A 72,089-nucleotide genomic window follows, 5' to 3' on the forward strand; every position below is an offset into this window, starting at 1 on the left:
GAAAGCGTTTTAATAGTCTTGAAGTGAGCAATTATATATGAAGGACTTCGGAACTTTTAAAAAATTATTTCATGGGATGTAGCCGTTGCTGGCAAGGCCAGCATTTGTTGCCCATCCCTAATTGCCCTTGACGACTGAGTGGCTTGCTAGGCCATTTCAGAGGGCAGTTAAGAACCCCATGTAGGCCAGACCAGGTAAGGACAGCAGATTTCCTTCCCTAAAGGGGAGTAGTGAACCAGATGGGTTTTTACCAACGATCAATGGTAGTTTCATGGCACCATTACTAAGATTAACTTTCAATTCCAGATTTTTTATCAATTGAATTTAAATTCCAGCAGCTGCTAGGGTAGGATTTGAACCCAGGGCATTAGCATGGGTCACTGGAATACTAGTTCAGCAATATTACCGCTACGCCACCATCTCCTCTCCCACTTGTCAGATCTGTGATAAGATGCTAAATGTATATAATATATATAATCTCTCTCTCTCTTTGGCCTCCTTGTCTCGAGAGACAATGGATAAGCGCCTGGAGGTGGTCAGTGGTTTGTGAAGCAGCGCCTGGAGTGGCTATAAAGGCCAATTCTAGAGTGACAGACTCTCCCTCAGATGAAATTGGTTGTCGGGGCTGTTACACAGTTGGCTTTCCCCTGGCGCTTCTGTCTTTTTTCCTGCCAACTGCTAAGTCTCTTCGACTCGCCACACTTTAGCCCCGCCTTTATGACTGCCCGCCAGCTCTGGCGATCGCTGGCAACCGACTCCCACGACTTGTGACCAATGTCACAGGACGTCATGTCACGTTTGCAGACGTCTTTAAAGCGGAGACGTGGCCGGCCGGTGGGTCCGATACCAGTGACGAGCTCGCTGTACAATGTGTCCTTGGGGATCCCCAGCATATACACCCTACTGAGCCAGCGGCGCTTGAGATGGCTTGGTCATGTGAGCCGCATGGAAGATGGCAGGATCCCCAAGGACACAATATATATAATATATATATAATATAATTTTTTTTTCTCCACAGTAACATTAACATTTTCTCTCTGGGAAGTTCCTTGAGACCATTTTCCCTGTTTAAGACATTGTAGGAACATAAGAAATAGGAGCAGAATTGAGCCATTCGGCCCATTGAGACTGTTCCACCATTCAATAAGATCATGGCTGATCATCCAGCTCAGCACCACCTTCCTGAACTATCCCCAGACTCCTTAATTCACTTGGTGCCCAAAAATCTATCGATCTCTGTCTTGAATATACTCATCGATTGAGCATTCTCAACCCTCTGGGGTAGAGAATTCCAAAGATTCACAACCCTCTGAGTGAAGAAATTCCTCCTCATCTCAGTCCTAAATGGCCAATCTGAGACAGTGACCCCAGCTCTAGACTCCCCAGCCAACAACAACACGCATTTATATATCGCCATTATCATAATAAAATGTCCTAAGACAATTCACAGGAGTGTTGTAAAGCAAAATTTGACACTGAGCCACATAAGGTGTTATTGCGGCAGATGACCAAAAGCTCAGTCAAAAGGTAGCTTTTAATCAGCGCAACAAGGGAGGTAAAGAGGAGAGGTTTAGGTTGGGAATTCAAGAGCTAAGGGCCTAGGCAGGTGAACGATGAGCCACCAATTGTGGAGCAAGTACAATCAGGCAATCTCATGAGGCTGGAATTAGATGAGTGCAGAGATCTCGGATGGTTGTGGGCTGGAGGAGATTACAGAGACAGGGAAGGGCAAGACCATGGAGGGATTGGAAAACAAGGATTGATTGACTAGCAGCCAATGTAGGTCAGCGAGCATGAGGCTGATGGATGAGAGGAACTGAACCTTACCCCCACTTTTGCATTATGAGCTGTGGTTGGGGCTTCACAGTCACAGGGGTCTGTTTTCCAAGGGATGGAACAACTCAAATTTCGTTCTTAGTTTAGTTTAGTGATACAGCACTGAAACAGGCCCTTTGGCCCACCGAGTCTATGCTGACCATCAACCACCCATTTATACTAATCCTACACAAATTCCATATTCCTACCACATCCCCACCTGTCCCTATATTTCCCTACCACCTACCTATACTAGGGGCAATTTATAATGGCCAATTAACCTATCAACCAGCAAGTCTTTGGCATGTGGGAGGAAACCGGAGCACCCGGAGGAAACCCACGCAGACACAGGGAGAACTTGCAAACTCCACACAGGCAACACTTAGAATTGAACCCGGGTCGCTGGAGCTGTGAGGTTGCGGTGCTAACCACTGCGCCACTGTGCCACCCTCTAGAGCAAAATAAAAATGGAGCTGGGGGAAACATCCTCCCCAGTGCTCTGATGGAGGGACATCGTCCAGAAGCATTAAAATAAAAGCAAAATGCTGCAGATGCTGGAAATCTGAAATTAAAAATAGAAAGTGCTGGAAATACTCTGCAGGTCTGGCTGAATCTGTCGAGAGCAAAAAACAGAGTTAGCCTTTCAGGTCTGTGACCTTTCATCAGAACTCCTGAAACTATGTTTCTCTCTCCACAGACCTGCTGAGTATTTCATAAAACCATAGAACAATAACAGGACAGAAAGAGGCCATTTGGCCCATCGTGTCCATGCTAGCTTTTTGTAAGAGCCACTCAGCTAGTCCCACACCTCTGCCTTTTCCTCCTAGTCCTGCAATTTTGTTTCTCTTCGCCAATTCCCTTTTGAAAGCCACAATTGAATCTGCCTTCAACACATTTTGTGTTTTTATTTCAGGTATCCAGCAGTACTTTGGAACTTGGCAGAGACGTGATAAGTTGCTATATAAATGCAGACCTTTCTCACTTTCACCCTGGCAACCTTAACAATTTCTCTGTGAAGTGCCTTGAGATGTTTTCCCATGTTTAAAGCATTATAAGAACATAAGAAGTAGCAGCTGGAGTAGGCCATTATTAGATAAATACCAGTTGTTAGTGGCATTGGTGCAATTGCCACTTTTAAAAAATGTTCTTTCATGGGATGTGGGCAACACTAGCAAGGCCAGCATTTGTTGCCCATCTCTAATTATCCTTGACCACTGAGTGGCTTGCGAGACCAGATGGGTTTTTTGATGACAATTGATGATAGTTTCATGGGCAACATTGCTGAGGCTAGCTTTTTATTTCCAAACTTTTTTTTTTGAATTTATTAACCATCAGTCTACCACCAGCTACTTTGGGATTTGAACCCTTGTGCCCAGGGCATTAACCTGGGCCTCTGGATTACTAGCCCAGTGATATTACCACTATCCCACCGTCTCCCCCTTACCAGAAAAAAAATCCATACTAATTGAGAATTATGGTTGTACAATGGTAATTATCGCTTTTAATCCTCCCCCGCCCGCCGAGGAGGTGGATGTCCATCCGGGTCTTGGCTCGCTCGGTGACGTCAGCGGGGCAGGCCGGCCGGGCTTGTAAATAATGGCGAGGCTCTGAGAGCGGGGCGGCTGTGGAGAGAGGGGAGGTAGGTCGTCGTGACAATCCCCTTCCATCCTTCCCTATTGCGGCACCGGGGACCGCGACAACTGGCGGATCAGAGGCCCCGCGTCCCTTCCTTCACCGCGGAGGGGATATTGGTGAAGATTGGCGTCGTTTTACCCGTTAAATCGGCGGGGAAAGAAACCCTTGTTCTTCTCTCCTCTTCACTCCCCTCCCCCACCCCCTATCTTACATTATAAGCAATGGCTGCAGCCTTGAGCTGGTTCCCTACAATCCAGGAAAAAAAGGTGCAAAAACTAACATTATTTCTTATTTTTAATCTAGAGCAAAATAAAAATGGAGTTGAGAGTTGGGAACAAATACAGGCTGGGCAGGAAGATTGGCAGCGGATCCTTTGGTGACATTTATCTGGGTAAGTTACTGTGTTTTATTTTTAAAATCTTATATTTTGGGGAGGGGTGACTCTTTTTAAAAAAAAATCTTTAATAGGGAAAGCTAGTTCTTTGAAAGAAATTTGAAGTTTTTTATTGATGGGTGTTTTATTTTTGGTGATTTTTTAAAAAAATAAATAAATATATATATATATTGGGTTTGAGATTTCACTTTGTGTTTTTTTTTAGTAATGTTTTGTTTGTATCTTCTCCCTGGATTTGTGTCCCTTTTAAAGGAAATCAAATGTTTTATGTTCCTGTTGCTGTCGATGGTTGTTAAGATAATTAAATGGAAATGGGTTTTTTTTTGCTTTTTTTTAAATGTGTGTGTGTGTATATATATAGTCTGCCTCTCGTCAAAATTGTTGCCCTGAAATTGGGGGTCAGTATTGAAGGTACTGGACACTGTTACTCGGGTTGTGGGCATGCAAACAGTGGTGTGCATTGGGGTGGGTGGTGGGTTTGACTGCCCTCTTGCCCCTGGCGTGCTTCCTTTTAGGCTACTGAAAAGTTCAGAATGGGAAAACTATCTCACTGTAATGCATCTTCTGTCCTGTCAATGTTGCCCCCACGAACAGTGGCCTGTGTCTCCTGGCCCCAAGACACAACTAGCTGTCGGACCTTTTCAGTGGATGGTCTTCAGTGTTATCTTAAGCTCTAGTGTCAAGCTCCTCCTTTTTAAATGTGGAAGTGGACAGGGTTAATTTTGTTGGTAAATAACTCTTACCAGATTTTTTTCTTTTGGTTTTGAAGACTGTCCAGTTCATTGCTGACGTGAAGATCTTGGAGCAGAGTTTTGTTCCCCCGTTAGGCCACTCGTAAGGTTTCAGTTATGAAGTGTGTCTTGCAACCTTGTATGGCTCTGTTGGAGAGGTGGCTTCAGAAGCCCCCAGTCCATTGTACAGGCCAGGATGCTTGTTTCACTGGGTTGGCCAAATCAGGTGTGTCTGTGGTCATGTTCCCTGCTGTTTAGAGTGGAGCTACTTTGTGGTGATGGTGGTCGTCCAGTTATTGACACTTCTCCAGGGATTACTTACTATTGGTGATTTAAAGCTGATCTGAGAAAAGTCAGAGGAAATGCTTTTGTTTGGAGAACACCCTAGAAAAGTAGTTTCTCTTGATTTCCTTCCTATTGTCAATGAAGTGCAAATTTTGAGTTCAGTCAGATTAATATGACGTCTTGTAGAATACGTGTGCATCCTGCAGTTTTGAGACTTTTTGTTTCAGGGTTTCTGATATACTTGGCTGTTGAAGTAAGCTGTCAATGCTAGTCAGCCTGACTTGTTACAATAGCTCATTTATTTTAATCCTTAATTTTGGTGTTTCAATATGGCACTCATTACTTTTCTTAAGTGACGGTGCCAATTTGTAAAGCAGTGGGCCGTCGGCTTTAATTTGGGCACTGCCTGATTTTCGAGCTCCGTCTGCGACAATGGATAAGGTTTGTTTGTGGTTGGAGCTTGAGGTGGGTGTTTTTGTTTGTTTAACCTTCCTACTTAACCAAGCCTCAGGTTAACCTGATTAATTCAGAAACACTCACTTCCTTGAACTTGCCTGCCAAGGTGTGATATTTGACATAAACACAGGAGGCCTGAACTATTTTTTGACATGTTCGCTCACTGCCACCAAGGAGAGGATTTCAAATTACAAAGTTAAAATATTGTGGAATGCTGCTATGATTTCCCCATGTCCTGTTCTCTTTCTTCCCCCCCCCCCCCCAAACCAGGATAAAGTGGTCTCTTGGTGTATCTCATGATTTTTTTTTTCTCCCTCCTTTCCCTCATTTGGATAAGGTCTTTCTGTAAACTCAGTTGTCTGTGGTGCTTACTACTTATAAATATCCTTGCTGCGAAGATGGGTTGCTTTGGACTACACTCTTTCCTTAGCTGGCCCAAGACAGTCATACACCTTTAATGCTTCGTCAAGGCTCACAGTGTGAATAGGTAGCACTTGGGAGCAATGCTGAAGGTTGTCTATACTTGCGGAACTGCAGGCCATCGAAGAGAAGTGAAGAAAATTTGAGACAGGAAAAAAATAATTCCAGTGTTGTGCTTGGGGTTTATTTAATGTAATTGCTAGCACACAGTCAGAGAAATCAGTTAGAATCATAAAATCATAGAAGGTTTAAGGCACAGAAAGAGGTCACCTGGCCCAACGTGTCTGCCGGCTGGAAAATGATCCTCCCCTTCTAATCCCACTTTCCAGCATTTGGTCCGTAGCCCTGCAGATTATGGCATTTGAAGTGCGTCAGTTGTGCCAAGGTTTAAGCAAGACTTTCATTTATATAGCATCTTTCACAACCTCAAGTGGAAATGCAACAGCCAATTTGCCAACTGCTAGGTCCCACAGACGGCAATGTGATATTGAGCTGATAATTTTTTTTTAAGTGATGTTGATTGAGGCATAAATATTGACCAGAACACTGCTCTGCTCTTCAAAATACTGCCATGGGATCTTTTTATATCCATCTGTGAGGGCAGATGAGCCCTTGGTTTAACCTTTCGCCCCAAGTATAGCAACTCCCACAGTGTATGGAGGGTCAGCCTGGATTGTGTGCTCAAGTTTGGAGTAGGACTTGAACCCAGAGCTTCCTGACTTGGGCGTGAGTGCTACCCACAGTTGACACCATGTGTATCTGGTGTGGTGCTTCCTCACCTCATTCCTCACGGCCGCTGACGCAGCGTGACCCTGCTAGTGCTGTCTAACTCACTGGTCACCTCCAGGCGCAGCCCAAGTTAGGACTAAAATCTCTACTTCTGTGCGTTCCTCACAATTGAAGTGCACTTGGGAATTTTTCACTTGCTGAGGGTTACCTAAATCATAATGACAGCAATGAGGTTCTTGATTTGAGGCAGAACTTTGCTCTGTAGCTGGCATTATCTGATACGGGGAGGGGATTGCTTTGGTAGGGGGACAGGATTATGACCAATCTGCTTTAGTAATTGATATTGGCTGAGAGATAAATATTGGGCAGGGTACAGGTTCTAGTAAGTATCATTTATTGTCCTCTGAAGCTAGATGGTATATTTTTGCATTGCAGGTTCCCAGGTACTACTTAGCATGTATAGTTCCAAGGTTTGTTAGTTCTTCTCTTGCTAATTTTGCTTTGCTACAACCATTGTGCTTTTCAGTTTCATCAAACAAGGTATACAGGGTTGGGGCAGGTTGTAGTAACAGCTGAGAAGCAAAACTTTTCAATAACTTGAGCTCTCTCCTTGCACAGAGATGGGAGTATGATTCTGATGTCGCTGTAGCTGAGAACCCTGAGATTGTGTTGCTGTTGCAAAAACCATGAAGTTTCACTGCGTGAATATTGGTGAACGTAATGCATTTGTTGGGATTTTTTTCTGTATAAAGGCATCCTTCTGATTTTAAATAACTGGCTAATGCTGTCAAAGGAATTTCATGCTGTCCAATATGCAGTGACTTGCATTTATATGCAAAAGGAATCCCAAAGAACTTCAGCGACAGAAGGATAAAGTGGACCCTAAACCAAAGGAGGAGATATTAATACGGTTACTTGCTCATTTGAGATGGTGTTTAAGTAGAGTCTTGAGAAGTTTAGGAAGGGAATTCCAGAGCATGGGGCCTAGGCGGCTTAAACAACGGTAGGACAAAAGGAGGGGAGTTGCACAAGACAAGGCTGAAATTAGAGGACTGGAAAGTTCAGTGAAAGGGGTTGCAGGGCGGAGACCATGGAGGAGCTGGTAACCACTAGGTCAAGTGAGGGCGAGCAGTGATGGATGAACAGGTCTTGGTGCAAGGTAATATGCAAGCAAGAGTTTTTGATACTGAAGTTTACGGAGGGTGGAGGATGGGAGTTGAAGAAGAGCTTTGAAATAGTTGAATCTGGAGGTGGAAATATCAGTTATGTAGACTTCAGGTCTGGTGGGTGTGGGTAATGTTAGAATTGAAAGACTGTCATTACAGTGAGAGGAAATGGTGTCACACGCTTAGCTTGGTTGAGCAGGATGTAGAGATTGCAAGCAGTCTGGTTCAGTTCGAGACGGTGGCTGGGAAGTGGAGTGGTGTTTGTGCTGGAGGTCAAAGCTCATGACTTTGGGTTCCCAACACTAAACTAGAGGAAATTTCAGCTTCTGGATATCTTGAACAGATGCTATGGCTATAGTCCAGTTTGGTGTTGACAGAGTAGACCCATAGATGACAGTGCAGGGAAGGTGTTTGAGGAGGATATTATGATCATCGATGACAAATCCTGCAGGAAGGGCAAGGGCAGAATACACTATGGTGACTGTACAGATGATCCTTTTAGGGCTATTTTGGCTTTGAGAGTGGTGAAAATTTGTCTTTTATTTGTGGAGAGATGATCATGGATCTGGGGATGACATTTTAATGATTTGGGAGAGAAGGGAAGGCTGGAGATGCTGAGTCATAGTTTGCAAAGAAAGGAGCCAAGGGTTTGAATTTTAAGTGGGTAATGACAGGGAGGTGGATGGTGCTGAGAAGAGGGAGCAGTTTACAATGTCATTGCTTTTGGAGGTCACGAAGGGAGGTTGGATGGTAAGTGATTATTGTGGGGATGGGTTTGAGGGAGCAGTAGATGGCTTATGCTTCATATGATCTGAGGGGAAAGGAACGAGAGAGATGAGTTTGGGTGTGGGTAGGAGGAGTTTGACTTGATGGGCAAGTGGGGTTGGTGGTGGGGGAACAGCAGAGATTTATTAATTGGTCTCTATCTTTGACAATCCATGGGCCATTTTAATGTTGGAGGTGAGAGTGGTGTAACTAATTGGTTGTAGAGAGAAGTAGTTTGGGTCATAATGCTTCAAGATAATCCTTGTGTAGTGGTTGATTTTTGGTAGAAGCAAGTGAGGCACAGTAGAGCTTGATGTAATCCAGCCATATATGGTGATGCATGACTAGGTCAGGTGTGTGCCAGGATATGAAGTCTGCACCATATAGATTTGAGGGAGAGATGACAGTGGTGAGAGAACGTTTGTTGTGCCAAGGAGAACAACCAGGGTGGGAAAGAACCTAGGTTTTGCTGGTGATAAGAATGTCAAAAGGTGGAAGTGGTTAAACATGAGAGCTGTAGAGAAGGTATGGTGAATGGAGTGCCCAAAGGCTAGGCAGTTGAGAGTTCAAAAATGCATTGTAAGAGACCTTGGGTTCTTCTCTGGGCCAATGCAGAGGCATGTGGGTGATGAGGAATACATGGAAGTTGTCTGTCCAGTGATGGAGACTGCAGGAGATGGTGAGGCCCAGGAGTTTATATGGAGGGTGGTGCATTCAGAAGAGAACAAGCAAGCAGAGATGAGATGGTAAACATTATTGAAGAGTCCAGTTCTGAAGAAGGGTCACTGACCCGAAACGTTAATTCTGCTTCTCTTTCCACAGATGCTGCCAGACCTGCTGAGTGATTCCAGCATTTCTTGTTTTTGTTTCAGATTTCCAGCATCCGCAGTATTTTGCTTTTATATTATTGAAGAGTCGTTGCTTACTGGGGAGACACTTGTTTGTGGCCTGTAGAGAAAGTGGATTCCAAAGGGGAGGCAAGAGAGGTGCAATAAGATGGTGTTTGAAAGAGGTGACAGGAATAGGGAAAGACACAATGTGTGAGAGCATGCACCACTGTGGTAATTCGAACAGCGCAAGTGATGGGATTTGTAGCCAGGAGTGGGAAGGTTTTGTTAAGGGACAAAGTCAGCATTCTGGTCAAATGGCAGAGCAGGCCCAAAGGGCTGAATGGCCTACTCCTGTTTTCTATGTTCCTATGTTTAAATGCCATGTATTACTGTGCTGAGTTCTAGGTGTTTCGCTCTTTAAAGCTACTTGATGAGGTTAAGAGACCACAAGCATTCTGACCCTGGTACTTTTGTATTCTGAATGAGTTCCTTTGTACATTCTTGAAGTGTGGCACAAATATTGTGTTGCTGATGGGCGTCACATATGGCATTATAAATAATTGTGTGCCAACCTGAAGCACTTTGAACAAAGCATACTCCCTCTAGACTAAAATAAGAAGCAGAAAATGCTGGAAATACGTAGCTGACCAGGCAGATCTAGACTTTGCTGTTGTGGTTGTTGTGAAAGGGGCTTACTATGTTAGTATATTTGTATTGAGTGTAATAGTAAGTTGTGCTTGTGGACAGTTTTGGTCTCCGATGTCTGCCATCCATCATGCCCCTAAATGGCAAAATCTCCTTTTACATTATGTTTGCGTGACTGTCCTAATGCAAACTGAATTCTGTGACACTATGACAAATTCTTGTGCTCCTGTAACCAGTTTGGGAAGAAATTTAAGCAGAAAGTTTTCCTATCAATGCCTGCCTAACACGTTATCTGCTGGGATTTTGTTCCTTTCCAAAATTCGTGAATTGAGTGCCTCTAGTTGTCAGTTCTACATTGTTTTTCGTTCCTTCTGTGAAAGAATGAATCCCCATGTGATGTTGATTCATCTCTCTGAAGATGTCATGTTAGTCATTGTGATTTATTTAGGATTTGGAATGCACTGCTTGATAGGGCGGTGGATACAGATTCAATAGTAGCCTTCAAAAGGGAATTGGATAAATACTTGAAGGAGAAAAGAATTACAGGGATATGGGGGTGGGTGGTGGGGGGGGGGAAAAGAGAGTGGGGCGAACTGGATTGCTCTTCGAAAGAGCTGACCCAGACTCAGTGGGCCAAATGGCAGCCTCCTATGCTGTACTATTCTGATCTATCAATGCTGTGCAGGAGAGTGCCGATCGCAAACAGCCAGAATAAAGCTCGCAATGATCTTGTTTCATTTCAGTGCTGAACCTGTCTTTTGACAAATTTCTTGCTCTGTCTCCATTCTCCCATGAACCTACCCCCCCCCCATCCTGGCCTATGCTTTCCATTTGCTTGCTGGCTGGCTTTAAGGGGCCTGTGGGAGGGGTAGGCTTTTCAGTGCTGTGGTTTCATGGAATGTACATTTGTGGAGAGATTTTGCATATGTTCCCTAGCAGAGTTGGGGTGGGATGCCCAGTCCTGCTCGACCAGTTTTGCTTGTCAGGACTGGTGGCTGCTTGTGCTTTCCTGCTTTGATGAAATCCAGTAAATTGTTTTTTTAAAAAAGTTTAATTTCTGTAATACTTCAGATGTATCAGTTTCTTTAATTGAGCATAATTTCTATTGTATATCTTTTTTGATCATATGAATTTCACTTCTAATATTTTGGCTGTCTGGAACAGCTGTTTTAAAGTGGTACAGGGACCACTGTGGCTTCATCAGAATGGAATCTGAGACATTTCTGCCTAGATGCCGGCCATTTGGCATATTGCACCTGTGCCAGTGCTGGTTTCACATCAGAGCCCGATCATCTAATTCCAGGTTTGTTCAAATCTTAAAATTTACAAAGACTAGCTTTAAACGGGGATGGCAATGAGGAAATATCCCATGCATACAACAAATTCTCATCCAGGTAAAAGATCTGACCATGCAAAGAATTCGAATTTCCTCCTCGCAGTTGTTTCCCCTTAAGAATGTGGGCAGATGGAATCTGCAGAGACCTCCTTGGTGGGTGGACGGACAGACACCTTTTGAGATGACTGGTGTGCAATGCCAAGCCAGCTTTTAGGTGTTGAAACTGTAGCAATTGCTAAAAGTAATATTGTGCATAAATCAAGTTGAAGTCCTACAGTATTTCATGTGCAGCTCAACAATCTTTTGCTATGCCCAAGAAAATACAATACTGCTTGGTTTTGATGGCCATAGTTTTAATTGCATTGAATAAATTGTTAGCAATTTGATCTAACTTTAGATTGGAGTTTCCTTTTCATCACTGAGTAAAATCAGAGGTGGATTGGGAACAAATCTGATTATTTGACAATAAATTATTTATGGATATAAACGAAGCAGAAGAGTGTCATGTGCACACTAAACTACTTCTGGAGAAGTGAGAAATTTCCAAGCTTGTGTGTCTGCGATGAAGGATTGCATCAGAGGAAAATGATATGCTTTAATTGGGAGGTGTTCAGCATCCACCTCTTTGCAGGCTGGTTGAGGTACGAAATTTCCATTTACATTAACAGGACTCACCAGGCTTGCATATAGGTTAATTGAGGTTTATGCTTGCTTTTCATTTCTAAATATGATGAAAAGGGATGTGAAATCAGAAAAGAGGACAAGAAAGCAACAATTGAAGATGCAGGTTCTTGAAGTTCTGTTCAGTGTCAAAAGTGCCCAAATTCAAAATCTTGTCCCATTGCCTGCTACATGAACCACACAACTTCTTTGATAGGCTGGCAATGCCGATCACAATCAATTGGTGTTGATCCCAACGAAGCTTGGGAGACCTGTTGACTAAACCAGTTTTGTCTCGTGTGGCCGTTCAGGCAACCATCTCATGCTAGTCCGACAGTCATGCCTGATGAGTCCCACACCTAATGATGACCCAAAGATGTTCTAGAAATTTCTTTTTGTTTACCACTCCGTGCAACCTAGTTCAGGAGTTCAGTTGAAGCACAACAAACATTTTTAAATGTGCGAATGGAACTTGGCAGTTTTGGCTTTCATACTCCACTGAGAAAGAGGCATTATTTTGTGCAGGGTGTCTAGATTATTAAAGGACCAACATCGATGCTTTCCTTAGTGGTAATGCAGATTGGAAACATGTGTATTATAGAATTCAGACACATGAAAGAAATCATGCCAATTTTCTTGTGAAGCTAAAATCAGTAGATGGAAAAACTAGCATCAACTCAACATTGTTCAGTACAGCTCAAGGAGAGAAAAAAAAAAAGAGGTCACAGAATGACGTGAGTCTTTAAACCACATTATTGAGATAGTGATTGGAAAAGGATGGGTGAATTCGAGCAGAACCAGTCTGAATTAAGAAGCATAAAAACTTAATGATCTCAAGTAGTGACCAGACAAATTTGTTGGAACTGCTTTTGCTGCTTGCAAAACATAGTGAAGCTCTTAGGAAGCATGTTGACTGTATCGTTAAGCAGAACAAAAAAAAAGACAGTATCGATCGAAGCTCTTTAATCGCGTTTCTTTCCCAAACTTTGGTGAATTATATCATTGCACCATAGCTTTAAAACAAGTGGCAAAGTCAGAAAAATTGTTAATCTTTTTCTGTTCAGCTCAACAGCACTCAGGACACAACCACAACTGGCATTCTCCATGTACGCATTGGAAAAATAACATGAGTGGCCCGTTTGCTTTTGTAAACTCCCTTTCAGGTGAAGGGAAGGATTTGTTTTGAGTTGCTTCAGAGAATCCTAGTGGTAAACCAGTTTAACATAAAGGTAGTTCAGTTTTAACACTTTCTGAAGAGATAAATGTTCACAACCCCTTACATTTACTTTAATGTAATAAAATATCCCAAGGTACTTCACACAAACATTTCAAGTGAAATTTGGCCAAATGTGTTTGTGAAAATGCCTATTTAACTTTATAAAACGCAGATTTTAACTGTACAGGATTGCCTCTGACTGTTCACAACTCCTTTTATCATGACAGCCATAATTGATTTTAGTTGTGGAGCACTAGGTAATCTAGATTACTGTCGAACCAATCGAGGCACCCAAATGAGTTTTTTTTTTTTGAAAACCACTGAAAATGCTGATTCTTTTCTTTTTATTGAGCAAGAAAGTCCATCTTTAGATCAAGCTGTTGAGACTATAGTTGAGGAAAAATAGTCTGAGGAATCAGAGGTCCACAAATGGCATCACTTTAAATTGAATGCTTCAATCTAGTCATGGACTCTGTCTAGTCAATTCTCAAAGCATGAAAGAACGATTTACATAGTTACATACTATTTACAGCACAGGAACAGGCCACTGGATGCAACAGGTCTATTCTGGTGTTTATGCTTCACAGGAGTCTCCTCCCACCCTTCATTTAACCCCCATCCACATAACCCTTCCATTCTTTTCTCCCTTGCGTTTATCTCGCTTCCCCTTAGATGCTTCTATGCTAGTCGCCTCAACCTCTTGTAATAGTGAGTTCCATATTCAAATATTTGCAGCTTTTCCCTTTGATCCACTGAATTTGAGTCTCTGGAGCTTGCCAGTGATGGGTAGACTCCCCGTGCTAGCACACTTAAGGAGCTGCGGGATACGATCTCTCACTTAAAGCTACAGAAGGATCCTGAAACCGACAATCTAGCCGTTGATTACTTGGGCGAAATTGAAGGAAAAATGCAAGGCCTATTTGATTCTGGACCATGATAATAAACTTTTATCTGATTCTGACCAGGATGGTGATAGAAGTGGACTTGACTTCATGCACAGACTGTGCTCGGTACATATTTTACTTTTTAAACTGTAGTCTCCTACATCAGCAAACATATACATGGTGTTGCTTTACTGACTTGCGTGATCCCCTCGCTTTAACTTGGGCAAATAGTGAGCGATGTTTCTTGACTAAATTTGAGACAACTGATTGAAGTTTGCTAACTCAGCATTTAGAGGATGACATGATCATTTTCAAGGTTTACAACTAAAGTCTTTGCCCATGGAACAATTTGTCAACATGATTGCAGAGAAGAGTTGGATGTCTTTATTAGTTGGATAAAATGTTTAATGTCGGAATGTCCTTTTTTGCAGTTGTAATCATTTTGAGAGAGCAGAGTGAATTAAAAGCAAAATCTTTTTCTCTGTGGCATAAATTTTAGTTTTCTTGTACAAGGCTTGCGCCCTTTCGGGCCGCTGGTTTGCCTCTTGGTGGAATGGCCAGCTGAGTGCTCTGTGCTGTTGCTCATGATGTTGGAGGGTGGTGGAAATGTTATCTAGGACATTGGGAGAATTCCTTGCTCTTGAAACAACAGCATGCAATCTTTTGCATCGGGTGCAACCTTGGCTTAAAATTTCAAGGCCGAGACATTAAACAGGAGTTAAGAAAGGTTCAGTATCAAATGTCCTTTTGACCTGCTTGTTTTTCTCTTATGTAGCCTTTTAGGGCCTGTTGAAAAGGCCCTCTGAAACCCTTCTAAGCTCCTGCAGTAGTACAGTTAACTAGGCATGTTGTAACTTGTCCTACAAGTTTTTGTTTGACAGCAGTAATGAAAAAGGGACTTAAAAACTAGACTCTGCCACCAGTCTCTAATTTCCATCTGTAATTAGACAGTTTCAAACATCATTAACTGAGGGGATAGGTCTTTCATTTATCTGTTACTGAGCAACGCTGTTGATGTTACATTGCATTTCCTTATCTTTCATTTGGAGGATTGTATCAAGTTTTTTTTTTTTATAAACATATATTGCAGCACAATGTACCATTTCTTGATTTGGAAAGCAAGGTATTAGTTGCAAAGGTTCCTGGCCTGTGCAAAAACTGCTCTCAACTGTTGAGTAGTGTGTATGAATGGCCTGGGTAGGTGAAAAACTTTTCTGCTGTTCACTCCTTCCCCCCCCCCCCCTTGGCTTTTCCTTTCCTCAGACAGCCCTGCCAAGATTGGGAGCATTTAAACTTGTAGCTTTTCATTCTGGTGATGCTTCCATTTTATGTTTCTAAAACATCTAAGTGCTTCACAGTGAATTTTTTTTTTTTGAAGTGCAGTGACGCTTGAAGTATATGACGTACTGTTGTGCATCACTGCACTATGCCATTAAATTGGCTTTTCTGAGATTGCATTGAGTTGCAGTGTCACTTTGGAAGCTGGCAAAATATCGTGACCATCTTTAGATTTGTGCTTCGAGGGACAAGTGAACAAATTCTGATGGTGGTCCGCAACCGGTCCTCACTACAACACTGTTATGCTTGATCTAGTCGTTTCCTTAAATCTAACACTCCATTCCAGTGATGAAAGTGTATACTTTATTATAGTAAACATTTAGAATTCTTGTAAAGCTGTCTTAAGTAAATTGATTTTTAAATTTTTAAGCATATTCAGTTGAATTTGTTTTTCCAAACATTTGTAAATCTTGAGTTCATCATTTGGATTGCATGGGTTTGAGAGTGCAATACATTGTTTGACTTTGTTCTTGTCAATCATATACTGAAAATGTATGTTGTATTTTTAATTTAGGCTATAAAAACAGATGGTAATTTCCCACATTCCGTAGTTTGGCAGTATCTTCAAAGATCTGCCCCTACCTTCAGTTATCATTGAGAAGTTGAGGTTCCCTATTCTCTGCAAAATCATGTTTATTTCTCTCCTAATGATCAGCATCCACTGTGGAAAATAATAGTCTCTTCCACTCGTGTGGAATGCTCTTTTTTTTTTTCTCCCCCTCTGCTTTCTCCCACATCCAGCATCTTTACTTTTGCATGCAAAAATTAAAGCAGACCTTCCTATCTTCTGGATCATCTGACAGGACATGTTCACAGTGGCCCAACGGTGTCTGTCTTAAGTTACATAAGATTCTTCCTCCCCAATCACCAGAAATTTCTCCAATTAGTTATCCTACTGGTAAAGTCATATACATGTTAGTACTTTGCTTTCCTGTGCCCACAAAATCCTGTTACATTTGTTTGATGAACAATCAGAGAAGAGGGTTAGAGCAGGCCTCGACAGTTTTTTTTTTTTACTTTGACACTCGCCATAGGTGGAGAGGATCATTTAAGACCTGTATTACATACTTTACACAGAGTCAAAGTGAGAACCTTTAGTCATTGCTAAACCAGTTTTCATTTATCCATCTTGAAGTCATTGGGATTTCCCTAATGCACTATACAGACCAAGATGGTGTCTGCATTGAACTCCACCATTGCTCAGTCGGGTGGCCTTACTTGAATGGATGCTGTAGTGTTGCCAAGTCAGAGTCACTTACAGTATAGAAGGAGGCCATTCAGCCCATCTAGTCCACGCTAGCTCCCTAGAGCTATGTAGACAGTCCCACTCCCTGGCTCGTTATTTCCCCCCCCCCCCCCCCCCCCCCCTCCCCACCAAAGAGCCTGCAAGTCTCTGTCTCTCAAGTGACCATCCAACTTCCTCTTGAAGTCATTGTCTCTGCTTCCACCATCCTTGTGGGTTGCGAATTCCAGGTCATTACCACCTGTTGCCTTTTTTAAAAGGTGCATCCTCCTATTCCCCTGCATCTTTTGCCCAAAACGTTCGATCTGTGTCCTCCTAGTCCTTGTACCATTTGTTAATGGGAACAGTTTTTGCTAATTTATCTAAGCCTGTCATAATGGGTAGCACAGTGGCGCAGTGGTTAGCACCGCAGCCTCTCCGCTCCAGCGACCCGGGTTCAGTTCTGGGTACTGCCTGTGCGGAATTTGCAAGTTCTACCTGTGTCTGCGTGGGTTTCCGCCAGGTGCTCCGGTTTCCTCCCACCTCAAGACTTGCAGGTTGATGAGTAAATTGGCCATTAAAAATTTCCCCTAGTGTAGGTAGGTGATGGGGGAATGGTGGGGATGTGGTAGAGAATATGGAATTAATGTAGGATTAATATAAATGGGTGGTTGGTCGGCACAGACTCAGTGGGCCGAAGGGCCTATTTCAGTGCTGTATCTCTAAATAAATAAATCATCTTATACACTTTTATTAAATCTCCTCCTCCATGTCCTTTTCTCCAAAGAGAACAAACCCAGCTTTTCCAACCTAACCTTGGAACTAAAATCCCCCATCCCTGGATCCATTCTGGTAAATCTCCTCTGTGCCCTCTCGAGGACCCTCCTCCTTCCTGAAGCGTGGTGACCAGAGGGGAGTAAAATTGACCTGTGTTTCTGCTCCTCCGTCCTATCCATTAACTCCTGCTAGAACAGTACAGAGCTACACTCGTCAATTGAAGATAGGATAAGAATCCTCTGCGATGTCCCCTGCCGTCTGCTAATGTTCTGCCTGGGCTTGTACAGTACCTGAGTGAGCTGGAAGGCTGCTCTGGTAACCAGCACTGTGACTCATCACCAGAGCCACTGGCTTATGGTAACTGAGTAATCATATTTGGTTTTCTTGTGTGGAAATTTGACAATTGAATTCTTTGATTCTATTTTTGCTTGGAGAGATTGTGGAAGCCAGTTCCCTTGCCTATGTTGTATTCCCTCTGATCAAAGTCATTTGCTTATGGTAACTGGGTCATATTTAGTCATTCCATGGAATTCCAGGAGTTTCTTCATTTTCCTTTTGAGAATCAAACCAGTGGGTTAGTTGTTGCCTTAAGAACATAAGAAATAAGCCATATAGCCCCTCAATCTTGCTCCGCTATTCAATAAGGTCATGGCTGATCATCTTCTATCTCAACTCCCCTTTCCTGCCCTATCCCTATACTGCTTAATTCCCTTAATGCCCCAAAATCTCTCCGTCTCATTCTTGAATATTCTCAATGACCTGAGCATCCACAGCCCCCTTGGATAGAGAATTCTAAAGGTGGGGGGGGGGGGGGGGGGGGGGGTGGCGGTGGGGTAGTAAGGACGTGAAGCAAAGCTCCCTAGTGGGGATTAAAATTTAAAAAGTTTGATAAGTGCCCCCTTTGTGCCCCTTGTGCTTTTAACCGCTTGCATTTTTATAGTGGCTTTAACCTAGTCAAATGTCCGAAGGTGCTTCATTGAGCTTTATCAAAATTTGACATTGAGCCATGTAGGGAAATATTGAAACCGTTGATCAAAAGCTTGGATGATGAGGTAGATTTTTGAGGAGCGTCTTGAGAGAGAGAGAGGGAGGTGGAGAGTCTTGTTATAGAACTTGTTTAAATTTTTAGCTTCCTGGCTTTGACACTCGCTATTGGAATATTACATAAATAAAACGATGGCGTGTACTGTTGCTCCTGGCCACCAGTCACAGGAACACGCTCCCTGCTTCAATTCCAGAAGTACTGATTTTTAAATTACATTTTGGAGTGCCAGTGAGTCACGCAACTAGTCTCGATTTTCTATTTCTGTTGTCACGGTGACAAAAATTTTGACAGGCTCCGTGACAAATTATTACAATGCACTTATTTTTGGAGCATTTGTTGTACTGAGCCCTGAACGGATCAGAAAATCAACTCCAGTTCCTACGCTTATATAAGTTTATACAAATATGGCCACTGAATACTGAGCTAGGCTGCGTACCTTCTCGCAAGTAAGCTAAACTTGCAGTGCATTTGTGGCGGAAATGGCTATGAAGAATACAAATCCTATTTCCTATGGTAAAGGATAACACAACAGTTTATCCTTTGAACCACCAGAGTTATTCACTTCATTGCCAAAGTCAGGCTTACTGTTGCCACAGCCCAATTGGTAGCATTCTTGAGCCATTCTGCCCAACCGGCCCCTGTCGATGTTTACCCTCCACTTGAGTGGAAAGGTTATAGGTTCAAGTTCCACTGCAGGACTTCAGCCTTTTTATCCAGGCTGATGCTCTGCAGCGCTCCCTCGTTGTTCAATGTCATGGTTGCTGCCTTTAGGTTAAGATGTTAAGCTAAGCCCTGACCTGCTTGTGTACATGGACCCAAGAGGTAATGTGGTGCTATTCAGATAAGGGCTGGGAGTTATCCTGGTCAATGCTCATGTATCCACCAACAGTAAAACCAATTAACTGGTCATTTATCTGATTTTGTGTATGGACTGGTTGCTGCATGTGCCTACATAATAGTGATTACTCTTCAGAAGTAACTTCTTATCTGTGGAGTATTTTTATTTAAAAAAAATACTGCACAGATAATTTACTTCTGAAGAGTAATCACTGTTATGTAGGCACATGCAGCAACCATACACAAAATCAGCACTTGGAATGTCCTGAGGATATGATGGATGCTCGATAAATAGATCTCTTGGAACCATTTTTTTTATAGGACAAGAATCATATTTGTACAGTGCACTACTTGTATGATGATTCATCACCTCAAATCTCTGCCTTCTGACCTGTGACAGATGTGCAACCACCTTAGTGCTCTCTCCAGTCACAAGCCAAGTTTGGGAAGAAAAAATTCTGGCATTGTGACGCTTGTTTGTATTGGGTGTAGTACTAATTCTACACACACTCTCACCTCCGAGCTTTTAAAATAAGATTTGTTTATTTTCAGTTGGCAACTAGTACAAAGTTACCTGGTCAGTCTTGCTTGCGGAGACTTGCCATAACTGCATCTTGTTTTTAGTGATAACACACATTCTCTACTTTTAATAGCAGTCTAAGTAAATGAGAAATCCTGTTGCTTCTAATAGGACACAGCAGGAACCAGGTATAACATGTATATCAGGAATTGATTGCCAGGCATCTTCCTGTGGTTTGTGTTTCCCAAATGAGGGTAGTTGGAAACCATGGGCAACACATCCCAGTTGGTACCCCTGCAGGGAAGGGGCTATTTTTTTTTTACAGATGCTGGTCTATTGATAACTTTTTTTTATTGTAAATGGCTTTTATGGACAAAAATTAGCAAAGAAGGTGGCATCTGTATCTGGGGGTGCTTAGTGTTACTGTTGTCTTCCAGATGCTTATTTTCTGTACCGTTTCCCTCTGATAAAACTGATCGCGTGTCTCTCTCTTTTTCAGGTGCAAACATTGCCACTGGGGAGGAGGTTGCAATAAAGTTGGAATGTGTCAAAACGAAACATCCCCAACTCCACATCGAGAGCAAGTTTTACAAAATGATGCAAGGAGGAGGTGAGTGCTTGGATCATTGTGGGGATGATGTGTGTGGGGTAAGCATGAGAAATCAAAAGTGACGAGGCCTTTGGACCAAGCAAAGCTCAACCCTCCATTGTTGCAGCTTCCGGTATCTGACTGTTTTGAGGACCCCTCAAACCTGTATCTCTGTTTCCATCTAGCAGGTATTGCAGGCATTTATCAGCTTTTGTGTGAATAAATCCTTGCTGATATTTGACTTCCTTTATACTTGTGTCATCTCTGGTCCTCCTTTTTATTTTAAAGTATTTAATCGGGGTTTACCCTGTCACATTCCAATTTATGTTAGAGCTAAATGTCCCCTTCCCATGCATAATATGCACCCTACACTACCAGCACTTTAGGCTGCTACATATTGGGTTTTGGGAAAGATGAGAATCAGTCCTCAATCGCACTTTTCAACTATTGAAAGCTGTTGAATTGTTTGGTGACATATACTCCATTAGAGCTGCAGTGCAGTGGAGGAGTTGAACATTGTCCATTATCCAGAGGTGTATGGAGTTGCTGGGTGAGTTTCAGCAGAATGAAGCTAATGTGCAACTGCTGTCCCAAAGAAAATGGGTTGGAGGGGTTGGTGAAGAGGAGGAAGTATGTGTCTAAATTGCAAGAAAGTTTGCTGGTCTGGATGAGGTGAGAAACTGCATGCAACTGTGGGCCAGCTTGACTGAATTCAGAGGTGATGCGCAATCTCTAGGTAAAAGGCATCACTGGGGAGGTGAATTCTTGCAGTGTCTGTCTAATGAGCAACTAACTAGCATAATCCAGAAACTTGTCTTGAAAGATGCAGTACACCTGCCTCAACTGGGTCTGCATTGCCAGTGCAGATCAAACTCTCGTCATAGGCAGCTCCAAGTCGAGTTACATCTGTGTTACAGGGATAAGTTGTAATACTTGTGCACAATTCATGCATCCAAGATAGCCCCTTGCATATTTACAAGGAAGACGCTTGTACAGTAAAATTTCTCTAGTGGCACTTGAGTAAGCATCCAAGAGAAAAACTTGAGGCTGTGACACTGGGTTGGATCGGGTGCTTTCTTTTCTTCCTGGATTCATTTAAGATGTCATTGAATGTCGTCTTGTGAAGACCGAAGCAGAATTTAAGTGGTGCTGATTGACAAATGTGCGTTACCATGGCTGATGTTATGGCAGACAAATTCAAGGACGGCTGTAGTGAGTGAAATAGTTGCATTCACCCCTTTAGTGGCGATCCTACGAGACCTCTGGCTCTGGAAGAGACCGTCGCATAGACATTGGCCAAATGGAATGCATGGTATCCACCTGCTCAGCTGACAGACTTGTACAGTACTCTGAATTCAGCGTTTTGAGGCTGTTTTCTGGCAGCTGCTCTGTGGGATAAACAAAGAACAGTACAGCACAGGAACAGGCCATTCGACCCTCCAAGCCTGCGCCGATCTTGATGTCTGCCTAAACTAAAACCTTCTGCACTTCCGGGGACCGTATCCCTCCATTCCCATCCTATTCATGTATTTGTCAAGATGCCTCTTAAATGTCATTATTGTACCTGCTTCCACCACCTCCCCGGCAGCAAGTTCCAGGCACTCACCACCCTCTGTGTAAAGAACTTGCCTCGCACATCCCCTCTAAACTTTGCCCCTGTCACCTTAAACCTATATCCCCTAGTAACTGACTCTTCCACCCTGGGAAAAAGCTTCTGACTATCCACACTGTCCATGCCGCTCATAACTTTGTAAACCTCTATCATGTCGCCCCTCCACCTCCGTCATTCCAGTGAAAACAATCTGAGTTTATCCAACCTCTCCTCATAGCTAATGCCCTCCAGACCAGGCGACATCCTGGTAAACCTCTTCTGTACCCTCTCCAAAGCCTCCACGTCCTTCTGGTAGTGTGGCGACCAGAATTGCACGCAGTATTCTAAGTGTGGCCTAACTAAGGTTCTGTACAGCTGCAGCATGACGTGCCAATTTTTATACTCTATGCCCCGACTGATGAAGGCAAGTATGCTGTATGCCTTCTTGACTACCTTATCCACCTGTGTTGCCACTTTCAGTGACCTGTCGACCTGTACGCCCAGATCTCTCTGCCTGTCAATACTCCTAAGGGTTTTGCCATTTACTGTATACTTCCCACCTGCATTAGATCTTCCAAAATGCATTACCTCACATTTGTCCGGATTAAACTCCATTTGCCATTTCTCCGCCCAAGTCTCCAACCGATCTACACTACAAAGAGCCAAGGTCCCAGCACAGATCCCTGCGGAACACCGCTAGTTACATCCCTCCATTCAGAAAAGCACCCTTCCACTGCTACCCTCTGTCTTCTATGACTGAGCCAGTTCTGTATCCATCTTGCCAGCTCACCTCTGATCCCGTGTGACTTCACCTTTTGTACCAGTCTCCCATGAGGGACCTTGTCAAAGGCTTTACTGAAGTCCATATAGATAACATCCACTGCCCTTCCTTCATCAATCATCTTTGTCACTTCCTCAAAAAACTCAATCAAATTAGTGAGACACGACCTCCCCTTCACAAAACCATGCTGCCTCTCGCTAATTAGTTTGTTTGTTTCCAAATGGGAGTAAATCCTGTCCCGAAGAATCCTCTAATAATTTCCCTACCACTGATGTAAGGCTCACCGGCCTATAATTTCCTGGTAATCCTCAGCCTGAGCCATTGCACCCTGACAACAATTGACGTCCAGGCACCAAGCATAAATCTGAATATGAATTTGAGGATTTCTAAAAGTGTTTTGAACCCTTGCTGTTCTTGCTGCTCATTGTGGTTTAAGCTGCTTTTGTTCATTTATTGCACTTAAGAAATTCAGTTAATTCATTTGTTCCCAAGCCTCTTCTTTTTTTTTTTGTTAATATTATACACAATATATAACACCCTCCACATTTGGCTTCTATTTGGAGTGAAGGAAAAACAAGTTTATATAAGATTTATGATAGCTTTTTAAGATGTCTCTGCCCTTAAGTTTCGAGTTGGAGCTTTTTTTGGCCTTTTCATTGTGTGAGATAGTGGAGGAGAAGAGAGGATGATGGTCCAGATGCAGTGCCAATGAGGTCAGTAAAATCATATAAATGTCTCTGGGTTCTATTTCACTTATTGCTAATATTTTGGGTTATTGTGGAATACAAACCCATTTTAATTTTGCTTGACATAGTCATGGTTGGTTTCTGTTCAACCATGCTTAGGATTTAAAGCATTAATGGACGAGGCAAAGATGTCCAGGATTGCTATTCTGCCTTTTTTTTTGAGGGAACTTGATGCATTGTCCCCAACGCTTGAAGTTTCTGTTCAGAAATCAGCTTTTGGCAAAAGTGTAATGAGCCTAAAGCATGGACTTGTGGGTTAGGGAGATGAATAGCAGTTTTTTAAAAAAAATCTTGACACTGAGGCCCATAGACCAGAACCCAGTTAGATCCAAACTGTTGAATGCGCTAATCTCAGCAGAAGTTACCACAATTTGCCCCTTGAGTTATTTAGGGGGGGGAAAAGACTTGTTCATATCGCACTTTTTGCTGCCTCCTGGTGGTCAAGTCCCATACCCCACTAGGACACATCACCCCTGCAGGAGAGGGCTCAGGAAATCCATGTGCTTCAGTTTTTAAGAAAGTGTGTAGACGTGTGAAAACTGTGGACTACATCCACATAGCATTGGGCAGGAATCAGTGCTGCTTTTTTTTTCTCTTTGGAGAGATACAGTCCAGTTAGTTTCCTTGCAGTTAATCAGTGTGGGAAAATGGCGCACTGACACGGAACACAAAAGTCCGAGTGTATCAGGCCTGTGTCCTCAGTACCTTGCTCTACGGCAGCGAGGCCTGGACAACGTATGCCAGCCAAGAGCGACGTCTCAATTCATTCCATCTTCGCTGCCTTCGGAGAATACTTGGCATCAGGTGGCAGGACTATATCTCCAACACAGAAGTCCTTGAAGCGGCCAACATCCCCAGCTTATACACACTACTGAGTCAGCGGCGCTTGAGATGGCTTGGCCATGTGAGCCGCATGGAAGATGGCAGGATCCCCAAAGACACATTGTACAGCGAGCTCGCCACTGGTATCAGACCCACCGGCCGTCCATGTCTCCGCTATAAAGACGTCTGCAAACGTGACATGAAATCGTGTGACATTGATCACAAGTCGTGGGAGTCAGTTGCCAGCATTCGCCAGAGCTGGCGGGCAGCCATAAAGACAGGGCTAAATTGTGGCGAGTCGAAGAGACTTAGTAGTTGGCAGGAAAAAAGACAGGGGCGCAAGGGGAGAGCCAACTGTGCAACAGCCCCAACAAACAAATTTCTCTGCAGCACCTGTGGAAGAGCCTGTCACTCCAGAATTGGCCTTTATAGCCACTCCAGGCGCTGCTTCACAAACCACTGACCACCTCCAGGCGCATATCCATTGTCTCCCGAGATAAGGAGGCCCAAAGAAGAATCAGGATAAATGTTTAATGAGCATGAGATTTTGTCGACCGCATGTTCATGGCAGTGCTTGTATTGAGAAACCTTTTTTCCTTTGTTCTTGCTACACTTCCAAAGGCAGGAGCAAGAACTTGAATCGTAGAGCTCTAGAATCACGGAATTTTCCAGTAGAGGAGACCATTTGGCCCATTATGCTTGTGCCAGCTCTCCATTTTTAGCCCCATTCATCTGGATTTTTTTCCCCCTGGCCCTTTTGAATTTGATCTTCAAAAATTTATCCACTTGATTCCACCATAGCTTCGAGTAGAACATTCAGTGTCCCAACAAGTTCTGTACATCAGTACATTCTTATGAATTTATTCCCTCTAGTTGCTGATTTCCCAACCTGTGAAAATGGTTCTTCTCCAAAGCCAAAACTCTTGATCTCATAAATGCAGGTTCTTTTTTCTTTGAACGGAAGTGTGGTATCGCAGTAGATATGTGCTTGGACTATTTATTTCAGAAATGTGAGATCATATCCCTCAATTACTTTAAATATATAAAGTTGGAATAAAGTATGTGTAATGGTGACCATGAAACTACTGGTTTGTCTTTTTGTTTAAATCTACCTGGTTCACTGATTTTCCTTTTTTAGAGAAGGAAATTTGCTGTCCTTGCCTGACCTGGCCTGTGTGTGACTGCAGACTCCCAGCAATGTAGTTGACTCTTAACTGTCCTTCGAAATGGCCTAGGAAGCAACTCCGTTATGTTCAAGAAAGCGGCTCACCACCATCTTCTCAAGGGTAATTGGGGATAGGGAATAAATGCCGGCCTTACCATCAGCACCCACATCTTGTGAATGAATTTGAAACAAAAGCTTCTGTTGGATCTCCTAGCTTCTAATGAGACACAACCCACTTTTTCTAGTCTCCCCCCTTCCCCTCTTTTCAGAATTGATCTCATACGTGAGCACGTGACACGGATATGCTCAAAACTCTATATTCACTGCAGTTGATTTGGAAAGTCCCTACCTGAGTGAAATTTTTTTTTTTGGACAAAGTAAGTGGTCGTGTATCGCTGAGAAGTTGCAACTTTCATCTCTGAATCTAGGCCAAGGAAGATTCGTCTGACTACGGAGACAGAAAGACTGAATAGGCTGTGGCTCTTTGGAAAAGAGACGTTGTGGTGACCTAAAATATGTTTAAAATCATGAGGGGGTTTAATTGGATAGATGTAGCAAAGCTGTTACCACTTGCAGGGGAGAGCAAAACTAGAGGCCATAAATAAGATGGTCACTAATAAATCTAATAGAGTTCAGAAGAAACTTTAGCCAGAGAGTGGTTAGAATGTGGAAATTACTGCCGCATGGAGTAGTTGAGGCAAATAGCATCGACACATTTAAGGTGAAGCTAAATGAACACGAGGGATAAAGGAGTAGAAGGGTCTGCTGATAGGATGGGAAGAGGCTCATGAGGAGTATAAACACCAGCATAAATCATTTGGGCTGAATGAATTGTTTCTGTGCTTTAAGTACGAGGTAATTTAACCCCATCAGTCTGTAACCTTTCTAGTTCTAAACACGGGTAGTTTTTTTTTGTTTCTCTTGTTCTCAGTAATGTGATGGTGAGGTTTTAAAATGGATGTACTGGGCTTGTTCATGTTTTAGAAATTTGGTTTTAATTTCCTCTTCCATCACGCTGGGTCTAAAAGCAACAAAACAGATGTCCTACAAACTCATTTTACAAATCCTGTACCAGAGCACATTAAATCCTCACCAATATAAATAACATGCTGGAATTGTAGTCGGCCTCAGAAAAGACATCAAGAGTTTCAGAGCTTGATAAAAGGTACGCACCTGGAATCTTTAGTCTTTCAGATGCTGATTGCCCTGTGTATGTTCAACTTTTTTGTGTTCAGTTCAGAATACCAGTATTGGCTTTTTTTTCCCTTTTTTGGTGGGGAGGGGGTTTAATTGAAATTCCTGTTTGAAAGGGCTAACTATGTTGGCATTTGCTTCTGGCTTGTCAGTGCGTGTTTTCAGAATTTTTAAAATGGTTTAGGTGAAGGGCAGAGTGAAGAGTGGTAGTCCCTCGGGATGGACCCTAATGTTGAACAGCAGGTAGATGTTCTCTTGACTGTCCCGATCTCAGTGATACACCATTTACAAAGCAACTTTTGACAAAGTGTTTTGCAGAACTAATTAAAAAAAAATAGACAAGGATGATGATCGGGGTGATCAAAGGCTTGGACAGGAACACTGAGTACAGGCAAGTGTGGTAATTCAAGAGGAATGGTGTGTGGAATTGGGAATGATAACATGGTTGTTTAGCTCAACATGCAATTTCCATATGGTTTCTATTTTTTGCTCACCTAGCCAGGATAACGATTTTTAGACTGAAAAATAAAACTTCTCATTTAACATCAAAGTATTAGTTTTCATGCCCTTGTACCAAAGGACTTGAACCAACAAGCAAGCAAAGATGTATGGTATTGTCCACCCCCACATCTCATCCTGTCCTGAAAGTGACGGCTATTGTTGGCATACACTTTTGCTGTTGCTCCATTACCTTGCCTGTTCTTTGTGTGTGCGCTTAGATTTGAAGTGTCTAATGAGTGTCAATAGGGAAGGCATCTCTGCCAGTAATCTCCCAAAATCCACAGTCGCCCACTTTCAGTAAATACCACTGGATAGCTGCCGAAGGTAGGGAGGGATTTTCTTCCTGTTTTTATTTTGAATGGGGAAAAAATTTTAAGTGCACTTGGTTTGTATTTCCTCACTGCACACAGTCCTCTAATATAATGCTATAAAGCGATAAGATAGACCTAAATCGAAGACCACCCCCATTGTGCAGATATTTTCCTTTTATGCGTAGGGTTTTCCAGTAATTTAAAAGGGGAGCGGGTGTGTATGGAACTTTTTAACCCAGATCTGGCCCCCTTCCCACGTTAAATATGGCCACTAAACGGTGACAGAGGGAAGCTACATGTTTGGATGTACTGTAACAGTTGACTCCATGCTAGCTGACTTTTATCAGGATGCAAGATCACTAATCTAATTGTTTTTTTAAGTGTTGTCAATAGGCAAAGAACAGTAGCATTTTCTTTGGAACTGCTATCTCAGTACCCCAGGATTTCCAGATCAAAATATTTCATTGTCTTTTCCTGTTCAAAACTACGCATGTCCAGGCTTGTGGCTTTCTGTGATTTTTTTTTTTCATGGGTTTTTTTAACATTTTGCTAAACCATACTGCAGCAGTCCAGCTGGAGTGATTCTGAACTGGAGTTTGTGCGCATGAATGTGTACGGCACTGAATTTCAGATGCAGCAGAGTTGCTTAGTTGGATTTTCTATGTATTAGCTGCTTGTTGTAAAACAAGTGACAAAGTATTACAAACAACATGTCAGTTGTATAGAACTGCTTCATATTTACATGCTATACTGTCAGGATGTTGGCAGTCACTGAAGTTTGCAGCTAAGTCTAGGTCCCTGTCATGGGCTTGTAGCAGCTGGCAAATTGAGGAGCTCCAAAGAATGTTTTCTTTTAAATGTTAACTTGCTGTTTGCTTTGCAAATGTAATATGTAGCTGATGGTAACCTGGTGTGTTTTGGGTTCTGTTATCTGTAGTTGGGATTCCCTCAATTAAATGGTGTGGTGCAGAGGGAGATTACAACGTGATGGTAATGGAGCTGCTGGGTCCTAGTCTCGAAGACCTCTTCAACTTCTGCTCGCGCAAGTTCAGTCTGAAGACTGTGCTCCTCCTTGCAGACCAGATGGTACGGATTTTCAGAGCTTTAATTTGTAGCTAATCTGAGCAATGCAACTAGAACATGCGGAGGGATAGAATGCAATGTAGTTGAGTATGTGTGCTGGCACAGTCATGATGCTCTGCTGCCCATATCTTAAATGGCACAAAGTCCCATTCACCTGTTGCGCTTGGCTTTGCTGACCTATTTTGATTCCAGCAACACCTTTTTTAGTTTTAAAATTCTCATCCTTGTGTTCAATTTCCTATATGTTCTCACCTATTCCTTTGTCTGCAGCCTTACAACCCTCTGAAATTTCTGTGTTCCTCCAGTTCTGGCCTCTTGCACATCGCTGCACTGTTAGCAGCCATGCCTTTAGCTGCCGAGGCCCTAAGTTCTGGAAAACTCACTTCTCTGCTTTTCTGTCCTTTAAAAACCCACCCCTTTGATCAAACTTTTGGCACCTCTGGTAGCTTGGTGTTTAAGCTCATGTGAAGCCTGTTGTGACATTAAAGGTGCTATGTAAATGTAAATCGCTATTCCTTGTCCCCTGATTGCTGGGGAAGGGACAACAAAAACCATCAGTGCACGTTACTGCATTGCACACCCAACCTGTTCTTTCAAGCCATAGAAATGCTAGTCGGTGAACAAAAGCGAACAGAAGAATAAAGGGTGGAATGTAAGGAAGCAAAACCATCACTCAAAGCCATCAATTACACCGTATCAGAATCTAGTTCCTATTGCTAAAGTGACTAGTTTCAAGTTGCCCATAGACACCCAACTGTAATGTTGTTGACACTGTTCTTGGCATACAAGGGGCTGAGATTATACTTGCCTCCATCCTTGGGCTAGTAACTTAAAACCCAGCCATTTAAAAATAAACCAACTATATTAGAACCATTCTGAAATTTGAAGTGTGAAATTGCTTCAAGGTTTCTAAGTGCCCAAACAGAATTAGTAATAGAGTAGCCTGTCAACCCTGCAGGAAATGTAGAGGTTTGAGATCCTGAAACACTAGTGAATGACTGGCCGTGACTGTTGTGATAACTTGTTTTCAAAGGAGGTCTATTGCAAGAAGCAAACCAATGCAAGGATCAGGTTGGTGAATCCTTGTAAGTGAATGTAAGCCTTCAGGAGGAGATTACTGAATCCCTGGTTATGATTCCTTGTACTCTTGGTTGAATTTCTTTTCCAGATCAGTCGAATTGAATACATTCATTCCAAAAATTTCATCCACCGTGATGTTAAACCAGACAACTTCCTCATGGGCTTGGGCAAGAAAGGCAACCTGGTTTATATCATTGACTTTGGCCTGGCCAAGAAGTACCGTGATGCACGGACTCACCAACATATCCCGTACCGGGAAAACAAGAATCTGACCGGCACAGCGCGGTATGCCTCCATCAACACCCATCTGGGCATCGGTGAGCAAGAGATCGCTATGTAACCAGTGTAGTACCTAGTGCAAAAGGGGATTTGAGTGTTCCAGAGCTGTTAATGGATCAGAAAAGTTAGCAGGAGAGAATGGATATCTTGGGTGGTTGGGGGGAGGTAAGGAGTCCACAGTTGATGGCATGTACAGACTGAGGAAGCAGTGAACCAGATTGACTGGTCTTGTTCAAAGTTTTATGCCATAAGCATGAGGAGGGCGTGACTATAGAAATGTTTGATGTGGGAAATTGAGTGCTTTCTCGTGAAAGTTTGGGGTAGTGAACTTGAGATAATCCCTTAATACCACTGCTAGTTATTCTAAGTAAATCTTAGCTCCTGACTTTTTAAATAAAAAAAATCTCCACAGAACAAAGTCGCCGTGATGACCTGGAGTCACTGGGTTACGTCCTGATGTATTTTAACTTGGGCTCGTTGCCATGGCAGGGACTCAAAGCGGCCACAAAACGGCAGAAGTATGAGCGCATCAGTGAGAAAAAGATGTCGACTCCGATCGAAGTATTGTGCAAGAGCTATCCGTGTGAGTGCCCCCAGTTCCTTTTTTAAAGTGGTTGTTACTGTTTCATAATGTAGGCACAGCACCCAGTTTAAGATCTACATTGATTAGTTCCTTCATGCCCTTCCCCTCTCCTGGCAATACAGACTTTCTGGGTGTTTGCATCCTTCCATGCCATGACCAAGGAGCTGCCCTTCAAACACAAGTCTGTGCACTCATGGAAGCTGTTACAACCAAGCCCAGTCATGTCCTTATTCTGTCACTGTGTGCATTTTGGAGTAGGATCACTGGGTAGCGATCACCAGCAGAAATCGTGGCGTTTCCTTCCTCTTCAGTTCCTTTCTCTATGCTCTGGAACCCACTGGTGCACCAGCATGGCTTCTCTATATTTTACATTTAAAATATGAGAGCTCAACACGCACAGCATCACACAATGTGCTTATACCCACATGCGCCTCTGAAAATTGTGTGAGCTAATACAACAGGGCACTGATGCACTTTCTTTATAGACTCCTGTACCCCCACCCTGCTCCACCCCTCCAAATCGTGCCCCAGAATCAAGTTCTTTTTTTTTTTTATTGCCATGCTATTGACCCAGAAGTAAGCCAATTTAGGTTTTTAGTGGCGTGCTGAGCTGTTTGACAGATGGGCCCACATTGGCAGAGAGTTCATCATACAGCCAGTTTTGAGTCTAGCAGCTTGTTAATTGAATTGCTGCCAAGTGTGCTGTAAGAAAGTCGGCGACATTTTTAACCTAGCATAATCACCACAAGGCACGGCAACACGATGTAGTCTTAGCACCAGCACTGCTAATTCAGTCTCCTTCAGTCTTAGATTGTGCAGTTAAGTTGCATATAGTTCCTAGTTCCCATTACTAACATGGCAAAACTGTTGCTGAGCTGGAATGAAACCCCTGACCAATGTACTATCCTTCCAAAAGGTGGCTGTTTTTGTACTTCCATACCAAACACCACATTGTTTAGAGTGCACTAGTAATACATAGAAACTCTACCAAATTTGCCTATCCTGATGGATTGGACTGCCATTGGTGTAAGCACTTTCTGCTGTCTCTCTTTTTAATGTTTCTCACTATGTCAACTGTGTAAGATTGCAGGCTCTGAATCTGTGAAGCAAGTTTCTGCATTGTCCTTCCCTTTTAAACTTGTAAGGATCAACTTCCCATAGCAACCCAAAGGGACATTTTTCTGGTGAATACTATTTGTAATGCACGCAGGTGAATTTAACCTCCTGCATTTTAACATATGGTCTCGCAGCTGACCATAACGTTTTCAAATTATTTTTAAGAGCCTTTCCTGGACTGGCTGCTCCTTTTAATATAGATTTGAAATGGATTCAATGTCTTGCAAAAAAAAAAAAGTTTCTGTGGGATCTACGGCAAATTAAGCTGTGGCTTCTTCCTGCTAATTAAAGCTATCCTGACTTCTGTGCTGTTCCTGTATTTTTCTTCCTTCATAATCCACTCTAGTTCCTTGCAATTCAACGTCCCTGCTGTGCAAATCCAGACTGATTGCACCATGTCCTGTGCTCACTCCTTTTCCCAGATTCTCTCAAATGGGAAGCTCCTTCAGGCCTCACTCCACTGAGGTCTTGCATTGCCTTATCTTCACAGCATTTGTTTTTTTTTTCAGTTGAAGTAAATTGCTTGAACTCTTGCCCTGAGAGAATCATTCCTGATTGCATCACAACCATTCACACTGCATCAGCTGAAGTTGAATGGATTGTTAACCTCCACATCGAACTATAACTGCTTCCCCAGCCGGACGAATATACCATATGGCTGTGGGGGAGGTGCGAGAGAATTTTACCAGTTGTGAACTGAGTCTGTTCATTTTCTTTCCCCAAACACCTCCTTTCTTTTCCCCTCTGACTATAATTGCTTGTCCCTTCAGCTCCCCCTACATGGTCTTTGCCACTGCATCTTCCCAGTATTTTTCAGTTAATCGGTCTGTTTCTGTGATCCTAATTTTTTTTTTTTTCCCCCTTCCCTCCCCCTCTTAGCTGAGTTTTCTACTTACCTGAACTTCTGTCGCTCCTTACGTTTTGATGACAAGCCCGATTACTCGTACCTGCGGCAGCTTTTCAGGAACTTATTCCACCGACAGGGCTTCTCGTACGACTACGTCTTTGATTGGAACATGTTGAAGTTTGTAAGTGCAGGCGTGTTAAATGTGTAAATTTGGTGCTGGAAATGTTTCACTTGGTTTCTAATCACAAGCAAAGCATGCTTTTATATTGCGTCATCGCCTTTTCCAAGACGTCTTGAAGCAATTCATGTGCAACTCTGTTACTTTGAGCTGCAGCAACCCATATAAGAGTAAAGAGCGAGAATGTACAATTATATTGCACCTTTTGCATTCTCCATGCATCTCTGTGCTTAACCTTGTGTTAGCTGTAGCTCAATGTGTAGCACTCTCTCTCCTCTGAGTCAGGTTGTGGGTTCAAGGCCGACTCGAGGGACAGGAGCGCATAATCTAGGCCCAGACTGTGTGCTGCACTGTTGGTGCTGTCTTTTGAATGCAACGTTAAACCGAGGCCCTGTCTGATGAGCAGCGTCGTTCTCCCTGGTGTCACAGCCAATATTTATCCCTCGACCAATATGATTTTTTTTAAATTATTGCATTGTTTGTAGGAACTTGCTGTGTGCAAATTAGCTGTGCTATTAAGCATTTTGGGATGTTCCAGGTTGTGAAAAGTGCTATATAAATGCAAGACTTTCTTTCACAGCAGAATTATATTTTGAAGTGCAGCTGATCATTTAATCAACAGCTGAAAAATGCTTAAATGGGGGCGGGATCTCCTTCTGCATTAATACTTTGAAGTCCATTTTCATACCTAGAGGCCTAGTCAGTGAGACCCAAAAGGAGCTAAGCCTCCAGAAAAGAAGTTCACTCCTGTCACCAGTCACCAACTTCTTATTTTTAGTTCAGTTGAGCTGGCATGTTTGTTTATTTATTTTTTTTTTATAGAGATAAAGCACTGAAACAGGCCCTTCGGCCCACCGAGTCTGTACCGACCAACAACCACTCATTTATACTAACCCTACAGTAATCCCATATTCCCTACCATTTACCTACCTATGCTATGGGCAATTTACAAGGGCCAATTTACCTATCACCTGCGAGTCTTTGGCATGTGGGAGGAAACTGGAGCACCCGGCAAAAACCCACACGGTCACAGGGAGAACTTGCAAACTCCGCACAGGCAGTATCCAGAATCGAACCCGGGTCCCTGGAGCTGTGAGGCTGCGGTGCTAACCACTGTGCCGCCCATGTCACATGCCCGTGAGTAATTACAGCATGAAATTCTTCAGCTCTGCTTGTTATGCAGAGGATCTTTTGAAACCCCTTAGTTATTGTCAAATGGCTTTCCCATCAAATGGGTGACACCCTGTGCACCTCAGTCAACTGTCCCCCTGCGCAGCACAGCTCTGAATGCGAGCTTGCCCCTAATCTTTGCCTGCAGCGCCCAAGCACCCATATTACCTTGTCCTTTTTTTTTAAAAAAAAAAGAAATATTTCCCACTGATCTGTCCCAGGTACTTTCACTGCTAGCCTTACCCCTCCCTTTACTGATCAAGGCCAAGCATTTAGTTGGTGTTGTCAGTGCTTGGTCCCAGCAGCAAATTAGCACAACACAGCAGAATATTTGGGGAGTTACCGAGCTGGGCCCTGATTCTTTTCCCGCTCAACCTCAGAAGGCTCGCGAGTGAGGTGATGGATGAACGCCCTGCATATTGGTCTAAAAAGATGCTGAAATATCATGCCTTATTTTTGGAAGGGGCTAGCAAAATACAGCGGGAGTTAATAAAGATCAGTGGAGAACAGCCAAAAGATGGACATCTGAAATGAAAACGTGCTGAGGACATTATAGTTAGGCAGTCAGCTTGTGGATGAGGGGAATGGTCAGTGTTTTTGGATGAAGTGTTTCAGAGCGAGTTATTTGTTTTGCCGCTTGGTCAAAGAGTTTTATGGATTTGAAACTCATTTACCAATGTTTCTGGTGCCTGGGAATTGAAGTCCGATCTGGTGGGTTTTTTTTCCCGTTATTTTTTTCTTCCCCTACCCCCCCCCCACAAAAAAAAAATTTCTTTTCTCTTTTCCTCCAACTAGCAACCACCAAAGTAAATTGCCATGTCATCCAATGAGAGTCGACTTACCTTTTTCTGATTTACAGGGCGCAGGTCGGACCCCAGAAGAAAGTGAGCGCGAGCGCAGAGAGCATGAGCGGGAAGAGCGTGTGGTGCAGACACGCAGTTCAGCAACGCGAGTCCTCCCGCCCGGAACGGGAGCTGGTGCAGTGGGTAACCGGTTACGGAATGGACAAGATGCAGTGCTGCCTACTCAGGCACCTCGAGCACAGCAGTCTGGTCAGTATTTTCTCTCTCCCTCTTTCTCTCTTTTTTTCCCCCCACCCCACCCTGTTGAATTATCTCATCATAATGTGTTAACTTAGTTCAGTTGAAAGCACTCTTGTGGTAGATATTTATTGTGGGTTCAAGCCTCACCCTAGAGATGTAGGATCAGGAGGAGGCTGTTTAGCTCCTCCAAACCTGTTATACCATTCAATATGATCATGGCTGATCTGTGACCTCACTCCATGTATTCGCCTTTGCCCCATCTGCCTTTTAATGCCTTTGGTTAACAGCAATCTATCAATCTCCGATTTAAAATTAATGATTGACCCAGCATCAATTACTTTTTCTGGAAGAGTTCCAAACTTGTACTGCTTTTTGTGTGTAGAACTGTTCCCTAATTTCACTCCTGAAACGCTGGCTCTGTTTTTTGTTTACACTCTGTCCCCTCCTCCCAGATTTCTCAGCCAGCAGAAATGGTTTTTCTCTCTCTATCCCATTTGTTCCCCTTTATATCTTGAAAATTTCGATCAAATCGCCCCTTAACCTTCTAAATTCCAGGTAATGCAACCATTAGTTTGTATAATCTCCTTGTAACTTAACCCTTGGAGTCTGGGTATCGTTCTGGTAAATCTATGCTGCACTTCAAGGCCAGTATATTCTTCCTAAAGTGTGGTGCCCTCAACCCCTCTCAGTACTTCAGGTGTGGGCTAACCTGGGCTTTGTATAGCTGTTACATGACTTCTAAGCACTTGTATTTTAGTCCTCTAGATATAAAGGCTAGCATTCCATTTAGCCTTTTTTTGATTTTTTTTTTTTTGCATCTGTCCATAGCATTTGAATGATCTAATATACATGGATTCCACTCCTTTTTGGACCTTTCACCATTTTAGAGTGTTCCCTGTTTCCGCTTCTTTAGGTTAAAAGTGGATAACCCCTCACTTGCCTATATTGAAATCCATTTGCAACAGTTTTACACGTTCACTTACTCTATTAATACCTCTGTGTAATTTTATCCTTCCACCGACATCGCTTATAGTGCCGGCTATTTTTGTGTTCTCGGCAAACTTGGATACGTGGCTTTCTATCCCATCAACTACAATAACTTGTGGCACAGAAGGAGTCCATTTGGCCCATTCTGACACGTGCCTGTGCCAAGTGGAAAAATAGCAGTTCAACCTTCAATGTAATAAAACATCTTCACAGGTATTATAAAATAACACTGAGACTCCTAATGAGATATTAGGCAGGATGACCAAAAGCTTAGTCAGAGGTAAGTTTAAGGGACGTCTTAAAGGAGGAAAGAGAGGCAGAGAGGTTTAAGGCTGTAATTCCAGAGCTTGGGGCCTTGGCAGCTAAAGGCATGACTGCCATTGGTGGAGCAGTTAAAATTGGGGATACTCAGGAGGCTAAAGTTCAGGAGTGCAGCTATGAGGGTTATAGAACATAGAACAGTACAGCACAGTACAGGCCCTTCGGCCCATGATGTTGTGCCGACCCTTTAACCTACTCTAAGATCAAACTACCTACATACCCTTCATTCTACTATCATCCATGTACCTATCCAAGAGTCGGTTAAATGTCCCTAATGTATCTGCTTCTACTGCCACCGCTGGCAGTGCATTCCACGCACCCACCACTCTCTGTGTCAAGAACCTACCTCTGACATCTCCCCTAAACCTTCCTCCAATCACCTTAAAATTATGCCCCCTGGTGATAGCCCTTTCCGCCCTGGGAAAAAGTCTCTGGCTATCCACTCTATCTATGCCTCTCATCATCTTGTACACCTTTATCAAGTCACCTCTCATCCTTCTTCGCTCCAATGAAAAAAGCCCTAGCTCCCTCAACCTTTCTTCATAAGACATGCCCTCCAGTCCAGGCAGCATCCTGGTAAATCTCCTCTGCACCCTCTCTAAAGCTTCCACATCCTTCCTATAATGAGGCGACCAGAACTGAACGCAATATTCCAAGTGTGGTCTAACCAGGTCTTTATAGAGTTGCAGCATAACCTCGCGGCTCTTAAACTCAATCCCCCTGTTAATGAAAGCCAACACCCCATACGCCGCCTTAACAACCCTATCAACTTGGGTGGCAACTTTGAGGGATCTATGGACGTGGACCCCAAGATCCCTCTGTTCCTCCACACTGCCAAGAATCCTGTCTTTAAGCCTGTATTCTGCATTCAAATTCGACCTTCCAAGATGAATCACTTCACACTTTTCCAGGTTGAACTCCATCTGCCACTTCTCAGCCCAGCATCCTGTCGATGTCCCGTTGCAACCTACAACAGCCCTCCACACTATCCACAACTCCAGCAACCTTTGTGTCATCGGCAAACTTACTAACCCAGCCTTCCACTTCCTCATCCAAGTCATTTATAAAAAATCACAAAGAGCAGAGGTCCCGGAACAGATCCCTGCGGAACACCACTGGTCACCGAGCTACAGGCTGAATACTTTCCATCTACTACCACCCTCTGTCTTCTATGGGCCAGCCAGTTCTGTATCCCGACAGCCAAATTTCCCTGTATCCCATGCCTCCTTACTTTCTGAATGAGCCTACCATGGGGAACCTTATCAAACGCCTTGCTAAAATCCATATACACCACATCCACTGCTCTTCCTTCATCAATGTGTTTTGTCACATCCTCAAAGAATTCAATAAGGCTTGTGAGGCATGCCCTGCCCCTCACAAAGCCATGCTGACTATCTCTAATCAAACTATGCTTTTCCAAATAATCATAAATCCTGTCTCTCAGAATCCTCTCCAATAATTTGCCCACCACCAACGTAAGACTGACTGGTCTGTAATTCCCAGGGTTCTCCCTATTCCCTTTCTTGAACAAGGGAATAACATTTGCCACCCTCCAATCATCTGGTACTACTCCAGTGGACAGTGAGGATGCAAAGATCATCGCCAAAGGGGCGGCAATCCCTTCCCTCACTTCCCGTAATAACCTTGGGTATATCCCGTCTGGCCCCGAGGACTTATCTATCCTCATGTCTTTCAAAATTTCCAACACATCCTCCTTCTTAACATCAACCTGTTCGAGCATATCAGCCTGTTTCACGCTGTCCTCACAAACGTTCAGGTCCCTCTCACTAATGAATACTGAAGCAAAGTATTCATTAAGGACCTCTCCCCTACCTCCTCCGACTCCAGGCACAAGTTCCCTCCACTATCCCTGATCGGCCCTACCCTCTCTCTGGCCATCCTCTTGTTCCTCACCTTAATCCTACCCGCCAAGACTTTTTCATGTCCCCTTCTAGCTCTCCTAAGTCCATTCTTCAGTTCCTTCCTGGCTACCTTGTAACCCTCTCGAGCCCTGTCTGATCCTTGCTTCCTCAACCTTAAGTAAGCTTCCTTCTTCCTCTTGACTAGCTGTTCCACATCTCTTGTCATCCAAGGTTCCTTCACCCTACCATCCCTTTCTTGCCTCATTGGGACAAACCTATCCAGCAGTCTCAGCAAGTGCTCCCTAAACAACCTCCACATTTCTGTCGTGCATTTCCCTGGACATATGTTCCCAATTTAAGCTGCCCAGTTCCTGCCTAATAGCATTGTAATTCCCCCTCCCCCAATTAAATATTTTCCCATCCCGTCTGTTCCTATCCCTCTCCATGACTATAGTAAAGATCAGGGAGGCCTCGAGGAGATTAGAGATAAGGAGGGGCAGGGCCATGGAAGGATTTTAAACCAAGAATGAGAATGCTTAACCAGGAGCCAGTATAGGTTAGCAAGCACAAGGGTGATGGGCGAACAGGACTCAGTGCGAGTTAGGACGCAGGCAGCAGTGTTTTGGATGATCTCAAGTTTATAGAGAGTAGAGGCCAGCTAGGAATGCACTGGAATAGTCATCTAGAAGTAAGAAAAGCCTGAGTTGAGGCAGGTTGGAGTTGGGCGATGTTACGGAGGGGTTTAAAAAAAAAAATTAGCTTCTGGGTTGAACATTGCTGGTAAGGCCATTTATTGCCCATCCCTCATTTCCTTTGAGAAGGTGGTGGTGACCTGCCTTCTTGAACTGCAGCAGTCCATGTGGTGAAACTACACCTACAGTGTTAGGGAGGGAGTTCCAAGATTTTGACCTGGTGATGGAGAAGGAATGGCTATATTTCTAAGTCAGGATGGTGTGTGGCTTGGAGGGGAACTTACAGAACTTGTTCCCTTGCGTCTGCTGACCTTCACCTTCTAGGTGATAGCATTGTGACTTTAGAAAGGGCTGTTGAAGGAGCCTTGGCAAGTTTCTGCAGTGCATCTCCTGGATGGTGTACACTGCTGCCACTGTGCACCAGTGGTGGAGGGAGTGAACATTTTCAGGTGGTAGTTGGGGTGCTGATTGAGTTGTCTTCTTTGTCCTGAATGTTATCAAGCTTCTTGAATGTTGGAGCTGCACTCCATGCAGCCATGTGAAGAGTATTCCATCAGACTCCTGACTGTGCCTTGTCGATGGTGGACAGGCACTGGGGAGTTGAAAGGTGTTACTTGCCACAGAAATCCCAACCTTTGACCTGCTCATGTAGCCACAGTATTTATATGGCTGGTCCAGTTATGTTTTGGTCAGTGGTAACCCTCAGGATGTTGATGGGGAATTCAGCGATGGTAGTGTCATTGAACGTCAAGGGGAGATGGTTAAATTATCGCATTGGTAATAGCCTGGCACTTAAATGGCAAGTGACATTTGAGCTACATTATCAGCCTAAGCCTGAATGTTGTCCAGGTCTTACTGCAGAGGGACATGAGCTGCTTCAGTATCTGAGGAGTTGTAGGTGGTACTGAACATCCCCACTTCTGACCTTATGGATGTTTGGAAGGTCATTGAAGCAGCTGAAGATGGTTGGGCCTTGGACATGACCCTGCCGAATTCCTACAGGGTGTCCTGAGGCTGTCATGATTGGCCTCCAACAACCACAGCCATCTTCCTTACTCTACTAGGTATGACTCCAACCAGCGGAGAGTTTTCTCCCTGATTCCCATTTAATCAATTTTGCTAGGGATCCTTGATGCCACACTCAGCCAAATGCTGCCATCATGTCTAGGGCAGTCACTGACCTCGCCTCTGGAATTCAGCTCTTTTGTCCATGTTTGGGCCAAGGCTCTCATGAAGTCTGGAGCTGAGTGACCCTGGCAAAACCCAAACTGAGCATCAGTGAGCAGGTGGTTAAGTGCCGCTTGATAGCACTGTGATTGACACCTTCCTTCATTTTGCTAATTAAGCATAGACCGATGAGGTGTAAATTGGCCGGAGATTGGATTTGTGCTGCTTCTTGTGGACCGGACATACCTGGGCAATTGTCCACATTGTTGGACAGATAGAAATATACAGTCTTGGTCATAGTGCAGCTACGTGGTTGGAAGTGCATCTGTGGGTCAGATATGACACTAAGGTTCCAAAGAGTCTAGTTCAGCCTCAGGCAGTTGCCTGAGGGGGATGGAGTCGGTGGTTAGGGAACAGTGTCAGTGGCAGGGACCAAAGACTTTGGGCTTCCCAGTATTTATTGGAGGAAATTCCTACTCCTCAGACAAGCAGTCTAATAATTTAGAAACAGTGGGGGGGTGGTCAACAGCAGTGATGGTGAGGTAAAGCTGGGTGTCAGCGTACATGTGGACCCTGATGTGTTTTTGGATGATGTCACTGTGGGGCAGCATGTAGATGAGAATAGGGGGCGACAGATAGATCTTGGGGGGGGGGGGGGGGGGGGAAACCAGCGGTAACCGAGGATGTGGGATGAAAAGCCATTGCATAATTCTCTGGCCAAAATGAAAATAAAAGTGGAACCAGTTGAGTGCAATCCCACCCAGCTGGATGACGGTGAAAAGCATCATAGTTAATAAATACAGTGAATGGTTGAGGTCCCAGCACTGGTTCTTGTGAGATGCTGTTTATCACTTGCTGCAAATTCGAATACCTGCCCATTATTTCTGCCCTGTCTCCTGCTGCTCAACCAGTCTGCTAACCAGGTCAATAACTTGCTTGCTCTAACGAGTTTCAGTTTAAGCTGACAGTCTCTTAGGGACTTTATCGAATGCCTTCTGGAAGTCCATATAAGTAGCACCCATAAGACCTCCCTTGTCCACTTATAATCGCCCCTTCATAAAAAAAATTCAGTCAGGGTCATTGGGCATGACTTAGCCTTTACAAATCCAAGTTAGCTCTCATCAGCTGAAAATATTCAAGGTGTTCAGTCATCCCATCCTTAATTATAGACTCTCGTAATTTCCTGACAACAGATGTTAGGCTGTATGTAATAACCTTAAGCATATAATCTAGACTGACACTTCATTGCAATGCCGAGGGTTTGCTGGACAGTCTTTCTGATCAGCTGAGGGAGAGGCACCCTGCCTCTGCTGTTCGGCTAGATTAGTAAGATCCCATGCCACTAGTCAAAGAGCAGGAAAATTCTTGAGTTCAAGCCAATACTTATCACTCAATGTATATCACCAAGGAAGTCATTTCTTGCTGTTTGTGGGCTCTTGCTGTGCAAATTGACCTCTGCATTTACCTACACATCAGTGAGAACATTTCAACATACTCCAACCTGTGAAGTGCTCCATGATGTGAAAGGTGGCATCTGTGTGTGTGTGTTCCTCCTTTCTGTCCCAAACACCAAGGATCTAATTTTGGAATCTGAGCTCCCAAACAGCTGGGCTGTCCTTTTGTATATTGCAACCACAGTACGCCAATGATTCATTTACTCTCAACACATTCTAGTGATGTAAGCATTCCAACAATACTTTAATTAAAATTTTAAAAAATTCTTGTGAAAATTACAGCTTTTTTTGTAAGGGTTCTGCCCTCCAATACCCCTGAGGGATTGATCATTACAAATGCTATGTAACTGACCTCTGTTCTTTCAATCCTGCATTTCATCCTTGCTCTGGCTAAGTTATCTAATCTCAGCTACCATAACAGTAGACATGCTACAGCTTCCTTCAGTACCCTGGATCTGGGAGGGTTGAAATTGATCAGGGTTGCTGTTGCTGACCCTGATGGTTAACTGGAGAATCTGTGGGACGGGGAAAAGTGCATGAGTGAGTAATGAGGACGGATTAGAAACCAGTGTGCTTTGTTTTTTTTCACCCTTCTGCCCCACCCCCCCAACTGTTCAAGACGCAAAAGGCTGTTGTCACGCCCCTGCTGCCCTTACTGTCGAGGATCCCACCTAAAAGTATGGCTGTTTGGCCTGTACATTGGACCAAGACAAGTGCTTGTGAAATGGCAGTCTGATAGAACTCTAACTTCAGAAGGAAAGGACAGGAAAGGTGTTTGTTCATTTACCTTCAATTCCTTGAGAAAGTTCATGTCAAAGACTTCATTCCTAGAGCTCAGCATTTCTGTGGTTTGAAAAGCCACCAAGGTGTATACACTATTGTAAAGTGGTTTAATTACTTGCATCTTGGCACTGCACTTACAGTATAAGTTCGGCCGAATAGAAGCAGCCGAGCAGAGCATTCCAGTTAAACACTGCCTCTGAAACCCCATGTGACTGCAAACAGAAAACCAATGTAATTCAACAAAGCGCTTTTGTTTTTTTTATTGTTGCAGCAAATACCTCACCAAGACCCATCTCTCGGGCTGAGAGAGAACGCAAAGTGAGCATGAGGTTACATCGAGGTGCTCCTGCCAATGTTTCTTCCTCTGATCTTACAGCACGGCAAGATGCTTCACGCATTTCAGCATCACAGGTATCCATTTATCACAACTTTCACTTCCCCTGCATTTTCCCAGCCCTCTTGCTGATTTTTGTTTTTAATTGACTTCAGTGGGGGTGGGAGTAAATGAGAAATTTGCTTTCCCTTCTTCCTGACACAATGCCGGTGTTATATCTTGATCAGGAATTGCATGAGAGCCTGGTGGTGGTGTGGTTGTCACTGGACTGGAGGCCTGGATTAATCAAGAGAATGAGTTTGAATCCCAACACCAAGTTTGACTCCTTGAATTCAGTTTATTTATATTTTTTTTAAAAATCAGAAAATAAAATGGCATCAGTAGAAGTGACTACGAAGATATTGGATTGACGTAAAAGCTCAACTTGTGCACTAATGTCCTTTTTTAGAGAAGGAAACCTCCTGTCCTTCTGTAGTTTAATCTGTACACTCCTCCAGTCCCTTGCCAGTGTGGTTGACACTTGACTGCCCTCTGAAGTGGTTTAACAAGCTGCTAAGGCCCATGATTACCACCGCAACTTGTGTGATCAGCAATAAATATTGGCCTGTCTAACCTTTCATGCCTTTAGAAAGTTGTACTTGTATGTTTACTGCTCTGTCGAGTGTTTGGGATTAGGGAGCTACTGAAGTTTCTTAAAAAAAAAAACCAACCATCTGTGTTGTAACATGCAGTTAATTTTTTTAAATTATTTTACAAAGGATTACTTGTTTTTGTCGTCCTCATTAATCCTGACTTCTGTTGGACTGCAGTGTCATCAGTTCTTGCTGCCGCTTGGTAAGCGTAGACCACGAGTGCTGGTGGGCTGTTGAACTGTGGGAGCCACCACTGCCAAGTTCAGTCCTGCCCACTGCTGTCCTGGCAAAGAGGGAATACTTTTAGTTAGCAAAAAAGTAGCTTTGCGAGGAAGCACAGTAGCGCAGTGGTTAGCACCGCAGCCTCGCAGCTCCAGCGACCCGGGTTCAATTCTGGGTACTGCCTGTGCAGAGTTTGCAAGTTCTCCCTGTGATCGCGTGGGTTTTCGCTGGGTGCTCCGGTTTCCTCCCACAGCCAGACTTGCAGGTTGATAGGTGAATTGGCCATTGTAAATTGCCCCTAGTATAGGTAGGGGAATATAGGGAAGGTGGAACAAAAACAAGCAATGCTGGAATCACTCAGCAGGTCTGGCAGCATCTGTGGAAAGAGAAGCAGAGTTAACGTTTCGGGTCAGTGACCCTTCTTCGGAACTGACAAATATTAGAAATGTCACAGATTATAAGCCAGTGAGGTGGGGGTGGGGCAAGAGATAACAAAGGAGAAGGTGCAGATTGGACCAGGCCACATAGCTGACCAAAAGGTCACGGAGCGAAGGCAAACAATATGTTAATGGTGTGTTGAAAGACAAAGCATTAGTACAGGTTAGGTGTGAATACACTGAATATTGAACAGCAGCAAGTGCAAACCTGAAAAAAATAGGGAAGGTGGAGATGTGGTAGGAATATGGGATTAGTGTAGGATTAGTATAAATGGGTGGTTGATGGTCGGCACAGACTCAGTGGGCCGAAGGGCCTGTTTCAGTGCTGTATCTCTAAATATAATAAATGGCATAGAATGAGGGTCACAAATTAGGCATTTTATTTTTGGCCACCGAGCATGCAGGAGAGTAGCTTTTATTGTGTTGTAGTTCAGAGCAAAATGTAAATTTGTCTTGTACTATAGAGATCTGTTTTATAACAATGCATTGTGAATTTCACTGCCTTGAGATCTGTGCAGTAGATCAAAGTGCCACAGCAGGGAGGTTGGTCGTCACACAGCTCTTTATGGCCCTCTAGTGGTGCACCCCAGTGTTGTTGCAACAGAGGCAGAAATACTTGATCACTGACAACCCAACTGCTTTAACTGTTGCCAGGTTTTGGATCAGTTTGTTCACACACAAGGGGGAGAAAACACACTTTTTCACCTCCAGCTCAGTTTTTCTCCAGATGGAAAGAGTGCATTTTTGTTAGCACAAGCCCTTTGCTGGACTGTGGTTCAGTGAGTACTGATTGACATCTCTCTCTGTCTTCGATGGACTGCCTGGAGTTTATTTATCCAGGCATGTTATCGCAGCTGAACCTGATTCGTTCCTTCTCCAACACCCAATGGGCAGGCACTTTCCAGCACAGTGATCAGGAGTAGGAACTCAGCCTGGTTTCCCTCTTCCCTCTGTTCCTTCACCCATCCCCAAGGTCAGTGGTAGCCACTCTATATTCCCAAGTTCAGCTATTGGCCTGGTCAGTGAGCTCTGGAGACTGGGCATTAAACCTGGAGACCTTTTATCTTTGCAGCTTCAAATACTTGGGCTGTTGGGGAGGTGGGTGGTATTTGCAAAGCTCTCTAAGTAATAGGCTGCAGAAAGACTGGATGCTCAGCTCATAATCACAAGGGAAGAGGCAGTGGTGAGTAAGTGCAGGGTCAGTTGGCTGGTCTCACTAGTAGAACGATGTTTTTCCAACTGATGAACGAATTAACTGGAAGTTCAAAATTGCTGTATTGTCAATTCGTGGAGGAACAAACCAGGCTTGTACTCCTTGAGAGGGCAATTATTACAGTCTTGATCTCACTGTTATTTCCTTTACAGACCAGCATGCCCTTTGAACATCTGGCAAAGTGACTAATATCCCTAGAACAGCAGGTAGTTTGGTAAGTGGCTATTCGGTTTCCTTCATGATTATGGTACAAAGAGCAAGTTTGTCCTGTATAGCATTCTGTCAGTACAAATTATGTATTGCATTTTTGTGCTTAAATTTATATTTGGTTGTAGAGTGTGATTTATAAAGCAGATGTATTTAAGGGGAAGCTATATAAACATGAGGGAGAAAGGAGTAGAAGGTTATGCTGATAGGGTTAGATGAAGTGATATGGGAGGAGGCTCTCATCGAACATTAACACTAATTTATAGCAGTTGGGCAGAATGGCCTCTTTCTGTGCTGTGGACTCTAATAAGGTGGAAGTTGCACATTGCAGCACTAAATATAAATATATACTGATAAATTCATAGAGTATTACTGTATGGTTAGTACTCTGTTGGAAATTGTTGCTCAGCACAGTGTATACACCACTAAGCTGCACACTAAGATTTTAGGTTTGTCCTGTGCAGATCTCTGTCTCCCCTAGTGTGTAGCTGCAAGTACTTGTTGCCTCTGGCACGATGTCCACTTCCAGCTTCGGTTGGAGTTTTCCTTCCTCGCTGTCATAGGAATAGGTGTAACCATTTAGCCCCTCGAGCCTGTTCTACCATTCACCAAGATCATGGCTGATCTGTGACCTAACTCATATACCGGCCTTTGCCCAGATCCCTTCATACCTTTGGTTAACAAAAGTCTTTCAATCTCACATTGAAATTAATTAATCTAGCATCTGTTGCTGTTTGTTTGTTTGTGGAAGAGAGTTCTGAATTTCCAGCACGGTGTTGCTGGTTTGTGGTAAATAGTGTTTCCAGTTCAGTAGCTGTCTTGCACATGGAATAAACTCTCCATTAATTGTGTGAAAGACATTGCCAAGTGGAAGCCATGTACACTATCAAGTGTGGCTATTAGTTTGAGAAGCTCCTCTTGCCCCTCCCGTTCTAGTGGGAGAGGTGAATATACCACTCCATATGAGGCTGTGACATAAGTTCACAGGCTTATTTAATCTGCTCGCTTTCTCCTCACCTCTTCACCTTGAAGTGTGGATTCCTCACTAAAGCGTGGTTTCACGGATGGTGGCTTTCTTGCTTACCCTCGCTTCAGTGACCATTATTTTAGGCTTGGGTGCTGGGGGTACAGCTTGACCGGGATTGGGGCTAACCCTAGACGAAGCTTTTAAATCATTCTTTGAGTTTTAGGTGATAAAACTGCGTTTGTTGCCCTATCCCTACTTGCTGAAAGAAGGTGGTAGTGGTCCTTCTCCTTGGGACCATTGGCTATTTCCTTCACCTTTTCCAGAACAGCAGAAACCAGAGGATTGCAGGGCATGGAGTCAGTAACAAAGTAATGGTGATGCCTGCCCAAGTTAGGATGCTGTGTGGTTTGGAAAGAACCTTGGAGGTGATGGTGTTTCCATGATTTCTCTGCTGCCGTCGTCCTTGGTAGAGGCTCTGGGGCTGGGAAAATGCATACTATCTTCACCCACACCTCGAGTAGAGATTGCCCGATCTTGAATACAAACAAGATTGTTTTTTATTTGTTACTGTCCACAAAGGACACTGACCAGTTACAGAAACCCTACAACCCTACAACTAATCTTTGTAGTTGGCTAATTCAGCACAGTTTAAATTCGGGTGCTGCTTTATCACTGACAGGATAAACTCGCTGAGCATCCATCATGCACTAAAGGATACCGGTTCAGTTGTCAGGCTTGGTAAGCTGATCTTAGCCAGTATTGCAGACGCCCTAATCACAACCTGGCTTGGGGAGGGACTAAATTCCTGCCAACAGCCAATGAACCGCCCTCCAGTTGGAAACTTCTGGGTCGTAAGAGGATCAATTTCTGCTTCAGTGCAGTCAATGGTTAAGCAGATTCCAGTGCTCTCGATCGAGATACCCAATAGGTCACTCGGAGGAACGCCAAGTGCCCTAGGAATCATGTTATAGTGACTTGATGACTTCGTGGGCGAAGGGAGAAAATATGGTGGGGATCAACGTTCTGTCTAACTTCTGTTTGCTGCACACGGCCGGCTTTTAGCACTGTGCTGTCCCTTTTTAAGATTGCACGCATCTTAAAGGGAAGGCTGCTTGACCGCAGCATGTTTCCTGCGCCACACATTCCTGATCGCTGTGCAGCCGTGCAACCTGGAGGGAACATTGGTAGCGATAATGCTTTAATAATGTTGAACTCTTTTTCTCCCACCTCGCAGATTCCTTCGCTGATTTTTTTGCCAATGATGGGGCGACTTCTCCAACATTGACCACTGCGATGGAGCCTTCAGGGAGGATATCAGAACAGGGCTCGTATTCACCCGCTATTTTGTTTGTGCGAGAATTGAGGGCGCAAAGCCTCAATTTCAATCTGAGCACGCTTACAATGATCTTGTTAGTCACCTCAGATTTATTACATACGTTCATTTTCCCCCGTCCCATTTGTTGGAAGTTTTCTTTTCCTGAAAGAAAACCCGGATTTAACTTTGAACACCCCCACCCCACCCCCCCCCCCCCCCCCCCCCCCCGGCCTCCCCAGATGAAGTTCTGCCTCCTATCCTCAAATAGTCGAGACTTAGAGTTCCACATAGCCGATTTATAAATCACCTTTCTGTCCTGTCTTGCCCCTCCTTTCAAACGCCACCCCTCCCCTTCTGTGCAGTGTGTGCTCACTTCCCAAAAATATAGTTAACAGTAGTAGGTGAAGGAAAGAAGAAACAAATAATTAAAAGTGGTTTTGACAAGCTCCTTTTTCAGATATGCAGTGGTCTCTGTCCCAGTGATGCCGAGTTTGATCATTTATATGTATATATATTTTTAAAAAATGGGGAAGTCCCCACAGCAACTGAATTTTAAGTTGAGCATCCCAGCACAGAGGTGGCTTGGCAGTCAATGCCCCATGCTGCAATTGAGGGCCTTTGTACCCTTCAGCATCCTAGTATGGTCAAAGTGGCACTGGAATTGCGCCTTTATTTTAGGTGACAACACTGGGATTCCTGTATATAAAGGATTTGTTTTTGGCTCTCCACTACTGCAAAAAAAAAAAAATCTGTCTCCATTTTCCTTCTTGTAGGTACTAACGTCACTTCCTAGCCTTTTTATCTGTATCCAGGGTGACTAGACTTCGTTTAAAAAGTAATTCTTGCATATATTTTAAAAACATGATTTTTAATAGAAACATTATTCGTGCGAAGGGGGCAGGAAATCTCACTAAACACGCATTAGTGTTGGTCCAATTCAGAATTGCTTGAACTTTAGTGTCGACTATATATTTTATAATATAATATATATAATGTTGACAAAACCAGTGGCATGGAGCTGCCTTGGCTGCTAATTTCTGAAGAATGTATATATTTATTTTGGTTTTTTTTTAAAAAAAGCTTTATAGTGTTCTGTTTGTCGTATTTTGAAAAGGAAACACAGATTTCAGGGGGTACCGAGGAATCTGGATGAAGCTTTTTTCATCCAGGTGTAACATTTCAGTGCCACATTTCCATTTGTCATCCCTGCCCAGTGATCTACAGGTTAAGGATGCTTCACCAAATCAACACTCCATTTTACTTTTTTTTTTAAAAAAGAACCAGCATGATTTTGATTTTTGTTGCCAGTTGCAAAAGTCCACAGTCATTTCCTTAACGATGCCTTCTCTGGTGATGTTGGCTGGACTCGGGACTTAATGCCACATGCTGGTGTCCCTGCTTAACTTTAACTGCCTACAGATTATCCGAGCATGCAGCGTCTTGTGATCTGGTAGTTCTGAAATGCACAATGTTCGAGACTAATTGGGGAGATGAAGACCTGGAAGACAGCTTTGTAGTGAGCTGATTCAAATAAATAAAAAAAAAAGTCATCTTTGGGTGTCAGATAGCCAGCACGAGCTTACCTACTTTCTGTCCCCAACTGTGGCTGAGGCAGGTCTAAGGGTAGTCCTGTCATCTGCCCAAATAAGGTCTGCAGACAGTGGCTCCACTCAGTCAATATCCGTTAGAGGAAAGCACAGAGGAAAATGAGATGAAGGCACCTTGCTGCACCGAAGGATAAATGCCAAGATTTTGGAGGGAATAAGTTAGTGGAGGAGATGTAGATGCAGGTCTAGCTCCTTGGATCCCACAGTGCTTCACATTGGTGCCAATTCACTGGATGACAAACAAGTCATTACTAGTGGCCCGCTCCCAGATCTTGCACCTTTTTAAGTACAGTCAGTAGTGTTTCCTTTTTTTAAAGATGTTTTTCACCTTCCTCAACCATGCTTGGAAGCCACTTTGATCACGTGGTAGCTGAAACCCTCTGATGTGTTGCCCGTTTAACTATTGCCCAGATAGGGCTAAAGTGTAAAAAGGGCTGTTGGAGAAGAAACAGTCGCCGAAATACCTACTGAAAATAAGCCCTTAAACATTTTCAGTGAGGCACTGAGGAGATCTGATTTGCCTACATTAAGATCCGGAGTATTAGGAAAGTACTGGAGATAACACGCATCGTGTTCTAGAGTGCTAAACTGTTTCAGCTTTGGCATGCTGAAATGTTTAAATTTATTTTTAAAATGTAACTAGACCCAGTCAATTGCTAGGGGGAGTTTTCCAATCCAGGTGTATATGTGTGAATAACTACTGTGTATGTGTGTTTTGTGCGTGTGTTCTCTTTTTTTCTAAAGGTGTTCAGTGAAATTCTTGCAAATTCAGCAGCCAGAAACTTGAAGGAACACTCGCCAAACTGCGAGGTCACTTGTTGTGGTGGTTTTATACTCCGTTGCGAAGCCTGAGATTCCCTAATTTTCAGGCATCTCCCTGATCTTTTTAAAAATGTTACTGTGGAAATGGTTGCTGTCACTTCCTGTCATAGCCAAGGATTGGTAAGAATTCCAAATTATTGAGGTCCAGCCGAAGAGGATTGGTATTTCCATTGTTTGATGGGGGGGGGGGAGGGCAGTGTTCGAGAGGGACGGATCTCTCCAGGAGGAAGTGGCAGAATCAGATGTTTGAATGCAGCAGAATAAAGTAGGCCTCTTCCCTAGCCTGCAAACTAAACGCACCCCTCTCCTAATTCTAAGACAAAACCGTTGTGGACATGAGCAGAAACTGCAATAGGTGACCTTGCGTGTTCCATGCCCGTCACCGTGGAGTTAACCCTTCATTCAAAAATGTAGCACCATACTGTCTTTACCACTAGAATACAGTTTCATCTTAAAGTGACTTACTCGGAAGGGGAAAGTGTAAGCTTGCATCTTTTTTAACGTTTCTTTTTTCTCCCTTCCCCCCCCCCCCCCCCCTCTGTGTAGCCTCCCCGGTTTCTTGGCATCAAAGCTATTGAACTTTTTGCATACCTGGGGCTGGGGGTGCATTAGAGTGGTGGGGTGCGTCCATTCACTGTGCTCGAAGAATGGAAGACTGAAGCAGCATTGGGCCTGGACAGCGGTGGGTAAGGGTGGATCCAATTCTAGCACCTTGAAAGCAGAAAATATCCCCTCCAGAGTAGCTCACCTCAGGATTCTGACCCACTGGTTTAAACCTGGTGACTTTTTTTTCCCCCAGAGTGGAAATATATAATCACAATGTTCTGTACTGTAAACTTGAATGTTGCCCTCGTTTTTGAGATATTAACCGTGCACCGATGCTAACATCCCCCTTGATGACTTTTTGGGTTTTATATTTAATACATGCGATTCCTAAGTTATTTTCCCATGTATTTTTTTAACATTGTATTTCATAAATAACTTTTTGAGATTTTTTTGTATTTGTGTAAATAGCGAGTTTTTTGATTGTAAAGTGAAAACTGTTGCTTCTTTAGTACTGATGTCAAACAGTGTAACATAGTTTTAATTTGTGTGAAAAGAGGGGTTGGATGGGCAGGGAGGGCAGCATCAAACAGTCAACATATCCCTTTACCACAGGAGTTGCTGGAGGGCAGACTGCAACCCAGATTGTCTGTCTCTAGTACATTAATGTTGCTCCGTCATTATGAAGAACCAGTGTATTAATTCAACCAGGACTCTAGGGATGTTCTTTCCCTGCTGGGTGACTGGGTAGTGCAGTGTGTTTTTATGCTGTTTTTAATTTTAAAACTATGCTGGCCTTTCACTTTTTTTTTCTGAATACTATATCCAAATTCAAACTCCGCAAAGAGGTTCAAGGTCAGAAATTAAGTGGAGTTTAGTCAGCTCCAAGCTCTCATTGCTGTTGGCTAACTGCTTGGCCCTAAAGAGGAGCAAGAGAAGTCGCGTGCTTTTACGGTTCCTGGAATCCTGAAGACTGAATAAGTCGCATTGAAAAGTGGACCCAGTTTTCCAAGGCTGCTGCTGCTGTTTTACCATTTGTGCTGCTGAGGATTTGCCCCAGCCACAGTGTCTTTGGTGTTTGGTTCCAGCATTAGTCCAAGCAAGAGTAATGGAAAACACATCCCCCTGTTGTATATTGTATTTATTACACGCTATCTTTTGAGTGTATGTGTGTGCGTGTGTATTTTTTGGCTAATGACCAGATTTAGGGGAAGGGACTATTTTTGCAATTTGCAGCCTTAGACTTTCAGCTCAGTTGCTTTTGCTGCCAAATTTTAGCCTGTATGAAGCATGTGGTGGTTGGTTCTTATGGTCTTCAGCGTTCTGTCTGACCTGATAGAAGTCTAGAAATTAGTCTGTGATTTTAAATGGAGGAATGTCTGATATGTTTACATGATCTGACTGCTATTTGAGGAGAGACATAGAAATTAAATTTGGGATGGGGTTAGGGTTAATGTTTGCAATAAAATAGCAAATGGGAATGTCCAGTAACTTGACCTTTAAGTGTTACCCGCGGTTAATATCTAGGCTTTTCTGTCTGCGTTAAGTGGGGATTGTGACTCCTCTTTTGGGGAAACCATCTAAATGTGAACTCAGCTGAAAAGTTAAATGGTTTTGAACTGCCCTCCCTGCCACCCTTAAAAAAAAAAAGTGCGCTCTGGACCTATTCCTTCTCAATGTCTAATGTACAGTTCTTTAATCCTGACACTATTTAACATTATTTACAATGCAATTTAATATGGTTGTTATTTGTGTACATTTTAAAACTTATAAATAAAAGGGAGATGAAAAAACACCACTGCTATCTTGTGTCTGGCTGATTATTTGGTTGAACAGAATGGTCCAGGAGTGTCTAGTACAGGGGGACTTCGGTTATCCAGACTTGAGGTCTCTTGATCTACTAACCCACTTAAGGAACTTGCTGGGTTTTTAGCATCTGTTAATGATTTAGGAAGAACCTATGGTTATTGAGGTCTCGTTACCTGTGAGTGGGGGTGATGGATGCCTTTGGAGTTTCTGGGACAGATAGCAGTCTAGGAATAATTTGAAATTTCACATGCTGCGTTTTGAGATGCTTGAAGATGGGTAGAACTGGAGGGAGCTGCAACACTTTTAAATAGTGCATTGATGTGAGGAGATAAACTTTTCAGAAGGAAAATCTCTCTATTAAAACTGCAAACCCTTTTAGCTTGATCTATTATAGTAGGAAAAATATTGGGATCCTGTCATTAAGGGAACAACTAAAAGCAACAGTTTGGGTGACAAAAAGCTCTGCATTAGCTCAGTTCTTGTTCCTGATTTGCTATTGATTAACCTGACAGAAGGTGAACATCTGGGAATAGGTTAAACTCAGTTATGACGCCTCCCATGGTCAAGTAACCTGCTAATACTGTTTAGGCTGACATGAGGGATCACTTGGGCAAGATATTGGAGGATGCTGGCATAGTTGGGACTATTTACTTCCATTCACATTGGTGGACAAAGTAGTAGCAAACAGAAAGCAATTGGAGTGCATTAAATGGAGCAATTGTGTGAGCCTAGATTTAAACAGGGTAGGTCTCTTAATTTCTTTGAGCTGAGGATTAGTGAAACATGGTAATGTGACCAATGACCTAGATTGGAATTGCAGAAATATCCCTCTGAAAAATTCAATTTGACTATAGTAATTTATAGTGGAAAAGCACTGCAGATGTTTTCCAATATATATACAATATGATTAAAATTCTGACTAGCACCCAGGAAGATGGTATTTAATACTAGTTTTTGAAATGCTGTGTTTGCCATTCAAGGTTGATAAGTTGCACAAATACTCGAGTGTCTAGATGTTGAAGCTTTAATTCAAATAGCGTAAGATGAAGTTGTTCAACTAGAGATCACGCAGGTTAAGTTTGTTCATGAATAGGGATCTGAGGAGGAAAGATTGAAGTTTTTAATGTTGCTAATGTGAGCGGTGACAATTGTGAAGTTGGTTTTATAAAACCATGTACTGGAAGATCTTGTTAGTCAGAAGATATACAAGACTTTTTTTTTTAACCACAAGTGCACAACCTGTATAATAGCTGGTCAATTCCATGTGACTCCAAAATAATTCCCTGCAATTGTTTCTACTTAGTTTGTGCTTTCAGTTGCTCGGGCACCAAGCTCTGGAATTCCCTCCCCAAACCCCTCTGTGCCTCTGATCCTCCAACCGTCTTCTATCAAACCTATTTGATGAAGCTTTTGGCCATATGTCCTAATATCTCCTTATGTGGCTTAGTGTCAAATTTTGTTTTATAATCTTGTGAAGAGCCTTGGGATATTTTACTAGTCATAATGGCACAGAAGGAGGCAATTCAGCCCATCGAGTCACTGCTGACTCTTGAACAATCCAGTCAGTCCCATTTCCTCCACTCTATCCCAGTAGCCCTGCAAGTTTATTTCGCTCAAGCCACCCACCGTTTTAATTTCCTCTCAATCATTCGTCATCTCTGCTTCCACCACCCTCCGTAGGCAGTCATTACCGCTCACTGCGTTTAAAAAAAAAGTTCTACCATTCTCCCCCATCGCCCCCTCCCCCCCCCCCCCCCCCCCACATCTCTTGCCCAAAATCTTAAACTGGTGTCCCCTAGTCCTTGTACGATCATCTAATGGGAACAGCTTTGTTTTGTCTACCTTATCCAAATCTTGTGCAGCCCTTATCAAATTTCCCCTCAACTTCCTTTTGTTGCAAGCAGAACAACCCCAGCCAGCCTAATCTTGTAGCTAAAATCCCTGCACCCTCGTACTCTCTACCTCTAATTATGAAGCCCAAGCTCCCATATGCTTTGCTAATTACATTCTTGATATATCCTGGCACCTTCAAAGATCTATTCACATGAACCCCCAGGTCCCTCAGTCCCTGCACACTCCAGAACTATGCCATTGTATAAATTCCCTCCCTATCTGTTCTGCCAAAATGTATCACCTTGCACATCTCTATTCCATCTACCCATTCTGCTAGCCTATTTATGCCCTGTTGCAGTCGATTGGTATCTTTCTCACTGTTTGCCACCCTTCCAAGTTTGGTGTCATTGGCAAATTTAGAAATTTTACTCCGCATTCCAATAGCCAAGTCATTTATATCAAAAAAGCAGTGGTCCAAGCACTGACCCTTGAACACCACTGAATATCCTCCAGTCTGAAAAACAACCATTACCACGACTCACTGTTTTATGTCCTTAAGCCACTTTTTTTTGTCCAAGTTGACACTGACCCTGCTATTCCAGAACCTTAATTTTATTAAGCATCCTTTTATGCAGTACTTTGTCAAATGCTTTCTTAAAATCCATATGAATCATATCCACTGCATTCCCTTCATCTGTTACTCCATCAAAATCAATTAGTCAAGCATGATCTGTAAAAGGTGCGATATAAATGCAAGCTACTGCAGCAGGTTTGAGAACTCAAACAGATGATGAAATGAATGGCTTCTTTCTGTGTTGTAAAGTTCTATGATTCTGATTCTATTCAACTTGGAGGGGTTTAACTGCCTCACTGTAATTAACAAGTGCCTTATTGAAGGTGAGGAGCTGCTATCAGTCTAGTAACGCCTTGTATCCTGTAACAGCGAGCCAGTTTGTGTGGAAGAGATGTTTACTATGGACTGATGTCCAGGCTGAAATGTGTTTTTCAATTGTCGCATCAGAATGATTGTCAGCTCCATGTGAAAACCCCTAGCCTTTGGCTCTGAGGCCTATAAAATATCAGACTGTCATCTCCACCTGGAAAAATGGTGGGTAAAAAGAATTCGAGGCATGTTGAGGCCTTTTCAGCTGAAGTGTTTGATTAAAAGCAAAATACTGCGGATGCTGGAAATCTAAAATAAAAACAAGAAATGCTGGAGCCACTCAGCAGTTCTGGCAGCATCTGTGGAAAGAGAAGCAGAGTTAATGTTTCGGGTCAGTGACCCTTCTTCGGAACCCAGGAAGTGTTTGATTCTTGTACTTGACATGGTATTCTACCTGAGGCAAGTGACCACTTCATTCCTAGAAATAGCTTGTGTTTATAGGGCCAGGAGTGGGCCATTCAGCCCCTCAAACCTGCTCCAACATCCAATTAGATCATGACTGATATGTACCTCAACTCCACAGACCTGCCTCTGCTGCGTATAATCTCTATCTTGTGTCTTGAAAGCTCCAGTTGAACACACCCCTGCAACCCCCAGCCAGCCTACAGCCTTTTGTGGGAGAGTTCCAGATTTTCACTACCCTTCAAAAATCTACAGCCTTTTGGGGAGGTCTTTCCTTTGTGAGAATTCTTTTCATTATTGGGGAACAGTTTGGTGAGTTTGCTTATTTTTGAAGAAGAGTCACCTTGTGTTTTACTGTGTAAGTAGGTATTCCGTAGGGTTGCTCATGAAAGTTAGCACAACTAATCTCCCTCAGCAAGTTAGTGTTATAGGTTAAGGAATCTGCAGCTTCGAAAGCTCCATCTGGTCTTACAAGTCTACTGTGACTCACTTTATAGGAAGATTCTACTGGGGTGCTCTCTAGAAGCATGGGCCTGAAGTTTCTGAATATATGCACCTTAGTCAAAGACACATTGTACAGCGAGCTCGCCACTGGTATCAGACCCACCGGCCGTCCATGTCTCCGCTTTAAAGACGTCTGAAAACGCGACATGAAGTCCTGTGACATTGATCACAAGCCGTGGGAGTCAGTTGCCAGCGATCGCCAGAGCTGGCGGGCAGCCATAAAGGCAGGGCTAAAGTGTGGCGAGTGGAAGAGACTTAGCAGTTGGCAGGAAAAAAGACAGAAGAGCCAGGGAAGAGCCAACTGTATAACAGCCCTGACAAACAAATTTTTCTGCAGCACCTGTGGAAGAGTCTGTCACTCTAGAATTGGCCTTTATAGCCACTCCAAACGCTGCTCCACACACAACTGACCACCTCCAGGCTCTTACCCATTGTCTCTCATAAGAACTAGGAGCAGGAGTAGGCCATCCGGCCCCTCGAGCCTGCTCCGCCATTCAATAAGATCATGGCTGATCTTTTTGTGGACTCAGATCCACTTACCCACGCTCTCACCGTATCCCTTAATTCCTTTTTTTGTTCAAAAAGATATCTACCTTAGCTTTAAAGACGTTTACTGAAGAAGCGTCAACTACTTAACTGGGCAAGGAATTCCATAGATTAACAACCCTCTGGGTGAAGAAGTTCCTTCTTAATTCAGTCCTAAATCTGCTCCCTCTAATCTTGAGGCTATGCCCTCTTGTCCTAGCTTCACCTGCCAGTGGAAACGTCCTCTCTACTTGTATCTTATCTATTCCCTTCATAATTTTATATGTTTCTATAAGATCCCCCCTCATTCTTCTGAATTCCAATGAATATAATCCCAATCTACTCAGTCTCTCCTCATAAACCAACCCCCTCAACTCCGGAATCAACCTAGTGAACCTCCTCTGCACCCTCTCCAGTGCCAGTGTATCCTTTCTCAAGTAAGGAGACCAAAACTGCACTCCAGGTGCGGCCTCACCAGTACCTTATACAGCTGCAACATAACCTCTCTGCTTTTAAACTCAATCCCTTTAGCAATGAAGGACAAAATTCCATTTGCCTTCCTAATTACTTGCTGTACCTGCAGACCAACCTTCTGCGATTCATGCACAAGGACACCCAGGTCCCTCTGCATCGCAGCATGCTGCAACTTTTTACCATTCAAGTAATAATCCTTTTTACTGTTACTCCTACCGAAATGAATGACTTCACATTTATTAACATTGTATTCCATCTGCCAGACCTTTGCCCGCTCAATGTATCTATGTTCCTCTGCAAAGTTTCACAGTCATCTGCACACTGCTCTGCCGCTCATCTTAGTGTCATCTGCAAACTTTGACACCCTACACGTGGTCCCCAACTCCAAATCATCTATATAAATTGTAAATAATTGCGGTCCCAACACTGATCCCTGAGGCACACCACTAGTGACTGATTGCCAACCAGAATAGCACTCATTTATCCCCACTCTCTGCTTCCTGTTAGTCAACCAATCCTCTATCCATGCTAATACTTTGCCCCTAACGCCATGCATCCTTATCTTATGCAGCAGCCTCTTGTGCGGCACCTTGTCGAAGGCCTTTTGGAAATATAGGTACACCAGATCCACCTTGGATCCCATTGTCCACCTTGCTCGTAATGTCATCATAGAATTCCAAAAGAAGACAAAGAAGTCATGATGTATTAACCATTGTTAATGCATAAATGTTCCAGGAGATTATGGAGTGAGTGAGTGAGTTATACCACGAGTTGCATTGCGTCATAGTTTGCTGTCATGTTGGCTATGAGCCTTGCGAAAGCGACAGAAGTCCATTCTCACGTCTGGCGGTTGCCAGTTTGCTGGGTTTATGCCATGATTTGCGACACAGGCAATTCGAGCGAAAGATAATGTGTATGGGTTGACCAAGTAATGACGAGATTTATGGCCAACGCATGATTCACTGTGGGAGGCCAACAACGGGGTCATGAAAGCTGTGAAGCCACACCCTAACAATCTGGAAGTTGTTCGAAGAGTATTCCTTTTTCCTAAATCTTTTTGGGAGTTTGTTGGTATCTGAAATCAATTATGTTCATCTATCTCTACATGTAAGGAAGGTTGAAAGCATCGTACGTAAGAAATATGATGTAAGAAATGTGGCCCCTCAAGCCTGCTGAAAAGGTCTGTCCAAAGGGTGTTTCCTTGTTCCTGATTATTATGGATGACCTGCAGGGGGAGTATGTGTGCCATTTGAGGCACCATGGCTGCAGACTCAGCCAATCTCTATCTCCAGCCCTCAAGCATGTGTACGCGGAATGAATGTCATTTGAGGCGGACAAACTCTGCACACACAGACCAAGGAAGCAATTGGTCATCCAGGTGAGCTACAGCATGAAGATTTAAAGTCCCGCTCTCCCCTCGCAGCCAGGTCAGTGAGAGTGAAAGTGATGATGCTCCCCAATTTGCTCCCCAATTTCTCTGGCGCAGGTTCCTTTCAATCGGGCACTGCAAATCTCAAACATCAGCCCAGGAGCTGTGAGGACACAAGAACATAAGAAATCGGAGCAGGAGAAGACCATACGGCCCCTCGCACCATTCAATAAGGTCACGGCTGATCTACCTCTCTGCTCCAGTTTCCTGCCGTATCCCCTAGGACCTGCAATCATCTGGTGACTTCATTAACTATGACCTGTCCCTGGCGTAGCAACTTCTACATGATTTGCTGGCTTCCCCAGGTGAATATCGAGGGGACTCACGTGTTGAGGCTCCACTGGTGGAACCTGCCACTTTCATCAACAGGATGCTTTGCTACTCTCTCAATGTGCCAAGTGTCTGCGATACCCAACTGAAGATTACATGGAACATACAGCACAGAAACAGGCCATTTGGCCCAACAGCTCTACGCTGATGTTTACACTTCACATGTACCTCCTCCTACCCCCTCTTCATCTCACTCTATCAACATACCCTTCTATTCCTTCCTCCCTCATGTGTTTATCTAGCTTCCCGTTAAATGCCTTTATGCTATTCACCTCATTTTCTTTGGGCCTCCTTATCTCGAGAGACAATGGATATGCGCCTGGAGGTGGTCAGTGGTTTGTGGAGCAGCACCTGGAGTGGCTATAAACGCCAATTCTAGAGTGACAGACTCTTCCACAGGTGCTGCGGAGAAATTTGTTTGTCGGGGCTGTTGCACAGTTGGCTCTCCCCTTGCGCCTCTGTCTTTTTTCCTGCCAGCTATTAAGTCTCTTCGACTCACCACATTTTAGCCCTCTCTTTATGGCTGCCCGCCAGCTCTGGCGAACGCTGGCAACTGACTCCCACGACTTGTAATCAATGTCACAGGATTTCATGTCGCGATTGCAGACGTCTTTAAAGCGGAGACGTGGACGTCCGGTGGGTCTGATACCAGTGGCGAGCCCGCTGTACAATGGTTTCTTTGGGGATCCTGCCATCTTCCATGCGGCTCACATAGCCAAGCCATCTCAAGCGCCGCTGACTCAGTAGTGTTTTACCCTGCGATAGTCTCTGGCTAAAGTAGTTCTTCCTGAATTCCTTACTGGAATTTTACTGAATATCCTGTATTGATGGTCCCTAGCTCTAGTCCCCCACTAGTAGAAACATCATCTCTACATTTATCCTATCAAACCCTTTCATAATCTTAAAGATATCTATCTACTCTATCTATTCTAGAGAAAAAAGCCTCAGCCTTTTCCTGATCGTGATAACTTCTCATTTCTGGTATCGTGCTTGTAAATCCTGTTTTGCATCCTCTCCAGTGCCTTTATATCCTCATAATATGGAGATCATATTATAAAATGTATGACCATATATGAAGCGATGACCATTTTAAATTCCATAAATAAAGATCTTACTTCATATCAGCCTGTGCCTTAAGACAGAAATCCTCCAAATGGCAGGCCGGGGGCAGTAGTACCAGGTTTTTATGGGATAAACTGCTTCTGATCTAGACTCAGTATTATTAGTGGAAATCTGTGCAAAGCCCTCTGACATGCTGTTGCGACCAGGTGAAAAAGGTGTCTCAGGGTCCCTCTCACCCTTCACCTGGTCTTACCGTAACAGGGTTTAATTTTAAACACGCCATGTTTTTAGCTCCCCCTTGGTGCATTCTTGTTCACCGCATTCCAACTATAAGGCAAAGAAACCGGCACAACCAGGTTTTCTTAAATTTCAATCTTTCTTCTTCAAACCTATTAAACTCTAATTCAGCTGACGATACACGACGTGCCCACGTTAGCATGCAAATAGAGAAGGAAAAGAGCAGAAGAAAAATAAAGTGGAAATGTTTGAGGCAATATCTGAAGAGTTTTTGTTACAGTTCTTCGAGCTTACTGTAGAGTCGTTGATTGTAGGTGGATCTTGCTTTTTGTTGGGGCCCATGTTTGCTGTAGGAGACTTTTCTCGCTTGGGGTTCATGTGTCTTCAGTGGAGAAAGAGATGGGAGCAGCGAGGAGAGATCTTCTCAATCCAGGAGCAAACAGTCTTTGAGTTCAAACTCTCTCTGGCCAGTTCTAAAAGCCCTGGAGCAGCCAATTAGTCATATGACCAGCTGGTCTAACCAGTCCTGGATTGTATCACCTTAGCAGTCTCTGGAATGCTCCTCTTACACACAATACCTAGTAATCAAAGTCCATTGAGAGTTGAATGTGTCAGGGAATGGTCCTTTGTCTTTCCAAGCACTGTCTATTAATATGCAAATGTATTTTCCAGCCATGGCTGATCTGTTTAACAAGTCATTTCCTCTCTCCAGCAAATAGTTTCAAAATCAATGTACATGACAAAGTTAATGTGCCTCATTCTTGGCAGGTGGGGGCCGAGCATGACGCAGGCAACTACATTTATTTAATATTGCTGCCCCATCTTCAGGTGCAGGCACCAGAAATTTGAATGCAGCAGTATCATTCTCATCATGGCTATGTTCACATAAGGTGATCTTAGAATTTGCTGCTCGCTCATATCCCAGTGCCTCACCTCAATCTGACTCATGTTGTCTGTTCTTGGTTATTTATTGTGCCAGGTCCCCATAAACGTGAACTCATTCAAAACTCTGCTGCCTGTGTCCTAACTCATAGCAAGTCCTGTTCACCCATTGCTTGCTGACTACATTGATCCCATTCTGGCCTCAGTTTTACACAGGATTACGTAGAATATATGGCACAGAAACAGGTCATTCGCTTCAACCAGACCAGGCCAGTGTTTATGCTCAACTCAAGCCTCTTTCCATCCTTCCTTAACTAAATCTCATAACCCTCTATTCCCTTCTCCCTCTTATGATTGTCTAGCTTCCCTTTAAATGCATCTATACTATTTGCTTCAAACACTTCCTCTGTTAGTGTGGTCCACATTCTCACCCAGCATCAGGTAAAGAAGTTTCTTCTGAATTCCCTATTGGATTTCTTGGTGACCATCTTATATCGATGGCCTCTAGTTATGCTCTTCCCCACACGTGGAAACATTCTCTATATCCACTCTATTAAAACATTTCATAATTTTAAAGACCTCTATTCAGTCACACCTCAGCTTGTCAATTTTCTTTTCCAAAAATATACTTTATTCATAAAAATTTGCAAAAATACATTACAAAACAATTCAAATTTCACATTTCGAGAAGTACAATGGAGATCAGATTTCTTCAGTACCGAAAACATGAAGGGCCTCGCAATTCTTGCCATACCATTTTAAATGCAATGTGCATTGGCATTACATCATAAAAAACATCTTCGTGCATACAGCCCGAGGGGTTTCACACAGGTTCCAGACCCTCAGTATACATTGGCGGGAGGACCTTACACAGTGGTCTTTCCCCATTGAGCCTTTGCAGCGGCTGCCCCAAACTTTAGTGTGTCCTGCACCTTGGAATGTGCCAGTCTGCAATATTCGGTGACCGCAGCTTGTCAATCCTTTCCTGATATGTATATCCATGCATTTCTGGTATCATCCTTGTAAATTTTCTCTGTACCCTCTCCTATGCCTCTATATCCTTTTTATAATATGGCGACCAGCACTGCAGTCAGTAATCCAAACGTGGTCTAACCAAGGTTCGATACAGCTCTTATCAAAGTAACAATGACATCCTATGTGACTGTGACTCATCCTTCATGGCCTGTCTTCAGCCTTTGACATGGTTGACCACACCATCCTCCTCCAATGCCTCTCCACTGTCGTCCAGCTAAGTGGGACTGCTCTCACCTGGTTCTATTCTTATCTACTTAATCGTAGCCAGAAAATCACTTGCAATGGCTTCTCTTCCTGCTCCCACACCGTTACTTCTTGTGTACCCCAAGGATCTATCCTTGGCCTCCTATTTCTAATCTACATACTGCGCCTTGGTGACATCATCTGAAAGCACGGCCTTATTTTTCACATATACGCTGATGACACTCAGCTCTTCCTCACCGCTGCTTTTCTCAACTCCTCCACTGTTGCTAAATTATCATCCAGTACTGGATGAGCAGAAATTTCCTTCAATTAAATATTGGGAAAACTGAAGCAATTATTTCAGTCCCTGCTCCAAACTGTGTTCCCTAGCTACCGACTCATTCCTCTCCCTGGCAATAGTCTGAGATTAAGCCAGTCAGTTCGCAACCCTGGTGTCACATTTGGCCCCGAGATGAGTTTCCGACCTCCTATTGTGCCATCTATTTTCACTTCCATAACAGCGCTAGACTTTGCCCCTGTCTCAGCTCATCTGCTGCTGAAGCCGTCATTCATGCCTTTGTTACCTCTAGACTTGACTATTCCAATGCTCTCCTGGCTGGTCTCCCACATTCTACCCTCCATAAACTTGAAGTCATCCAAAACTCTGCTGCCCATGTCCCAACTCGCACCAAGTCTTGTTCCCCTATCACCCCTGTGCTCGCTGACCTACATTGGCTCCCAGTCAAGCAATATCTTGACTTTAAAATTCTCATCCTTGTTTTCAAATCCTTTCATGGTCTCACCCCCTCCCAATATCTTCCAGCCTTACAACCCTCTGAGATCACTGCGCTCATCCGATTCTGGCCTCTTGAGCATCCCTGATTTTAATCACTCCACTTTGGCGTGCCTTCAGCTGCCTGGGCCCTAAGCTCTGGAATTCCTTTCCCTAAACCTCTCCTCCTCTCTACCTCTCTCTTCTCCATTCAGATACACCTCAAAACCTACCTCTTTGACTAATCTTCTGCTCACCTATCCTAATGCCTAGGTGCCACATTTGGTTATTCGATCACTGCTGTGAAGAGTCTCGGCGTTTTATGCACAGTTTTGTGATGTGTTGTGGCCTGTGGGGTCAGCCATTGGCTGCGTCGTTCAAGAGGTCCCAGATTTGCCATTGATATCGTCACTTTAGATGGATTGACATTGCAGCAAATTATGCCGTAAATATGAATTGAAATATTGATATGAAAAGAGAGCTGTCGAATGTGCTGTTCCAGCAAATTCAGGCCCATAGTTATGATACTGAAATAAGTAGCGTGTGACACATGGCAAATTTAACATGTAATAAATCACTATGCCTAATATCGTAAATAGTTTATTTTCAATGGGATAGAATTGGATTTTTTTTTTGTTTGCAGGTTCTGCGTTAGCATGATATTTTGTCCCCTGCCACTTGATCAACTTAATTCTATATAAATTTTGGCAACCCAGTTTACCATTGTCAAGGTTGCTTGACTTAGGTACCGTTAACTTTGGAAGAACAGAAGAGGGAAAGATGCAGATTTCACATCGAAAAAGTCTTGGTCAGTCAGTTAATGCCAAGCCAAAGAAGTTAACTAAAAGCACAATGGGAGGTAGGTTGCAAGAAAGCTCTTAAAGCAAGGCAGAAGGAGAGGCGGAAGAGCCTATGCAGGGTAGCCCAGAACGTGAGCCTAGCTGGCTGAAGGCCAGTGTGGATTTTGACATCCATTTATATCTGATTTATAGAGTTATGGAATAGTACAGCATAGAAGGAGGCCATTTGGCCCATCAAGTCAATGCCAGCACTAACCCCCAATCCCTGCAATTTCTTTCCTTTAAGTATTTATCCAATTCCCTTTTGAAAGCTACTATTGAATCTGTATCCACTTTTCAGGAGGTGCTTTCCAAATCCTAAACACTCATTACGCAAAAATGGTTTCCATCTTGTCACCTCTGTTTCTTTGGCTTCCGTGAAGTGCGTTGGGCCTTTTGTTTTCCCTTGTCGATGTTGGCCATTTGAACAAGGAAATGGTGTTTGAAAAGCCTGAATAGTAGAAAGCATTCTGCGTCAGTAGGGTAAGTAAACATGATCAAGGAAGCCAGGAAGCACCGTTTGTATATTGTGCTTCAAAACACAAGCAGGTCACTTGATAGCAAACCAATCTATGTTGTTTTAGATGGTTCCTGTTGACATCCAGTAAACAAAGGCCCTGGAACCTGTGGTGGATGTAACATGAGATCGAGAATGACGAGCTGCTTGTTCTTCGTATTAAATGTCTCATGCATGGGATTCCACTCAACAATGTGTAGAATAATCAATGTTAAAATGTTGAGTGTATTCCATTTTAATAGGTAACCACACTTCAGCTGTAGCACTGAGCTCTGTAATGGGCCCAAAGGGTCATTTATAGTAACACTCTATCGCAGGTTGGTGTATATATATTTGTATGGCTGGGGAACTATTTATAGCTCAATGTCCAGTTTGGAATGAACCTGCCACTCCCACCCCTCCCAATGTATTGAAGGTGAGCTGCCTTGTTAAAGGCATTTAAATTGAGGGGCAGAACTAGGGTTGCCAACTCTGGTCGGATGTATTCCAGGAGGTTTTATCACATGACCTCCCGCCTCCAATGGCCCTGCCCCCTCCCCTCCCACTACTACCATTGGTTGGCTGGTGCGCCCATCCTTGAACCGCCTTTGTGCGCCAATTGGAAAGCGGAAAGGCTCTTCATTAACTGATTGGATGATTCTTGACTGTCCGTTAAGTAATCTTTCTTTCACTTCTTTCTGATATTCTTATAAACAAAAATAAAAAATAAAAAACTTCAAAGAAAATGAATGCCGCCATGATATTTCTCGCAGCCACGGCAGGGAGATTCTTCTCTAATGCCTGGAGACTCCAGGGTCAATCCTGAAGGGTTGGCAACCCTAGGCAAAACAATTTGATGTTTGGATGCACTGCAGCAGGAAGATAGAATTCAGGTTCGTCTTCATGGCTCCCCTAATTTTTCTGTCAATAAAGTCGATCTGAGTTATGTCCCTGCCTCCACAAACTGGGAGGGAAAAATAAATGACAGCCCACATGATTTGCTGATTTGAGAATAGAATTGATAGAAGTCTAAGGATGGATCTGCTCTCCATTCAAGAATGGAGTATGGTTTAGAAGAGAGGAAAATTATCATTTTTTAAAAAAAGGACAGTCTCAATTTTAATATAACAAGAACTGCATTTATATAGTGCCTTTTAACCTAGTAAAAATGTGCCAAGGCACTTCACAAGACCGTTATCAAACACTCGGAGCCACATAAGGAAATATTAGGACAGGTGACCATAAACATAGTCAAAGATATAGGTTTTAAAGAACGTCTTAAAGGAGGAGAGAGAAGTAAAGAGGTTTAGGGAGGGAAAATAATATTGCATTGCTTCCACAGGCTTGAAAAAGAATGACTTTAATTAAATATTGGTGAAACGATTAAAAATCCCATACATCGGGGTTTGACAATGAGTAGTGGGGTGCAGAAGTTCCAGTTTCTATTCTTGAGTTAGCTCATTGCCACTGAGGAAGTGGTAAAGGCACTACAGCCTTCCGGCCACCACAACCACCCCCCACACCATACTATGGATAGGGAACATAATCATAGCTAGTAATGTAATAGTAGTTATTTGAGTTTTATTAGAGAACTATTGTTCCACTCAGTCTCTCCTGATCACAATCTTGTACCCCCTGCTAGAAGCAGGCAGGATTGGACTTAGCTGAAATGAAAACAAGAAATGCTGGAAATACTCATCAGGTGGAGAGAGAAGTGGAGTTAAGGTCAGTGACCTTTCATCAGAACTGGCGAAGATTAGAAATGTAATAGGTTTTAAGCAAATAAAGCGGGGTGGGGGGGGGGGGGCAAGAGATAACAAAAGGCAAGGTATTGATTGGACAGAGGGTTACAGAGAATAACTGGCCAGAAGGTCATGGAGCAAAGGCAAATGGTATGTTAATGGTGTGCTGAAGGACAAAGCGTTAGTGCAGAGAGGGTGTTAATTGACAGAAAAATGAAGAGCCCTGGTCCAAAGCACAAACATGAAAAATACTTAGCTGAGCTGCCTTGGAAGTCAAATAGCCTCTTAATATCCACTGCCAAGGCCCAGACACGTATGATAAGAATGTGGCAAAGTATTGGAAATCAACCAGTGCCTGCGAAACTATCCAGCAGACCAGTCAGTAGCTTTAGGAGGGACGGTGGCAGGTAGTGGTGGGAGGGGTATGAAGAGCAGGGTTAGATTCTATATCAAAATAGGATGTTTATGGCTAAGATTTGACCCCTCTAGGAGTCTCAATTTATCCACTAAAAATGGACAAAGCTCTGCCATGTCTTTCATTTACTCATTCTCTTGTATAAAACGTCAATTTTAAATGAAGAGGAAATCTGGCTCAAGATATGTAATGCCATTGAGGCAAAACCTTTGCTCGAGTGTTGTGTGTGCATGTGTTTGCAATTGGTGTTACAGCCCACCTTTGTTGGCCAATTTAACAGCCCTTAAATAGTGTCCTCATAGACTGGTTGGTGTGTAAATTCACAGGCAGGAGCACATTCTGTCCATATCCACACCATGCTCCGCGATATGTATCTTTCACTTCCCATTTTACTAACTCGGTTCTACTTGACTTCTTTGTTCCCCCTTAAAGATGAGCTAGTCTTACAATTCCCAAGCTGATACCATTGTGTAGGTTGGGTTCCCGATTACCTTCCTTCCTTCCCTCTCGAGGAGAGGATGGGAACCGTGTGGTAGTAGCTTTTGCAACACTGCTTGCTTTTCACCGGGTGGCCCGTTGCATATCGTCAAGTTAACAGATGGTTGTACAGACTCGTTCTCTGAAACCAAACTACCTCACTTCTCAACACTTACTAAGTATCCCGAAATGAAACCAGCGGAGGACGAATTTGCAAACTAAACTTGTGTATTTATTTTACTTTTAAAAGAAGGAATTGTATTTATATAGCACCTTTCAAGACCTCATTAAGTGGCTTTACAGCCAAAGAAATACTTTTGAAATATTGTTGTTGTTGTAATATAGGGAACACAGCTGCCATTTCGCACACAGCAATCTCCCACAAACAGCAATGTGATAATGACCATGGGATAAATATTGGCCCCTGCTCTTCTTTGAAATAGTGCCATGGGATCTTCAGCGTCCAGCTGAGAGAGCAGACGTGGCTTCTGTTGGGCATCTTATCCAACAGACAGCGCCTCTGATAGCACAGCACTCCCTCAGTCTCAGCCTACATTTTGGTTCACGTCTCTGGAGTGGGACTTAAATCCACAACCTTCTGACTTGGAGACGAGAGTGCTACCACTGAGCCATGGTTGACACTCCCCTCCCATTTTTCTCTGAATCCCACATCCTATCTTTTCCCCTCCTTTCTGGATGGTGCGCACTCAAGCTTGGGTTCTGTCCGATAGTTGCAGGTAATTCACTGAAGTCGTCATTCTTGCGTTGGATCACTCACCAAACGCCTATTCTGTTATGATGGGGGTTAACATTGTCAGGCCCAGATCCTCTCCTTAAGCCTGCACTTGGGGTCCATAGCAATCAAGGGTGAAAATTCCTGGGCTACAGTCCCTCAACATCCAGCTACCCACCACCAACATCCCTCCCCTCTCCTCCAAAGAACAAAGAACAGTACAGCACAGGAACAGGCCATTCGGCCCTCCAAGCCTGCGCTGATCTTGATGCCTGTCTAAACTAAAACCTTCTGCACTTCCGGGGCCCATATCCCTCTATTCCCATCCTCTTCATGTATTTGTCAAGATGCCTCTTAAACGTCGCTATCGTACCTGCTTCCACCACCTCCCCCGGCAGCAAGTTCCAGGCACTCACCACCCTCTGTGTAAAGAACTTGTCTCAGACATCCCCTCTAAACTTTGCCCCTCTCACCTTAAACCTATGTCCCCTAGTAACTGACTCTTCCACCCTGGGAAAAAGCTTCTGACTATCCACTCTGTCCATGCGACTCATAACTTTGTAAACCTCTATCATGTCGCCCCTCCACCTCCGTCGTTCCAGTGAAAACAATCCGAGTTTATCCAACCTCTCCTCATAGCTAATTCCCTCCAGACCAGGCAACATCCTGGTAAATTTCTTCTTGTACCCTCTCCAAAGCCTCCACGTCCTTCTGGTAGTGTGGCGACCAGAATTGCACGCAATATTCCAAGTGTGGCCTAACTAAAGTTCTGTACAGCTGCAGCATGACCTGCCAATTTTTATACTCTATGCCCCGAACGATGAAGGCAAGCATGCCATATGCCTTCTTGACTACCTTATCCACCTGCGTTGCTACTTTCAGTGACCTGTGGACCTGTACGCCCAGATCTCTCTGCCTATCAATACTCCTAAGGGTTCTGCCATTTACTGTATACTTCCCACCTGTATTAGATCTTCCAAAATGCATTACCTCACATCTGTCCGGATTAAACTCCATCTGCCATTTCTCCGTCCAAGTCTCCAACCGATCTGTATCCTCTGACAATCCTCATCACTATCCGCAACTCCACCAACCTTTGTGTCGTCCGCAAACTTACTAATCAGACCAGCTACATTTTCCTCCAAATCATTTATTTATACTACAAAGAGCAAAGGTCCCAGCACTGATCCCTGCGGAACACCACTAGTCACATCCCTCTATTCAGAAAAGCACCCTTCCACTGCTACCCTCTGTCTTCTATGACCGAGCCAGTTCTGTATCCATCTTGCCAGCTCACCTCTGATCCTGTGTGACTTCACCTTTTGTACCAGTCTGCCATGAGGGACTTTGTCAAAGGCTTTACTGAAGTCCATATAGACAACATCCACTGCCCTTCCTTCATCAATCATCTTCGTCAGTTCCTCAAAAAACTCAATCAAGTTAGTGAGACACGACCTCCCCTTCACAAAACCATGCTGCCCCTCACCAAAGCTTGGGTGCTGAAGCCAACTGTAACACCTTTATTGTTGTCTTGGACAGAGATCAGCCAGCAGCACAGGCCAGTAATCGAACTTAAAATCTTCTTGGGCCGTATGCTTATAGTTTTAAAACTTTTTTTTAACCCCTAAGGTTTCTCCATGCCTTTGACCTCCCAATGGAGGATGGGCCAGAGCTTGGCCTCTTAGCTTTTGACGATGCCACACCAATTCGACCCTTACAGGGTTTATGAAAGGAGATGGAATCAGGAGGCTATTCCATGGTGTGGGCTGCCCTGGCAGAGCCCAATCCAGTCCTTGTCTGATACCCACATATGTGTAACTTCAGCAGGGGTCAGTGGATCCCATAATTCGGAGTGGGACCCCTGGCTGCTTGTTTCTTCCTGCCCCCAAGCCATGGATACTTGAGCCCAATTGCAGCACTGCTGCCGTTGCTCTGTTGACTGCAGAGATGGGATCGAAACTGGGACGAAGATCGCCCAGAAGTATAAATAGCCTGAACACTTTCACCATAGGAAGCATTGCTTTGCTTGCTCCCTCTGTCCCAAAAGAATGTTAAAATCTCTTCATCCTGTACTTGAGATTCTACTTATGTCCCCTTCAAAAATGAGTAGGTCCAGCTTTCTTGTCAACCTCTGGGTAACAACACTGACTGCTAAATCTAGACCTGAGGGTGTAACATTTGATTTCCTGGTGAGTGGCGAATTGCCTGATCTCTATCGGGCTCTACAGTTGCATTCGGTCTTCCTAAGCTAGGCAGAAGATAACAAAACAAAAATTATCTATGTTCTCTGTCCAGGTTACTATCCAGAGGTCGCTCCTAGGAAGTAGACATGAGGTGGTGCAGGTATGGGACTGGATGCGCTATGCCCCAGTGTTTAAAACTCTACATGGTCTCCTATGTAAATGATGGCCACTTGGGAAGTCATCAGTGATACTACACTACACAGAATTGCACAGAATCTACAGCACAGGAATAGGCCATTTCACTCAACTGGTCTCTGCTGGTGTTTATACTCCTCATGAAACTCCTCTTGCTCCAATTACTGCTTCTTACCCTGCCCCTATAATCTCTATTTTCCCAATTCCTTCATGTGTGCACCATGCGTCTCCTTAAATTGTTAATGCTACCAGCTTCAACCACTTCACGTGGCTGCACTCTCACCTTTCTGTGTTCCCTTGCTCTGGACCTACCCACAAGTGAAAACAGTTCTCTACCTACCCCAATCGAACCCCTTCACAATTTTGGAAAGCTCCATCAGTCCTTCTCTTAGTCTCTCTTCTCTTTCTGCACTGTTCAAAATTCTTTTGTGGTACGGAGACCAGAAATGTGCGCAGCCATCAAAAGTGTGGTCGAACCAGGATTCTATATAAATTTACTTTTACCTGCTTGCTTCTGTATTCTGTGCTTCTCGAAATGAACCTCGGTATTTTGTCTGCACTCTTTATGGCCTTATCAAATTGCATTGCTACTTTTAGTGGTTAATTTATCTGTATTCCCAGATCTCTTTAATGCTGTACCCCTTTTAATATCTTACCTTCCAAGGAATAAGTCACCCCTTATTTCCCATACCAAAATAAACCATCTCACACTTCATTATATTAGATTTAATTTGCTTTTTAACCATCCACACTGCCAGCTTGTGCATCACTTCTTGTATTTTGGTGCAACCCTTCACATTATTGTCTCTGCTCCCAATTCAGTACCATCTGCAAATTTTAACACCATTCCTCCAAGGCCTGAGTCCAAACCATTTATGTAAATAGTAAATAACAGCAGTCCCAGCAGATTCCTGAGGAACGCCAACTCTCATACCTCCCAATCCAAGATACTTCCCTTAATTCCTACCCTCTACTTCTGATTTGTAGACATCTTTCAATCTAAAAGCATAGGATTATAAGAAATAGGAGTAGGAGGAGGCCATTTAGCCCCTCGAGCCTTCTCTGTCATCCAATAAATTCATGGCTGATCTGATTGTGGTCTAAACTCCACTTTCCTGCATGCCCACCATAACCCTTGACTCCCATGCAATGTGGTTCCTGAATCCACACTCCCTGACTGACGTCCTAAGTCTGTCTTGTGAAACCTTATCGAAGGTCTTCTGAAAGTCCATGTATACTACATGCACTGCATTGTGCGTGTCTAGTCTTATCTATCACCTTAGCCAAAGCATCTCCAGCAATGGCTTGTCTTCCTGCTCTTGTACAGTCAACTTGTGAATCTTTCAAGATCCTTTACCCCTCACTTCCTCATGTATGTTGTTTCTTGGCAACATCCTCTGCAGACATAGGGTCAACTTCTATTTGTAAGTTTGTGATGCCCAGTTTTACCTTTTCATCACCCCTTGTGGTCTCTCTGCTGTCAGAATTCTTCAGAAACATCCAGTCTTGGATGAACCATGACTTCCTTCAGTTAAACATTGGGAAGAGCCAAGCCATTATCTTTGGTATCCACCACAAACCCACGTACTCTCGCTACTGACTCCATCTCCTGCTCTGCTCACCAGATCAGGCTGTACCAGATTGTTCACAACACTGGCGTCCTATTTGACCCTGACCTGAGCTTCCGACTGTATGCCCTCTGCAACACAAAGAACGCCTACTTCCATCTCCATAACATCACCCGCCTTCACCTCTACTTCAGCCCATTTGTGGCTGAAGCCCTCATCCATCCCTCATTGTCTCAAGACTCCACTGTGCCAGTGCTTTCCTGGCTGGATCCCATCCTTCACTGTATACAGAAATCAGTTCATTCAAGGCTCTGCTACCCACAACCTATCCCACTCACCCATCACCCCATCATCGCTGACTTACCATGACACCAGCCCCTAGCGCCCATTTCCCAAGAACAAATGAAAAAAGTAAGGCACTGAGGCTGCTTATAGGACCAACTGTTATTATTTGCCAAGAGTATTAAGGGAGGTGGAATGAAAGTGGATAGATGGAGTTAAGATACAGATCAGCCATCATCGAATGGAATAGCAGAATAGACTTGAGAGACTGAATGGCTGACAAAAGGGTGTTGTGGGGCTGGAGGACGCTCGAGAGAGTAAGTGGGGGTGTAGAGAGACATTGACGGAATTTAATAACAAGGATGAGAATTTTAAAACCATGGCGTTGC

At 43.6% G+C, this 72,089-nt stretch overlaps 1 protein-coding gene across 1 annotated transcript; it reads left to right on the forward strand.

Annotated features, from left to right (window-relative positions):
• The first annotated feature begins 3,372 nt into the window (after positions 1-3,372).
• Positions 3,373-50,529, forward strand: LOC137353369 (casein kinase I). The gene is made up of 11 exons (XM_068019555.1): positions 3,373-3,454; positions 3,754-3,841; positions 20,206-20,316; positions 28,344-28,492; positions 29,658-29,886; positions 30,261-30,431; positions 32,427-32,575; positions 34,602-34,794; positions 42,323-42,462; positions 45,042-45,103; positions 47,298-50,529. Exons 2-10 carry the CDS (start codon positions 3,766-3,768, stop codon positions 45,072-45,074), a joined length of 1,251 nt encoding a protein of 416 aa, XP_067875656.1. The 5' UTR covers positions 3,373-3,454; positions 3,754-3,765; the 3' UTR covers positions 45,075-45,103; positions 47,298-50,529.
• Positions 50,530-72,089: the final 21,560 nt, after the last annotated feature.

Source organism: Heterodontus francisci, chromosome 41, assembly GCF_036365525.1.
Source record: "Heterodontus francisci isolate sHetFra1 chromosome 41, sHetFra1.hap1, whole genome shotgun sequence".
Lineage (NCBI taxonomy): Eukaryota > Metazoa > Chordata > Chondrichthyes > Heterodontiformes > Heterodontidae > Heterodontus > Heterodontus francisci.

Coding starts and splice junctions, on each gene's coding strand:
- LOC137353369 (XM_068019555.1), top strand. CDS start 3,766: ATGGAGTTGAGAGTTGGGAACAAATACAGGCTGGGCAGGAAGATTGGC. Junction 29,887..30,260: donor CAACACCCATCTGGGCATCG/GTGAGCAAGAGA, acceptor AAATCTCCACAG/AACAAAGTCGCCGTGATGAC. Junction 32,576..34,601: donor ATTGGAACATGTTGAAGTTT/GTAAGTGCAGGC, acceptor TCTGATTTACAG/GGCGCAGGTCGGACCCCAGA.